At 34.8% G+C, this 72,089-nt stretch overlaps 1 protein-coding gene across 3 annotated transcripts; it reads right to left on the reverse strand.

Moving 5' to 3' along the window:
• Positions 1–18,738: 18,738 nt before the first annotated feature.
• Positions 18,739–56,648, reverse strand: LOC110609280 (protein argonaute 1). Of its 3 annotated transcripts, none has more exons than XM_043952030.1 (22): positions 56,559–56,648; positions 26,672–27,369; positions 26,372–26,580; positions 26,130–26,279; positions 25,917–26,050; positions 25,623–25,732; positions 25,267–25,373; positions 25,029–25,167; positions 24,840–24,956; positions 24,398–24,505; positions 24,225–24,296; positions 22,420–22,542; positions 22,154–22,319; positions 21,788–22,047; positions 21,535–21,677; positions 20,503–20,565; positions 20,356–20,419; positions 19,728–19,863; positions 19,575–19,648; positions 19,408–19,502; positions 19,222–19,253; positions 18,739–19,105 (listed from the first exon to the last, which is right to left on the reverse strand). In XM_043952030.1, the coding sequence occupies exons 2-22, from the start codon at positions 27,359–27,361 to the stop codon at positions 18,885–18,887; spliced, it is 3,213 nt and encodes a 1,070-aa protein (XP_043807965.1). In that variant the 5' UTR covers positions 27,362–27,369; positions 56,559–56,648; the 3' UTR covers positions 18,739–18,884. The 3 variants fall into 3 exon arrangements, with proteins under 3 accessions (XP_043807965.1, XP_021604436.1, XP_043807969.1); XM_021748744.2 differs by lacking the exon at positions 56,559–56,648 and adding an exon at positions 28,154–28,311; XM_043952034.1 differs by lacking the exons at positions 24,225–24,296; positions 24,398–24,505; positions 56,559–56,648 and adding an exon at positions 28,154–28,311.
• Positions 56,649–72,089: the final 15,441 nt, after the last annotated feature.

The raw sequence follows: 72,089 nt of genomic DNA on the forward strand, positions 1-72,089 counted from the left end.
GTCCACTGACCCATAGGGGACACTCTAACTCAGAGACCATCAATCCTAACCTCTGAACGGCTCTCGGTGCAATAAAAGAGTGAGATGCACCCGGGTCCATTAATGCATACACATCAGAACACCCAATGATGAGATTACCTGACACCACGGTGTTGGATGTGTTAGCCTCCTGCTGCGTCATGGTGAAGATCCTGGCTGGAGCTGACGGACCCTCACCTCTGAACCCTGCTGAAGAAGAGGCTGACCCTCTCCCTCTGCCTCTGCCACTGGCCTGTGTAGCAGCTGGAGCTACTGGCTGTGCCACACTTCCTGAAGCTGTCTGCTGTGTCTGTGCCATAGGAACTGCTTTAGGACATTGCCATGACATATGCCCCTCTTGCCCACATCTGTAGCAGGTCGTCGTCCCATACCGGCATAAACCCCTGTGTGGCCTACCACACTTCGCACAAGCTGCATTATCTGCCCCAGAACTAGAACCACTGCCAAACCCCAGACTAGACTTGACCTTGTTCCAGAACTTATTCTTCTTACCCTTGGGCTTACCCCATCTCTTACTGCCTGAAGCTGCTGCACTCAAGGTAGAGGGATCTAACTTTCCCCCACCCGGAGTTTTAGAACCAGAAGCTTGTGCCACTGTCTGTTTGACTGTCCCCTGAACGATGGCACTAGCCTCCATTCTCCTAGCCATGTCTACTATGGCGTGAAAACTCTCTCTATCTGCTGACTGTACCAAGGAGGAATACCTGGGATGGAGCTTCATGATATACCTCCTCGACTTCTTCTGGTCTGTGCTAAGGTCTTGCCCAGCAAAAGGCAGCAACTCCATAAACCTGTCAGTATACTCGTCTACACTCATGTCATCGGTTTGCCTCAACTGCTCGAATTCTATCATCTTCAATTCCCTTGAACTATCAGGGAAAGCCCATCCTGCAAATTCATTAGCGAACTCCTCCCATGATAGGCTATCCACCCTCGGCTTCACATAGTTTTTGAACCACTCACGGGCCTTTTTGCATTTCAAGGTGAAACCAGCCATCTGAATGGCTCTACTATCATCAGCTCCGATCTCCTCTGTGATCATCTTGACCTTCTCCAAATACACAAACGGGTCATCACCTGACTCAAACTGGGGAGCACCCAACTTCATGTAATCTGTCATTTTCGCCTTGCTTCCCCCAGATGAGCTAGACTGAGGTATCTGGGCATCTGGACATGTAGGTGCTGGTGGTGGTGGAGGTACAGCATCCCCTGAGGTAGGGTTTGCTGGATTTGGATAGTATGGTGGAGGTGGGTACACTGGGTACTGTGGATATGGTGGGTAGTATGGTGGGTATGGCATCTGTGTGGGGTAGGGGTTAAAACTAGGGTAATCCGATGTACCTCCCATCGAATACCCGGGATTTTGGGTGTAGGGCGGATAGTGAGGTGGCTGAACAAATCCCGAGGCCTGAGTGCCTCCTTGGGATTCCCCCATACCCTCTTCTGACATACTGACGCCCAAACTGCCATCCCTCCTTTGATCAACATCCATCTGATCCCCCATATCTTCTGACATACCTCCCTGCACTGTTCCTCTGACTGATCTGCTTCTTCCCAGATCTAAAGACCTTCTAGGGTCTCTCACTGCTCGGTCCCTGTTGGACCTACTTGACATTGCCCTAGGCAATGTTGAAGGACGGGCATCAATGCCCTCGTCCTGAGGTGGTATTCCAGTCAATCGTGCAGATCGACGGGTTCCTCTCATCCTGTTTTCTGAGAAACAGTAAACATCACATAAACATTAGCATTAAATGGTTCATGTGGGCACACATGAACCCTCATCACATACATATCACATCATTTATGCACATGCATTTTATCATGGCATATCATATCATCATGGCAAGACAGGACTCTACATCCTATCCTAGTGGACATGACTTTTGCCTATTGTGCTTGACCTTCTATAACTTCTATGAGCCCGACACTCTAGGTCCGACCATATGAACCTAGGGCTCTGATACCACTCTGTAACGCCCCGGAAATCCGGACCGCTACCGGCGCTAGGATTCAGGTCGGCTTAAGGCCGCCGGAACCCGTAGCAAGCCTACATACATCCTGTTTACCTGTTTAATCCCATACATGATCAACAAACATACATAAGAATAAAAAAAAAAAACTTTTCTTTTTCTTCATATACCAAACTCAACCTGTGCATGCACTGTATTCATCATATACATAAACATTAATCCCTCTGTGGGATTTCATCAAAGCCTCTATGGCAATATACATTCAGTGTTGAGTTGGTTCACATATTCATCATAAAATAAGATCATGTACATACCAAGGGATTAACAAATACTATGGTCAAGCACAACTCTATCCTCAATAACATAGTTACATAAACATAACTGTTTCAAACTTTACATTACATTCTTATCATTTGTCATGTCCACATACTCTAGCTATTACATACATATGACTTTTCTCTTCTTTTCTTCTCTATCACTCCCGTACCTGCAAACCTGGGGGTTAGGGGAGAGGGGTGAGCTAAAAGCCCAGTGAGCAGAAACTAAAAACATTATATTAAAATTCATGCTTTCATGAAATGCATCATATCACAGACAATTCACATCAAGGGTGAACCTGTCACCAATTAGTCCCAACATAGTCTCGTGCCAGGCCGTAGCATGGGGTCCTGGTCTTCCTGTCATAACATACATAAAGTCTCGTGCCAGGCCGTAGCATGGGGTCCTGGTCTTCCTGTCATATCATGTATTAAGCCTCGTGCCAGGCCGTAGCATGGGGTCCTGGTCTTCCTGTCATATCATGTATTAAGCCTCGTGCCAGGCCGTAGCATGGGGTCCTGGTCTTCCTGTCATATCATACATAAAGTCTCGTGGACTAATTGGATCATACAGCATTCACCCACAACCACAAAGGAAAATGCAATGCAACATATTCGTGAACTAATGCAATCAGCCTATTACATATCATCATGATGCGTGAAGCATGCTCAAAACATTCAGTTATTTGATTTAAAACATTAAGCTTGTTTCCACTCACCTCTGGCTAGCTCTGACCAGACACTGAAGCAGCTCACTCACTGCTGGGGTCCTCGGTTCCTTGGGTCCGAACCTACACAGGTGGACTCCAATGAGGGACCAAACATATATAAACACAACTCTAATATATCCCCCAAAAACCCCCTAAAACATCATGAAAACATCACAAAAAATATGCATGAAATGGCTGAACAGGGCACCTTCGGCGGCACCTTCGGCGGCCGAAAGTCCTGGACAGAGACGAAACTCGGCTAGGTTCGGCGGCACCTTCGGCGGCCGAAAGTGCCAGACAGAGACGAAAGTCTCTTTTCGGGGGCACCTTCGGCAGCCGAAAGCTGCCTTCACAAGAGGGGTTCGGCGGCCGAAACTCCCTTCGGCTGCCGAACCTGGTTTCTGCCAAACGGCAGAAACTTGGTTCAAATGAACCTCCTGCCTCCCAAAACCATAGATCATGCATATTTCTCAACCAAAACACACATACAAGTTCCTAGGGGTCTCAAACATGCATATACCCCATCTACAACACTTCATTCACACACAATCAAGCTACATTGCTCAAACATCATCAAAACCCATAAACTCAACATATGTCCTAACATGCATTTCTACCCATAGATCTTACTTAAAACTTGTTTAAAACATAAAAAGGGTTCAAGATCGACCCTTACCTCTTGAAGAAACGAGAGGAAAGCGATCCTAGCTTGGAGATGGAGAGATTAAGCTCTTTGAACCTCCAAGCACTCAAAACTTGCTCAAAGCTCACAAATCTTCAAAACAAAGTTATAAACTTGTTAAAACCATGAAAGATCTAGAGGAAACACTCAAGATCGAGGGAGGAACGGTGGAGACTCACCTTGGCCGACAATGGGAGAGAAAAAGCTCGCCCGTGCGGACCAAGGGGACCCTTTTATAGTGGCTGGCCAGGCCACGTTCGGGGGCCGAATGTGCCTCCGCATCCATGCAATGTTCGGCGGCCGAACATAAGGTTCGGCGGCCGAACCTGCACTTCCCTCACTTAGACTTTCGGGGGCCTAACGTGCCTCCCAAAGTCCATGCATGTTCGGCGGCCGAAAGTGAGTTTCGGCGGCCGAACCTGGGTTTTTCCTTAAAGAATTTTCATGCAAAAACTTATTTAAAATCATACTTAAAACATTGAAATACATGAAAACATTTTTTAAAAACATGCTTTTACCCTTCTAGAGGTTTCCGACACCCAAATTCCACCGGACGGTAGGAATTCCGATACCGGAGTCTAGCCGGGTATTACAGTGATTGTGGACAGACTCACCAAATCTGCTCACTTCATCCCTATCAGGAGTGGCTATTCTGTGGACAAATTGGCGCAGGTGTATGTTGATGAGGTTGTCAGATTGCATGGGGTTCCTGTTTCAATAGTGTCTGATAGAGGGCCCCAGTTCACCTCCAGGTTTTGGCGGAGTCTACAGAATGCTATGGGTACTAGGTTGGATTTTAGCACTGCTTTCCATCCACAAACTGACGGACAGTCAGAGAGGACCATCCAAACAATTGAAGATATGCTCAGAATATGTGTGCTAGATTTTGGCGATTCTTGGAGGCAGCATCTACCTTTGATGGAGTTTGCTTACAATAACAGTCATCATGCTAGCATCGGGATGGCTCCATATGAAGCTTTATATGGAAGGAAGTGCAGATCGCCTGTCTGTTGGGAAGAAGTTGGAGAAAAGGCCTTGGCAGGGCCTGAGCTAGTAGAGATCACCAGCAGAGTGGTGCCCATAATCAGAGAAAGGATCAAGACTGCTGCAAGTAGGCAAAAGAGTTATGCAGACATCCACAGAAGGCTAGTAGAGTTTCAGGAGGGGGATTTGGTATTGCTCAGAGTGTCTCCAATGAAAGGGGTGATTCGGTTTGGAAAGAAAGGTAAGCTAGCTCCACGGTACATCGGACCCTTCGAGATCTTGCAGAAGGTTGGGAATGTATCGTACAAGCTAGATTTACCTACTTCAATGGAAAGAATCCATCCGGTTTTCCATGTTTCCATGTTAAGGAAGTTCGTGTCAGATCCGGGCAAGGTTCTTAGTGAGCCTGATGTGGAGATCCAAGAGGATCTCACCTATGTTGAGCAGCCAATACGGATCCTAGACACCCAGATCAGAAAGCTAAGGAACAAGGAAGTCCCGATGGTGAAAGTCCTTTGGAATCACCACAACATCGAAGAGTGTACCTGGGAGACACGGGAGTCTATGCTCCGGCAATATCCTCATCTCTTCTAAGGTGAGTTTTTATGTGCTTTGTATGAATGTTTATGTTTTATGCTATGCCATGTGTTTGTTTGGTGAACATTCGGGGACGAATGTTCTTAAGGGGGAAAGAATGTAATACCCGGCTAGACTCCGGTATCGAAATTCCTACTGTCCGGTGGAATCTCGGATGTCGGAGATCTCTAGAAGGGTAAAATCATGTTTTTATAAAATGTTTTAATGTATCTTATGGTCTTAAGCAAAAAGGAAATTGAGTTTTAAATGAAAAAGACCAAGGAGACATTTCCAGGTTCGGCCGCCGAACCCCAAGTTCGGCCGCCGAACGTGGGATGGTTTAGGGGGGCAAGTTAGGCTTCCGAAAGTTTCAAAGGTTCGGCCGCCGAACCTCATGTTCGGCCGCCGAACTTGCATGAGTTTTGGAGGCACTTTAGGCTGCCGAAAGGTGGTCTGCCAGCCCCTATATAAGAGCTCCATGGCCGAAACGGGCGAATTTTCTCCCCATTTTCGGCCACGGTGAGTTCTTGCCCTCCCATGGTTCTTTTTTGAAGTTTTTCCTTCGATCTTTCATGTTTTAACAAGCTTTATGTTGATTTGAAGATATTTGAACAAAAAGAGCAAGTTTTGGAAGCTTGGAGACCAAAGAGTTGAGATCTCTCCCATCTCCAAGTTGGATCATCTCTCCTCTCGTTCTTCAAGAGGTAAGAGTAGATCCATAGTTCTTTTAATGTTTTAAGTAAGTTTTATGGAGTTTTATGGGGTAGAAATGCATGTGTAGGTTTATGTTGAGTTTTTGGTTAAATGTGTGTTTATGAGCAATGTATGTTGGTTATGCATGTTTGATGTGTTGTAGATGGGGTTTAAGATAGTTTGAAGCCCCTAGGAGCTTGTATGGTTGAGTATGCATGTTGTAGAATAGGAAAATGCATGATTGAATGAATTGGGAGGCGTTTATGCATGTTGAGCTGAGTTTCTGCCCTTTGGGAAGAACTCAGGTTCGGCAGCCGAAGGTTCTTTCGGCAGCCGAAGGTTCTTTCGGCCGCCGAACCTGCCTTTGGTAGCATGAATCGGCTGCCGAACCCTGCCCCCGAAAGTGGACTTTCGGCTCTGGAAGGGAGTTTCGGCCGCCAAAGGTGCCGCCGAACATGCATGAGTTTCGTCTCTAGAGGGAACCTTCGGCCGCCGAAAGTGCATGACTTTCGGCTCTGGAGGGCCTTTTGGCCGCCGAACCTGCCGCCGAAAGTGCCCTGTTCAGCCCTCCTTTACATGATTTTTATGATTGTTTTAAGGTGTTTTAGGGGATTTTTGGGGAGTATTGTAGAGTCATGTTCATGGATGTTTGGTCCCTCATTTGAGTCCACCTGTGTAGGTTCGGACCCGAGGAACCGAGGACCCCAGCAGTGAGTTCAGCTGCTTCTGAGTCTGTTAGAGCTTCAGCCAGAGGTGAGTGGAATATCTTATTTCATTTCAAAGTAAATAAATAAATTCTGAGCATGATACACGCATCATGAATGCCATGAGATATACTAGGGTGCTTGCATTAGAATTCACGAATATGTTGCATTGCATAATAAGTTGTTGATGTGGATGAATGTTGGATGATCCTTTAGCCGCACTACGTTATGATATGATGTGATACGGTACAGAAGACCAGTAAGGCCCATTCTACACCCCTGGCACCATGTATGAGAAAGACCAGTGAGGCCCATTCTACGCGCCTGGCATATTGGAATGTTATGTTATGAATGTAATGTAAGAGAAAGACCAGTGAGGCCCAGTCTACGCCCCTGGCACTATTGGAATGAGTAGTGGGCTATTGGTGACAAGTTCATCCTTGATGTGAATTGTTTGTGATATGTTGCATTTCATGAAAGCATGAAATTTAAATTGAATGTTTAATTATTCTGCTCACTGGGCTTTATAGCTCACCCCTCTCCCTTAACCCCCAGGATTGCAGGTACAGGGTAGACCAAGAGGTCAGCAGGAGTAGAGTTTTGTATGATGTAATAGCTAGCTGTGGACATGAATATATTGTAATGTAATGATGTCGATTGAGGTTTATAGTTGTGCTTGACCCTAGTATGTTGTTAATCCCGTAGAGTACATGATTTTAATAATGCTTATGTAACCAAACTCAATACATGTTATGTTACCCCATTGGGGCATTGATGAGACTCCAAAGAGGGGTTAACGTTTATGATTATGTTTATATATAGTGCATGCACAGGTTGAGTTTGGTGAATGAATGAAAGAATGAATGAATGAAAGAAAAGTTCAAAATTTTTATGTATGTTGTTGATCATGTATGGGATTAAACAGGTTTACAGGATGAATGTTTGGCTTGCTACGGGTCCCGGCGGCCTTAAGCCGACCTGGATCCTAGCGCCGGTAGCGGTCCGATTTTCGGGTCGTTACAAAGATGCTCTTAATGATGATCCAGAAACATGGAATCTTAAGGAAGAGAATGAATTAAAGAAACTAAAAACTCCAGTCCATAAAAGAATTATTTCCTTAACTCCTGAAACCATGGAATCTTCTGGGGCTGCTTCAATCATCACCTCGAACAAGAAGTAAGATCCAAAGAGGAGATTGAGGAGTCGGTCAAATGGTCAAGAAGAGAACGAAGTAGAAAGGTCAGGAATTTGATAGTTATGTGTCTCTTGGATCAGATTCTAAGAAATAAGCAAGATCCAAATAGAAGGAGATTGAGGAGTCGGTCAAATAGTCAAGAAGAGAATGAAGTAGAAAGGCTAGGAATTTGATAGTTCTGTGTCTCTCCGATCAGATTCTCAGAAAGGTGATCCATGAGAAGACTGCTTTTGGGATCTAAAGACTTTTGGAGAAACTCTACCTGGAACAACCTTTACCTAACAGAATGTACCTGATGTAGAGGGTTACAGGCTTCAAGATGGATAAGGGCAAGACCATTGAGGAGAACTTGGACATTTTCCAAAAGATGTTGTCCAACTTACAGAATCTTTAGGTTAAGGTGGAGGAAGAATTCCAAGCAGTGTATTTGTTGAATTATTTGCCTCGCCCTTATGAACAGTTGAGGGAGGTTCTGAAGTATTCAATAACCAGTATATCACGGCCGAAGAGGTAAAGACTGCAGCAAGGTTCAAAGAAGCAGAGCTTAATGCTCAGAAGGGTACAAGAAATCAGAGTGAAGGTTTGGTAGTAAGGGGAAGATCTGAGTATAGAGACAACAAGAACAGGAGTAAGAACAAATCGAGGGCAAGATCGCAGTCCAAAAGAAAAGTAGAATGTTAGTATTGTGGCAAGAAAGGTCATCTCGAGAAGGACTGCTACTCGAGGAAAAATAATCAGAAGGCTTCTCAGAATGAGAAGGGTGAAGCGACAATTACAAATAGCGACATATAAGATTTTGAAGTTCTGAATGTAGAAACTTCAGACGTATTGTCCATCACTGATTCAGAGATTAAAGAACAGTGGATATTGGATTCAGGCTGCACATTCCACATGACCTCAAGAAAAGAATGATTTCCCACATTTGAAGAAAAAGATGGAAGCAGAGTCAAGATGGAAAACAACACAATCTACGATGTCAAAAGAGTCAGAACAGTGCGGATCATGATGTGTGATGGCTCGACTGTTAACTCAAGTGAGGTACATTCCTGAACTCAAAAGAAATCTTATTTCTCTTAGTGAACTTGAATTGTATGATTGATGATACAAGGCTCATAAGGGCATAATGAAGATTGTCAAAGGATGCAAAGTCATCATGAAGGGAGAGCTGATAGAAGGTCTGTACGTTTTGCAAGGAAAAACGGTTTCTGATGAAGAAAATCTATTTGGGGCTACTCAGGATCAAACCTACCTTTAGCACAGTAGGGAATGGAGGCTTTAGTCAAAAAGGGTTTGCTTCAAGGTACCAATCTATCATCTCTAAGTTTTTATGAAAATTGTGTCTTTGGTGAATCTCACAGGTTGTTCTTTGAGACCGGAAAGCATACAAAAAAGGGAGTTCTTGACTATATTCACTCAGACTTATGGGTATCACCAAACATTCCTTTCTCTCTGTCACAATATCAGTATTTCATCTCCTTTATTGATAATTACTCGAGAAAGATCTGGATTCACTTCCTAAAATCAAATGATGAAGCCTTTGAGAAGTTTGTGGAATGGAGATGCCTAGTGGAGAATCAGACAGGAAAGAAGATCAAGACATTGAAGACAGACAACAGTCTTGAATACTGTAATCAAAAGTTTGATTCATTTTGCAAGAAGCAGGAAATCCGGAGGCACAGGACATGTGCTTATACACCACAGTAGAATGGTGTTACAAAGAGGATGAATAGGACAATAATGGAAAAGGTTAGAAGCTTGCTCAGTGAGTCAGGTTTTTCTCAAAATTCTTAGGCTGAAGCTACATGTACTTGTATATACCTGATCAATAAGTCCCATCTACTGCTATAGAGTTAAATGTTCCAGAATAGATGTGGTCAAGGACTGAGCCTTCCTATTCACACTTGAGGAGGTTTAGTTGTGTGGCTTATATCCATACAGATCAAGTGTTGCCAAGAGCAAGAAAGGGGATATTCATTGGATATCCTCAAGGAATCAAAGGTTACAGCATCTGGTTGCTAGAGGAGAAGTGTGTCATTAGCAGAAATGTTAGGTTCAATGAAGAATAAATGTTCAAGGACCTGCAAGAAGAGAAAGAGGAAGATGTTACAGGGCAAACCTCAGGTAAGGAGACTATTACTCTTCAGGTTCCTATATTGCAGATCAAGAATAGTGAAAGGACTAAAGATCAAGGTGGAGTTCCTCAGAGAACAAGTGAGAGTTCATCAGGATTTAAAGAGAATGACATCTCTTCAGATGATGAATCTGGGAACACTAAAGATGCAGAACAGGGACAAAGGCCAAAGGAAGAGGTGGATTCCAAGCAAGAAGATCTTAGCAATTATATGCTTGCAAGGGATAAAGGTAGAAGAGAAATCAGACCCTCTTCAAGATATAATGAGGCTAAGACTGTGGCTTTTGCCTTCACATCTGCAGAAGAGATCGAAATCAAAGAACTAAATTGATATCAAGAAGCCAAGCGATCTAAGGACTGGAGAAAGTGGAAAGAAGTAATGGAGGAGGAAATAAAGTCATTGAAGCAAAATAACACTTGGATTCTCATTAAGAAACCTAAAAAGAAGAAGATTATAGGTTGTAGATGGGTTTTAAGAGAATGTCGGGCATTCCAGGTGTGGAACAATCCATATTCAAAGTAAGACTAGTTGCTAAAGGTTTCTCGCAGGTAAAAGGAATAGATTATAATGAAATCTTTTCTCCCGTGGTGAAATATGTTTCAATCCAGGTTTTGTTATCATTAGTAGTATATCAGAATTTGGAATTGGAACAAATGGATGTGAAGACTGCGTTCTTATATGGAACTTCGGAAGAGCAGATTTTCATGAAATAACCAGAGGGTTTTGAGGAAAAAGGCAAAGAAGATTGGGTTTGTCAGATTCAGAGGTCTCTTTATAGTCTAAAACAGTCGCCTAGGCAATGGAACCGAAGATTTGACTATTTATGCAAGATAATGCATTTCAGAGAAGCAATTGTGACTCCTGTGTCTATTTCAGAAAGCTTGAAGATCTGTCTCTAATATATCTAATGATATATGTATATGACATGTTGATAGCAACAAAGGATCAGTCAGAGGTCAAGAGATTGAAGAAAATGCCGGGAGCGAATTTGATATGAAGGATTTAGGGTCTGCAAAGAAAATCCTGGGAATGAACATTCAGAGGGATAGAATTGAAAATCGATTAACTCTATCTCAAGAGGATTGCATGCAGAAGGTTTTAACAACATTTGTAATGGAGTAAGCAAAGGCTGGGAATACTCCATTGAGGGCTCATTTCAAGCTAAGTTCGAGCAAGGATTCGGAGAAGTTTGATGAGTCATTCAAAGAAATGGTCCCATACTCAAGTGTTATTGGTAGCATCATGTATGCTATGATCGGAACAAGGCCAGATTTGGCTTATCTAGTCGGAGTTATTAGCAGGTTTATGAGCAAACCAGAAATAGATCACTAGAATGCTGTGAAATGTATACTCAAGTATATTAGAGGAACACGGAAGCTGAAACTCAATTATGTCCAGGAATCAGGTATGAAGGTCAGAGGTTTTTTGTGATTCTGATTATACAACTGATTTGGACAAAAGGAGGTCGGTGTCAGGGTATATATTCACTATTGGTGAAAATGTTGTAAGCTGAAAATCAGGTCTACAGCATGTGGTAGCTCTTTCGACCATAGAGGTCGAGTATATGGCATTAATAGAAGCCATTAAAGAGGGAATCTGGTTAAAAGGTCTGATGGAGGACTCGGATTCAAACAAGAGACAGTGGAGATGTTTTGTAATTCTCAGAGTACCATCAGTTTGTCAACGAACAATATGTATCATGAAAGAACCAAACACATAGATGTCATATTGCATTTCGTCCGAGATTTTATATCTAAAGGCATTGTCAAGGTTTTGAAAATCCACACAGAAAAAAATCCTGTCGATGCACTCACCAAGACTTTACCGGTTAATAAGTTCAAAAGGACATTGAGCTTGTTAAGGCTGATTGAAGAATGACGAGAGTCAGGTCGAAGAAGGGATGAGGATTCATATGAATTGAAGAAGTTCAAGCAAGGTGGAGAATTGTAGGACTGATGCTTGAATTCTTCAACAGAGTTCGGAACTTCTAGATAAAAACAGAGAGAGATCAAATGACCTGTAGATGGCCTGACAGATGATCAGACCTGTAATGAGGTGTGAGGACCTGTTGAGAGAGTATTTTGCTGAAGGGTCGGCCTACTAGATGACCTGTTTTTGGGCGTAAAAAGTGCGTAAAATGAAAAGCGTTGTAATTGTTGTTTTTTCTGCCATTGTTGATTTGTAATCGAGCTTGTACTCGTGTGTAATTGCTCTCCCTTTATAATTCATTATGAATAAAGGATTTTTTCTTCCGAGACATAGGACGATCCTCAAAAAATTAATCTGAACTCATAAAATTCTTTGTTTTTTCTTCTTCTCTTTTTTTTTATTTTCTTATTTTTTACCACAGCAACAACACATCATTATATTCTTTTTTTTTTCTTTTTCAATTTCTATTATTTCTCTCATTTTATTTACTTTTCTCTCTTTTTCTTTCTTTATCTCGTTATTTCATTTTTTTCCTTTTTGCAAATAATATTTTTCCACTCATTATATTGTATTTCTAATAACCATTGTACATTTTATTCAAAAAAACAAAAACATTGAACATAAAATAAAAGATCATTAAATAAAAAATAATTTTAAATAAAAACAAATAAATCCAAAAAATAATAATAATATTTATTCTATTCATAGATTTTTTCTAAATTATGAGTGGACAATAATATTTTATTTTTTATGCTTTATTTAATTTACCAATGCTTTTAAATTCTTTTCAAATTCATTGATAAATTACTAGAATTTTATATTCGCTCATAAAAGATTATCCATGAAATTCATAAAACAGAACAAAATCTATTAGTAATGCCAATTACTAAAAAAATTTTAAGGATTAGTAAAGGAAAAGCTTACCAATGAAGCATGTTGATGTAATATAATGGTGAAATTACATGATTAATGACTTCAAATTAGCTGGAAAAAATTAAGAAAATAAATTTGGTAATTAACTAAAATTTAATAAAATTATAAGTGATGCGGTCAAAAAACAGAGCTGAGTTATAATTGGCTAAACCTACAAGAAAGAGAACGTGAGATGGGCACCCACTCCAACGTTCAAGTCAGTAAACTAGAGAATATGATTATATAAAACTTAAGAAAATGAAGATTGTTGTCCCTTGAAGCAACCCAAGAGGGGTGAATTGGGTTTATAAAAAATTTAAAGGCAAAAACATAAATTAGAAGGGAATAAGGAAGAGAATAATCAACACAAGAATTTATAGAGGTTCAGCTATCTTAAGTCTACGTACTCTCCTCAAGACCCTTCTTGAGAGTTCAACTCCACTATCAAATCTTCTTTGGGTGAAGATTAAAACCCCTTACAATTGTAGAATAAACCTTTACTTTTTACAATTCTCTTTTTCACTCAAGAGCAATCATTTGCTCTTTACAATTCTCTTTTTCACTCAAGAGCAATCCTTTGCTCAATACCACACCTACTATAATGGAATCACTCAACAACCTTCACTCACTCTTAAAAACCAACCAATTACAACTCAAGACAAGCTTTCAAGAAATTAATACTTTGGCTCAAGGTTTTGAGAGAGTGTGTGTGAGAAATGCTTTAATCTCAATGATTGTATTGCTTAGATAGTTGTTGTAGCCTATTCAGATCAAAAACACATTATATTTATAGTTCAATCATAAATATGACCGTTGGGGATGCATTAAATGCAAATACAACCGTTTGTGTACAGAAATAACCGTTATATCATGCTCAAAAAAACTCAGGTTCAGCAGCCTAAGGTTAAAGTTCGGCAGTCGAACCATTTAAGGTGAAGAACATCATTCTTATAAAAAGACTTTCGACGGCCGAAGGTTAATGCTCGGCGGCCGAACATATGTGACTTTCGTCTCTGTCCCTCACTTTCGGAAGCCGAAGTTTTGACTTGGGGCATATTGAAAACTCACTTTCAGCGGCCAAAAGTCAATATTCGGCGGCCGAACATATGGGACTTTCGTCTCTGTCCCTCACTTTCGGAAGCCGAACATTTGGCTTAGGGGGCATCTCACTTTCGGCGGCCGAAAGTCAATGTTCAGCGGCCGAACATATATGACTTTTGTCTCTATTCGGAAGCCGAAATTGGCTTTAGGGGGCACAAAAATGTTTCATTAAATTCTTTGAAAAATCATAACTTAGGCTATGAAAATTCATTTTTCAATCCATGTGAATTTTTATAACCTGTATTTTTAGATATTTTATTTTGATAAAGAATAATTTTGAAATCACTCCTTTTAAAAAATTTCATTTTGGTCCCTCAAAGTCAATTACTTAAAACTTTGGACATATTTAGAAACTTTTAGAATTGAAAGAAACCTTGAGCCATCACAATTAATTATTTGAAATTCACAATGCATAAATTGACAATGCATAAAAAAAAATTACTTTCTAATCCCTTTCTTGTGGTATGCTTCCAAAATAGGCACTTTTTACTTTTGAGACTGAAGCGATTTCATTCATTTTAATAAGGGACCTACAAGCTCAAACAAACACTTTTGAAGATAATTAGTAGCACACCAATTGTTTATTAATCATCAAAACAAGGATTAGAACATTTAGGTCCAACAAAGATAAATATAACATTTCTTGAAAAATCTGGTAATAATGTAGCTGGCTTATTGGTAAGGGATATCGCTGACTAATTGATTGGAAATTCTGTGATTTTAGGTGTAAAGCGAACCTGCTGAATTATAGCTGTTAACGATAACTTCTTTGTGGAGTCTTGCCCTAATCTAATGTTGACCTAAAATATCCGGATCTTTTTTTCTCTCGATTCCAAACACTGTGATCATTCAGGTTTTCTCTCTATAGGTAAGATCGTATATTAATTTATCAAATTTTTATTACATTACACTATTTTACGGTAATAGCTCAACTTTAAACGATTACCATGTGATATCAATAAATTATTAAGAAAACAAACATTTAGAATAAAATAAAATTATATTCTCAATTTGTTATTAACAAATGGCTAATATATATAGAGACAGCCTTATCAAGTATATAGTTTTTTTTTTCCTATTTTTTTTCTTATTTAGCTGATGTTTTTAGTTTAGTGATAAAAAAAAAAGTGAGATTATTGTCAACTAAGGTAGTAATTTAATTAAATTTTTAAAGTTTTTGAAAGTGTAATACATGTAGAATTTCAATCTTTTTTTATTTTATCTAAAATGAAAGAATCAATTCTTTTAAATGTAAAGAAAAATGTCTTAAAGAAATAAAAGTCATGAATATTTATATAAGAACTTAATTTTATTTTCCAAATGATTATGCAAGGAATTTTTATTTTTATTTTTATTGTAAGAATTATTAAAGCAAATTTTTGAAGTCCCACCATGTATAATTTCTAATAATAATAATAATAATAATGTAAATTATTTTTTATTTTTGTATTATATCAAAATTAACATATATCTTTAAATAAATTAATAATTTAGTCTATATATTAGAGTGGGTAAAATTTTTCTGCCAATATTCTATGAAAGGATCAAAATGTCACTTTTTTATTCTTAAATTATGCCAAAATTAACATATCATATATGTTTTTCAAATTTTAAAAATAATTAATTTAATCATTACATTTTGAATTTATCAAATTGAAAAAATACATTATGTTCAGAAATTTTAATTTGATTGAATTTTAAAAATTGAGAAATATCTGAGTTAATTTTAATATTACTCAGAATTAAAAAATAATAATAATTTATGAAGGTGAAAATTTTGCTAAAATTAATTTGCATTGACTTTTGGGATGAAGTTTATTGCATTAAGAACTTATATTCATAGATTTTTTTCTTCAAAAAAAAAAACAAATTCATAGATTTTTAGGGATATATGTTTCCTTAAAATTTTTATTAAAATAAAGAAAATATGTGAACTATAAAATGGAAATAAAAATTAGGTGAATATGATCCAATAAAATAATAAAATAAATTTTATTTATTTTTTTATAATAGGACCCATTTATTTATATTTTTAAAATCTCTTAGTATTTTTCCTTTCTACTTTTATATATTATAGATGAATTATATTTTTATTATATTAAGAAAATTAATAATTAATTTATATAAAAAAATTATATTATATATATATAAATTACATTGTAAATATAATTTTATTTCACACAGGTAAAATTATAATTTAAAAAATTTTATATGAGTTAAAAGTTTTGTCCTTACTATTATAACTTAAATTAGCAATTTGTAATATATTTATAAAATTTAATTTAAATATTTTTTTAACTGAAAATTAAAAATTAAAAAAGTAGAATATGAAACCATTTACTCTGATTTAATCAGATTTACTTAGATTCATTTAAATTAGCAATTTATAATTTGACAAATATCATATGAGTTAAAAATTTTATATCTTACTATTAATTATAACTTAAATTAAAAACTTGTAATATATTTATAAAAATTAATTTATATTACGTTTTTAACAAAATTTAAATAAAACTTTTTTCTTTATTAATATAGTTTTTTATTAAACTAATTATTTATAATATTAGCGATTAATTATATCGCTAAAAAATTGTTAACAAACGTATTACAAAAAATATATCGTTGCTAAACTTTATTATTATCCACGTAATTTAGATGTTGTCACTAAAAATATTATTCTTTTTAAAAAAAATTTTGAGTTACAACAAAATTCTTTAGATGAATACCCATTAAGCGGAATATTAACCCTCACATTAAAGGCACATTGGTGTGCCACGGCATCCGACATATTTACACGTCATTCATGTAACTTTCATATAACTTTAATATATATTAATTGTAATGGTAATTTATAATATAGTTATTTGAGATTGTACTCACAGATTTAATTTAATCATAAATTTAATTTAATGGTAAATGTATCTAAATAAATATAAGAGGTTTCAGATTCTACTCTTCAATTCTTCAATTTCTAATTTAAAAAAAAAAAATTAGTTGAAGTTTAAAGGTTAAATTTATAATTTTAGTAGAATGATTTTTTTAATTAGAATGAAAGATTTATTAAATTTTTTATTTGTGTGTTATTTTTAAATTGGATGTAATTTTTAATTAATTTAAAATTATAAATATGAGTATGATATAAAAATAATTTAACTTTTATCCACTTAAAAAGAATGGCTCTTGTCGATTGTGGAAATGGATTTTTATTTATTATGGTGTAACGTAGTCTCATAGAGGAAGAAAAAGAATTTGAGGAAGGAAGAGAGAAATTTCAATTTAAGACGAGGAAATATTTTACTCAATGCAGTTGAAGATATTTTTGTAGCGTATAATATAATTATAATAAATAAATAAAAGTATTCTGACTTTTTATTCTCCTATTTATTCATTGATTTAACAAGTCAACAATCTAGAAAGATTACTAAATCTTGGAAGATCTTGACTTGAGTTTAATTAGGAATATTTCAATTTTATTTTCCTATCTCTATCTCTATTAAGTTTTATTAATATTTTCCAGATTTGCATTTTTCATTTGTTTTAATTTTTAATTAATATTAACTTATATTTGTCTTTTTTAACTTAGGAATAAATTATATTCTTTGTCCTTAATTTTAGAATTTATTTCATATTCGTCCTTGAACTTTATTTTATTATAAAAAAATCCTTAAATTTTAATTTTATCTCAGTAAAAGTTCTTATTACATACAATGGTAGGTTTACAGATTACAAAAAAAAAAGGAAATTACATTTTTCTCCTCTTTCTTTTTATTTTTCTCTTTTACTTTGTAATATTTATTTCTTTACATGATATATTAATTAAGGTTCTTGACATTAATTTATTACAAATATTAATATTAATTTATTTAGAATATTGAGAACCTTAAATAAAATATTACATAAATAAATTTTTAGAATTTTAATAATTTTACAAAATAATATAAAAGTTATTGCATTTTATTTCATAATAATAATTATTTTCATTGGTAAATATAATATAATAGTTTTATTAATTTATTATTAAAGCAAGAGAGAAATAAAAGGAAGGAGGATAAAAAAAGATAAATTCATTTTTCTAACCTGAAGACCTGCCATCAACAAAATGAAGTCTGAAAGACCGAATATGAAATTATACTTAAAGTTGAGGGTTGGATGATGTAATTTACCCATTTAACTTGTAGTTAATAAGTCACTCTTTACCATTTTGTAGAGTGTTAAATTTTGATTCTTTGTTAACTTGTGGTAAATTCCATGACTTATGACATTGACTGTGGCATCTAACCTGGTTATTAGAATGAAAATAGTGAATGTAGAGAGCTACTACTGGACATAGCTTGAGGTCTTTGAAAGGCAATTGACTTGCAATTAATGCTTTTGACAGTGAATATAACCATTGAGTGCCTTTGGATAGAAGAACAATCTGGTCAGTCACCACCCTTCAACTTGGATCCCAATTCTGGATCAAGTAGCATACTGCCAAAGCATTGAATCAAAAGCTCTTATAAAATAACATCCTTGCCTCCTCTTCTCAAGAAACTCCATCATTGGTAGCATCTTCGTCTCAATTTTATAGACCCTGTTTGAATTAAGCTAATCGACAGAAAGTTCTAAACCCTTGAAGCATCATAAAATATCCCAGGAAACTGAAACTGAAACCAGGATCTTGGCTTTACATGGGCTGGTTTCAGTAAACTGGAATCAAACAAGCACAGAAAGGGATGTTAAGTACCCCAGGAAGACAGACTCCTGTGATGAAGTAACCTTGTAACAGGAGAACAATATTAGATCTTTTAAAGATTAGCACACAAATTCCAATTTCATAAATATGCAAAGGCAAGCAAACTGCTTTAAATCCACATCAAAACAGTTTCACCAAGTACTCCAACTTCATCCTACATAACAATCCAAATATGATAAGGTAGGTACTGGGTCATCTGAATAACCTAGCAGTAAAACATCACCCGCTTCACATTCTCCTTCAAAGCAGGTAAGGGGCGCACAGCGGCAGAAGCAGGTCCTCGTGTGCTCCGCGCACCTGCACCTCCACCCATGCCTCCACGTCCAGATACAGGACCACTTGTCATTGAACCACTGTCTGATGTCTCTGGCTCCATATAGCATCGAGCTCGAAATGCAGCAAGATGTGCATAGTATGCAGGAGGCACTGCCACATCACAAGAACATGCAGAAAATCAGTGATGACATTCCTACGACTGTGGGTGCATGTGGGTTTTGAGAGAGAGAGAGAGAGAGAGAGAGAGATAGAGAGAAAGAACTAACCAATGGAAACAGAACGTGTGCATCTCGCGTATCTGCAATAGTTGATTATAAACAACAAAAAAAAAGTCAAACACATAATATCAATAGTACCTCCCTAGGGACCTAAGTTTCAAAGAAATGGCAAGGGACCCAACATATAAAATTAATATTACTTTCCACATTAGCATTGAAGGAATCAGAACTTACGTGTAGCAGAGATTGTTTGTAAGGGACTGCAAGTAATCAGCAGTAAACTTGTTCTCATCCCATAGTACATGGTAATGAGCAGGACGGCTCGTGCCCTGTAGTCACGTTTGATCAATGTTCAGCAAGTATCCAGATAGAGTGATCAACTAAGAAAATTATGTTGTTACCTGAATGCCAGCATGGCTACACAAATAAAAGTCAAACTCAGTTGGATGACAGATCTTAGAGTCCACCACAGTACCTGTTACAGGAGAATTAACGTCATCAATAGGACTACAGCATAAAAGATCATTCTCAAATCAAAAGCTAAAATCAGGTACCAGGCAGTATGTTCCCACTCCTGTCAACAGCATTACGGTCACGGTGGTCATTGGCAAACAACCGGGTATGGTGGCGCTTCTGAACCACTACAAAAGTTACAGGAGGCTGATAATTTGGTTCTAAAGAAGCACATGCCTGAAATTAAGACAAATAGTTAAATAGAATTCACCATATTCTATCAGTATGCATGAAGTAATAGGCTGATAATTTGAGCATGCCTCCAAATGGAAATAAGGACGCCAGACAATAATCACAAAAATTTCACAAATACTATTTGGTTCATGAGATGGATTAGGGTAGGAAAAAGATACTATCACAAGGTAATAAGAGAATAGCAACCGTTCACTCGTATGTTGGAAATATAGGCTTGCATCACACAAATTTTAAAATATTTATTGTATGAAATAATTATTCACATTTTAAACTTAAACAAAAACAACTAACATTGCAAAGTAGCTATTCCATGAAATAGTTTTCCACATTTAAAATTTGAACCATAGCTAAGCCTAGATATTCAACACAGAACATCCATTTTGTTCCATGTCATTCCATGAATTAATTGAACCATAAAGAGTAAAGAAATAGCTATCTAAGCTGAAGAACAATTAGATTTTAGAATAGTGTTACCCTCCGAATAGCATCAAGTTCATACAGCAAAACTTGATAGAATTGCCCTTCACTGACACCATCTCTGTAACAAGTGAATAAATCATAAGACATGTAATTATGATAGTATAGAGTAATAATAAAGCAGACAAGTAAATGGTACAATGCCTGTAAAATATGATACGCTGTGGCTTCTGTCCAGTTGCTCTGCGGAAAGATATAAGGAGTTCCCTGTATTACATAGGATGGTCAGCTACAATACACCTTGAGTCAACAAATAGTTCATAGAGACAATAGTTGTCTAAGGACAAGGCAAAGAAGCATGCAAAGTATCTGGAGCCTTCGCATAAGCAGTGTGTGTTCACTAAATTGTGTACAGAATAGTCATAGTATATCAATTTGTAAGTATTAATAGCTGAATACAAAAATAGAAAACCGCTATCACCAATAAGCATAGTGCAAAGCATGGAAATCTATGCCGCTTCAACTTTATGAACTAAGTTAGCGGCTGCTGCTTATCTACTCATAAGCAGTAACTGACAACTGTCCCAGACACGCAGTAGGAGATTGGCAACTTCACTTGGCAATTAGAACAACAAATCGCTGATATTCACCTTATAAAGGTTAATATTGTGCAGTAATGCCTATATACCTATTTAATTTAGACTCCATTTGTTTCATGGAAAATATTTTTCAGAAAAACATTTTTCACAATTTCTTGTGTTTGGGGATCTCAGAAAAATTAATCAATGGAAAATATTTTCTTTGGTCAAAGGAAAGATCAAGTCATTTTAAGGAAAATGACTTCCTCCATTTAAAATAGGAAGTCCATTTCTACATTTTGAGAATCTAATTAACACCTGTGTATAAAATTTTGTTAATATATTTTATTTTTAAATTAAATTTAAACAATGAAAAATAAGTTATTTTGTTGGAAAATATTTTTCATGGAAAACATTTTTCAATATAAGTTATTTCGGCAAACAAATGGAGCCTTAATCGTCATATATGGTATCAACCAAAGTAAAAACAAAATCACTATAGCAAAAAGCATAGGCAAAGCAAGTAAAACAAACTAAAGTAAACTATAAAATCCCTCAAGACCCTAGGAAGCAGCATATGCACAGGCCCTAGAGCACTTGAGACCAATAGAGGCACTTGATCCTATGACAAATATGACAGAGAGATAGCCAAACATACTTGATCATTCCACCAGTGGCTTTCCCTCTTACAGGATCCTGCCATTCTTTGAACAGATCTTGGATAAGCTCTTGTCGATGGGCTTGAGCACAAACCAAACCAGCATACTTTGTAATCTCAGGCCAATCCTGAGAAGCCACAACCTGCATTTCAATTTCAAAAACCTTTTGTCAGTTCAAATTGCAAAAGGCAAGATCAAATTCAGTGAATACAAGATAAGAGGCATTCAGAAGAGTGGAGAAAGATAGAATACAGCTGCAATAGATGGGCTTGAGTCTTCCCCAGGATGAGGATGGGTAACATCAGCACCAAAAATAATAGTGGGCCGGTCGCTGACTAAAGGAATGCGCCTTGATATTGCATCAACAAGTACAGTATTTCTTCCTCCAACCTTCACATTTATCTTCAAAGCCACATTGGCCAAATACTGCTTACTCATTCTGAATACATGCTTTGTTAAACAACACTGAGAAACAAGGCCAAGATCTGTCTCACATATCCGTTTCAAATCACCTGCAGCAAGTAACACATAGGAATTGTGATGACCAGCAGATATCGTTTATCTACAGAAGATTAGATGAATGAAATCAACACTGAATCTACTGTGTCAACTCCTTACCATAAAGGGAACCATTATTATCAGGGAGAATTACAATAAGCAGGTCAAGTTCCTTGCCCTGGGGCTGAAGTTTTGTCATGGCATCATGATAACGAGTTTTCAAGACCTTCTCTACCTGCTCTGGACGACCACTGATTGGAGGAAGTACCGGCTCAGGATTAAAAGCCTTAATACAAGAAGCAATCCAAAGTTTAGAGAGAAACAACAGATTACATCCAACAAAATACTGGAAACAGAGACCTAAAGATATCATGCAAGTTCCATACCATGCCTGATATGTGACACATTTGCGCAAGTTCATAACAAAATCCACGGGCTACACTGTCTTGAACATTCCGAGAAAAATTTACACATATCCAATTGTTCACTGTTCCTCCATTAACCATTTTCTGCAGAAAAATGACAATAAATCAAAACATAGAGCATCCTGATTTTGCATGTTCAGAGAAGGGGTTGACACCCAAAAATGCAATAACCTTCATAAGCAATAACTCCTACCTACCTTATACCTTTATAAAAATAAAAATAAAAAAGAGGCATTCTTCCTTGTGCTCTCTAGAATAAGGTCAAACATCCTGACCCACATATTCCCTCTAACCTTTCCTTAATATATGATTCATCCTTTTCTTATATCCATGGAGTTAAAATCTTGCATTGTTTATCTACATCAATGTTAATTTTTAAGGTTTTAGCTTTTGCTAACATGGAAAGCAGTAGTGCAAATGGTTTTTTTTTACAGCATCTTAATGGAATGATGGTATTCTTTCAAAGTAGTAAAAGAAGACCATATGCATCTATTTAAGATCACAAAGTCTAAACAAAATTAGCTAGTGGTTTTAAGTTTTTAAGCAGCTATTGCGCTCTGCCCATTGTAAGGGCCTAAGGGGGCAAGATGTTATTCTTCATTATTAAGTTACTCTTCTATCCCTTAAAGCCATAAACTATTTTTCTACCTATTTAAATGCACCAATCTCCACAACTTATTATTATTATCTAGATGGTAACCTTAAAATCAATTATATATGTGCCACAGGGCCCTCTTAATATTTATCTATGGCTATGCATTTGAGATCCCACATGCATGTTATCTGAACTCAAATGAAAACCATATGGATCTATTTAAGATTACAAAGTCTAAACAAAATTAGCTAGTGGTTTTAAGTTTTTAAGCAGCTATTGCGCTCTGCCCACTGTAAGGGCCTAAGGGGGCAAGATTCTATTCTTCATAATTAAATTACTCTTCAATCCCACTTAAAGCCATTAACTATTTTTCTACCTATTTAAATATATCAATCTCCACAACTTATTATTTATCTAGACAGTAACCTTCATAATTAAATTACTCTTCAATCCCACTTAAAGCCATAGACTATTTTTCTACCTATTTAAACGCATCAATCTCCACAACTTATTACTCCCCATAATTTTTGTCCTATCTTTTCTTTTTTTGTTGTCACAAAATTATTGTCCACTTTACTTTTTTAGACTATACTAACATATAAATTAACTATTATAAACCTATTTAATTTTGTCTAATTTCCAAGAAACCTCTCAAAACATCTCTTAATATTTAATAAAACTTAATGTATTTAAGATGGGTATAATTGATAAGTTAATAAAAAAAATTATATTTCTTAACATGTGAAAAAGCAAAATGGACAAAAATTATGGGACGGAGGGAGTATACTAGACAGTAACCTTAAAATCAATTGTATATGTGCCACAGGGCCATCTTAATATTATTCTATGGCTATGCATTTGAGATCCCACATGCATGTTATCTAAACTCAAATGAAGAGAACTATTATAACCGAGAGAGAAAAACTAAATGCGAACAACAAGTGAACAACCCAAATAATAGACTTCATTACTGAATATAGTTTGCTTAACAGGACCAAAAGACATATTAAGAGGAACATTTTCTACAAACAATGTCAAGAAAGAGAGACACAAATTGGAAACACAATTAGACAAATGCCATATTATAGTGTCAGAAGAAAGAGAATGTTGATTTAATAACTATGAAATGTAAAACAAAATGCAATTATTATAATTTTATAGCAGGAAATACCTTATTCATCATGTTCCACTGTCCAACTTGAGGCAGGCAATCCCTCTCTCTACCAGTGTCATGATATTTAAGCTGGCCATAAACAGTCGAAAATGACAACACACTTACTAAACTATTGAAATAGGAAACAGCACACAATATATGCATATTAAGAAGATGGAATCAACATTTACCCTTGGAGGTGGCAAAATGCGAGCTTCAACTGAAGCAAGCTTCTCACTAATTTTAATTCCAAACTCCTTTGCATAAGGATCATTGTGATAAGCATTATGATGAACAGTCTACACAAGCAAAAATTAATTTCATTGAAAGTTCCAGGACATGCCTACCAGAATAATCATGAATTTCATAAACAAATAATGACTTTGAATAGAATGACCAAAATAAAGTATAGCTACATAATCTTTTGATGCAAGGGTGCGAAGTCCACTTGAATGGCGCCATATGATCTCAACCAATGATCATGTTGCTCCAAAAATATACTTTAAAAGAAAGAATGGGAATCCAAGTATCACAAATATTCCAAACACAATGACACTCAAATTAATGCCACTGACTGAATGCTGGAAAAGCCTGTAACCAACACAGAAAGCAATTTCTGCCACAGCAGCATACCTGCATGATATCAAGCTCCCTTTCATGAGGACGCTGACAGGTCACCTTTAGCAAAGCAGTTATCTGCCTCTCATTCAGTCTCTTGGAATACCTCTGACCCTCCACAATCTTGCATACCTGTTTTCAAAAGGTAGCGTGTAACACCAATATATCCAAGCAACAGTGTGAAACATAGGGACAAATACTTACTTCCATTGGCAAATAATTAGGCCTCTGCTGATTTCCCACTTGTAAGCAGGGCCATTGAGTGTGTTGAATTACAAATCCATATGTCTCGTAGAAGTATTCTACCACAGACTTCACAGTTCCTCTGTCATCAACCGGAAAACTGATGCAAAAGGAATAAAAGAGGAATCAATCATAAAGCCACAAACTACAACTAGTAAACAATTGAAAATAAAAATACATGACATCAAAGGATACTCACGTCAATTCTCGAGTCGCCTGCGATGTTAAACCAGATATACGGTACTTCCTACGCATATTTCCTCGGTGTGTAACTTCAACCTTGACTCCTCTAAGAGCTTTTTTTATCTATTGAGACATAAGTTAAAGTGCTCATAATTATATAAATTATCTTAAGCAAACCTCTATGCGCAAAAAGTAAAATCAATCATGAAAATAGATAGTTCCATCAGACAATAACAGTTTTGCAAAGTAATATATGAATGTGTATCTTGAAGAATGATCTGATGACTTTAAGAAAAGTAATGTCGTGGTGAACAAAATAAAACTAATAACCATGACCCAAAAAAAAATAAAATAAAAATAAACCGATCTTACCTTCACACGGTCAGCATCAGACAAAGGTCTAGAGGACACATCTCGATTCAATAGTTGGTTTACAAAGTCAATTACTGGCAGTGGCTCAATGAAAGCAGTAGAAGACATATCTGCAGCCCAACAGATCAAAGCAAAACATGAAATTTGATGAAAACAGAACATAACAATTTTAAAGGAAGCATAGCAGAATAAGTTGTGCATATGCAATAATGATGGACCTAAAACTTGAACTAACTGAAAATAAATAGATAAACAAAACAAATATCAAGGGAAAGACAGCCAAAATTCACATACCAATATTAAGTGACAGTCCCATTTGTGTAGGGCGAATGCTTTGGTAAAAACCACGCCAACTTTCTAAACCCTCACCAAGGGGTTGCCTTCTTCCTAGATCAGGGGAATAAAATGATCGACCCACAGGGCAGTACCTACAGTTGATAAGATCAGTCTCCAGACACAGAAGGGAAGACATAATCAAATACTGAAAATAAGAAACAGAAGCCACACCGAGTGGTAGGTAATTCACGCAAAACAATGTCAAGAACTTGAAGAGCTTCCTGTGGTGCATCTGCTTGCCTTCCCTGCAAAAAGAGCCCTAAATGGTGTAGGTCAGCCCGTGCAGCTAATTTGATTACAACTCTGAACTCCCTCTCCCTCCTGCAACATGAAATAAAGATAATTAATTACTTAACAAGGGAAACAACACATGAAAAGAAAAAGCAAATGTAGAACCCAAAAATCATACAAACCTTTGCCCGCCTGATCCATCATCTTCATCAATGAGAGTGATCTTAAATTCCTTTGAGATAAATGGAAGTGGCCCAGCAGTGTATAGACTCTTTCGGCCATCATAGGCAGGAAGACGCTTTCCAAGGTGAGATTCTTTGTACAGTTTAACAAGTTGTTCCATTACGGCGCGGTTTACACCTCGTGATGTGACCTCTGGTGTGATGGTAACCTATCCACATCAAAAAACCAAATAACTTTATGCCTTAAAACTAACACAAATTACATAGGCTGCTATGCAAACTACAGATAAGTGAACTCACATCATACTGGTGCAAATCTTTATCTGGTAATTCAGCAAAGAAGTGGTTAGCCTTTACTATACACTTTATGCCAGTGCTACCCTTCCCCGGCCTGAGGGGGAACCTCATTGATTTACTTGAGGGTGGAGGTGAAGCCTGAATTGCCTGACTTTCCATTTCTTGCTGGATAGAAAGCTCCTGCATCTGCTGTTGTATTACTGCTGGTATTGGCTCTGGAGGACGGAATGAAGAGCTCCCCTCAGAAGACATGGGCTGAGGGGACACCCCAGCTGGATATGGAGCCAGGGTTGCTTGGTGCAGCTCGGGAACTGGTGGTCTAGATGGGCCACCAGAAGGAGAACCTCCTCCACGGCCACCACCACCGCTACGACCACCACCATAGCCTCCCCGGCCTCCTTGCTGAGGAGGCCCTCCTCTTCCCCTTCCTTGATGTTCAGGGGGGGCACCATACTGCTGCTGTTGGGGCATCCCACCACGGCCACGGCCCCCACCATAACCACCACCACGTCCTCCTTGCTGAGACTGGGGACCCCACCTTCCACCTTGGTATGCTCCACCTGCTCCCTGCTGAGGTGGAGCGCTCCTCTCAGATGGTCGCTGGAAACCACGACCACTACCCCCAGCAGCTTCATGAGACTCGGAGCTCTCACCCCCACTTGGAGGAAGCTCAGTTCTCCTCTTTCTCACCATAATGATAGCTGCGCACAAATTAGACGAGAGATATGAAGCTATTGATGAAACCACTCCTTTTCACTCCATCAAACAATACAAACATGGTTGATCCATTTCCAGTACCAACAACAGGAAAATAGTGTTTAAAACTGGCTCAAAAGAAGCCAATGAAAAAGAATGTCCTTATGAACTAAGTATACACCCAAGTTTGTTCAGCTCTTGCTCCAAAAGTTTTTTCAGAAACAAAAACCCTAAAACAATTCATTTAATCATCACAACAAAAACTTTTAACAAAGAAAAAACCCTAATTTTAGCAGCAAAATATGCAACAAATTTACAAGAAGGCATTGTGCTTCATAATGTGCGGTTACAAAAAAAAATCAACAATTAAAAATATTTGCTTGAAATTATAAAAATAATAATAATAAAACGCACACGAAAGCTCAAAAGCAAAATGCCCAAAGCGAAAACAAGTTAAACTGCCACAAAATATTTCTTAAAAAAAATGACTGGAGACTCCAGTAAGAGGGGATAGTTTTCGAAATCGCCAGGAGAACAAACGATCTAAACTGAAAACAAACGTATTTCCCATTAATAAAGAGTATAATAAATAAACCCATTAACTAAGAGTAAACACTTCCTTAAAAATCAAATAGATCTGAGGAAAAGAAGCCCAACAATTGCTAAAAACAAAATCAACAAGGAAAAAAATACACAGTAGATCCATATTCCATAACCCAAAATCATGCAATGAATAGACAACAGTAAGAGAAATAACAAGTACCATTACGAAAAACCACCTTTACCCACCTGAGAACCGTTGTGGGAGAAACCTCTCTGGTAACCTTAGAGCAAAAAAGCAGAGGAAAATGGAAGTGTTAAAAAGCCACTCTGTGAGAGACCTAAGCCCCTATAGAGAAGTTGTTGGCAGTGAAATAAAAGAAAAGAAATTTTTTCAGCAATATCAAATTCGCACTCTGCTTATAAAAGAGTGGTAGGTGTTTCAAAATGACGAGTCCGTCCCTATTCCCACTACTCAAAGACGTGGATGCTGACGTGGCATGTTATAACCCAATATGGCTCATGCCTCTTGGCCTTGGTTGATTCTAACTATGCATATGCCTATGTGGATTCCACTTTGGATTCTTCGTTTTAGACATTTTCTTTTTCTTCTGCCTAATCAACATTAGTTGTGATTTTTTTTTTAGTTTGTGATACTAAGAGAAGGATAAGGGTGGAATAAAAAATAAATTATCTTTCACGTTTTGGTGGATAATCCATTTTAGTTTTGATGATAATTTTGATGACTTTAATTAATATTTTTTTAATAAAATTTATTATAAATCTAATTAAGACAAAAAAAAAAACTTAGCATATCAAATTAGCGAACATCTAATACATCTAAACTTAAATTTTATTTGATTCGAAATACTTTTCGTTTTAGAAGATATATTTCTCAAAAAATATATTTTTAAAAAATTTATTAAAAAATATATATAAATAAACTTTTTAAAATATAAAATTATTTATGAATTATAAAAAATAATAATGTTGGTATTATAATTTGAATTATAATAAATTAAAGAATAAATCGATAAAATTTATAGAATTTAATTAGAAAAGTGTAATTTACTGAGTCATACTTAAATAATTTATGTTTCCAAGTTAACTTGAAAATGTAAGCCAAACAAAGGATATTTGTTTGTACCAAACAATGCTTTAGAATATGAAAGACCCTTTATTCTGAAATCAATAATTTCAGAATAATTCAATTAATTTTTATAATAATTTTAAAAAAAAAGAAAGAAAAAATCAATTTTTTTAAATTGAAAAAAAAAGACATAAAACCCTACATAATTTTATAATAATTCATTTAAATTTTTTTATATAAAATAAATTATTTAATTAAATAGTAAATGAAAAAATCTACCAAATACCATATTAGCTTCTCTCCGAATATATAATGTAAATTAATAAAAATATTTCATAATAAAAGTGTAAATTCGAGATTTCTAATTAAAAGAGAAAAGATTCACCTATTCCATTTAAATCTTAGTTATTAAGTTATGAATTAAATGAATTTTTATATTTGAATAATTGATTGAGGAAGTTATCAACTTTTATCATTTAAAATATTTTTTTTTTCAATAAAAAGTAATTATAAATAATACATATTTAAAACACATCATAACACATAATACATGTTTATAATACATAATATATATATATAATTAAAATTGTTGAGATATTTTCTTGTAAATGAACAGTGCAATTTGAATTAGACATTTTGAGCACATTTTGGTCTTTTAACTTTTGGTTAAAAAGGTTCTCTTTTTTCTCTAGCTTATCTGTTATCTCTTGGAATTTTCATTTTTGGGATGTTTGTGATAGAGTTGCTTATGCTTGTGCTGAATTATAAATAGATTATATGCTATATAAGTGATATACAATATAAATTAGAGGTGTTACTTTAATGCAGATACTCATTATGGAATACAATTAGAGATGGCGAAGATGATTCGGTATTTACGGGTATTAGATCCGACTAAATTTTAATAGAGTGGATTTGAGTAGTTATAATTGGGTTTGAGATTTGAAAAATAATACCCATTGTTATAATTGGATTCCGATTTTATTTATAAATACTCACTATTCAAATCTGTTTATATAAATAATTAATTTAATATAAAAATATATTTTATAATAATATTTATAACTTTTTATTTAAAAATTAAAATTTAAATATTTTTAAAAAAATATTGAATTTTTTAAATAAAAATTATTGATGGAAAATATTTTTATATAAATTATTAATTAAAAATATATAAACCTAAAAGAATTTGAATTTTATTCGGGTATTAATAATTGAGTTTGTAATGGATTCGAATAGTTTAGATTAATTTTTAATCAGATTCGGGATGCGAGTGTATCTTATAATATATTGTGTAACCTTAATGTAGATATACACCATAGAATCTTTTTCTTTAGTAAAAATTAATTTTTCATCTGTGAGGCATAATATAATTAATAGATTTGTTTCTCTATTTTTAAAATCAGACGATTTTGTTTTCATAGTTTAATTCATCATAATTGCATATTTCCAATAATTCTGTTAAGTCAATGATCTAAGATTGGTTAAGGAAGAAAATTTTAAAAATATTTTCAAAAATACCCTTACCAATGATAAAAATTACTTCTACACCTTCAAATTTTCAAATTCTCTTCATTCCTCTTTAAATCCCTAAATCATCTCCATCCTCTTCAAATTCCTAAATTATATTCATTATTCAAGCCTACTTAATAGAGATAGAGGAGCAAATGACCATGGCAAATAGTGAGTAGCGATCGACAACCAGCATCGTTGTCTAGCATCGAGCAAAGACCGACGACTAACAGCGTGAGATGATGAGCAATAGCGTGTAATAGCTAGAGACCAAGCTGCATGCAATAGTGAGATGAGATGCGAGTAGTAAATAACAAAGATCAATGGGAAATGCAAGCGATGGGCAACAGTGAGCCGTGGCAATTTTAATTTTTGATAATTTTGATTTTATTAGATTTGTTTTATTTGAATCTTGAATTTATTGAAATTTTTTTATTTATGAAGATTGAGTTTAAGATTTTCAATTTGTTACTTTGACGTGTGAATGGATTTTGTTGCTTTGATGTTATTTGTTTGATTATTTAAGAGAGATACCTCTTATTTTATGGAATTAAATTTTAAGAACTAAAAGAGTTAATTTTAAAAAGATAGTTCGGTCAATTGTCCTTTTACTAAAAGTATTTTTTACGAGGAGATTTTAAATTTTGACATAATTAAACTTTTAAAATTAAAGTGTTGAATTATAAAAATAAAAAGATAAATCTATTAATTATACTATATGGTAACAAAAAAATAAATTTCTTTTTTATGATATGCTATACCTTCAAAATATTAGTTGAGTTATCTAATCAAATATTAGCAGAGTTAGCAATTTATTTATGACACATTAAATTATAGGTCTAATTAGATTGACTCGTTTAATTTGATTAGATATGCAATGATCTATTTATTTAAGTGAATTAATAAATTAATTTGTTATATATTGATCCATTTAAAATTGTCATTATCTGTTTATTTAATTGAGTTTCATTTAATTTATAACTAATTTTTGTATAGCTTAATTATATTTTAAAAGAAAAATTATTATTTAGTTTATATATTAGAGAGAACTTATTAATTTATCATTCGATTTTAAAAAATCAAAAAGTTTGCTAGTTTTTATTTATATTAATGTTAGTCGTTAAATATTTTATTGTTTAATTTTTATAATTTAAAAAAAATTATTAATTAATCTTTTAACTTTATGAAAAATTTATTAATATATTTTAAAATTTTTTATAATATTTAATATATATTGCCACGTAGATCTGTTTTATTGGACCGTTCATGATTTATTTTAAACGATTATTATGTAGCATCATATATATAAATTTGTTAATATATTTTATTTTTTAAATTAAAATTAAACAATAAAAAATAAATTATTTTATTGCTAAACTTTTTTCATACAAAATATTTGCGAAATTTTTTTCATAAAAAATACTTTGATAAATTTTTTTCATTAAAAATATTTTCCACATAAAATACATTTTATATGAAAAATGTTTTACAAGGTGTAAGTTATTTTCTGCAAATAAATAAAATCTTAAGAGAATTTTATTTTTTTTTGTTACGATCAAAGGATAAAATTCCTACCTTATTATTTTTTTTATTCTGAATTTTCTAGTTAGTATATAATTAGATTAAAGTTAGTCTTAGACTCCACTTAGATGGGGAAATTAATGTGAAAAATATTTTCTATACTTTTCTATACAAAATATTTTCTGTGAAAAATATTTTTCAATAATATAATTTATTTTTTATTACTTAATCTTAATTTAAAAAATAAAATTTATTAACAAATTTATATATGAAAATTTTAATAAAAATGTCAAGGTATGGAAAATGACTTATTTTTTAAAAAATATTTTTCATTAATTAAAATTTTTGAGTGCTTCAAAGGCAAGAAAATGTGAAAAATATTTTTTTAAAAAATATTTTCTGTGAAACAAATATATAATCTTAAATTATCAATTTTTTATTATAAAACTGTCATAAATTCCAATTCAAAATGTCTTTTGGAGGGAAAGAGACTAAAAAAATTATAAAAACATTATTGTTGGTGATAGTGTACTGTATTTACAAGAATAAAATTGTTTAAATAATAAAGAGTGATTAAAATATTGTATCTACTAAAATCAAAAATTTAAATATTAAAATATTTATAAATCTGATTATTATTTGGACTATTAATAATAATATCATAAAATTAAAATAAAATAAAGAAATAAAATTAAACAAGTAGAATTTGTAAAACAATTAATATTAAATATTGGGTATTTTCGTTCCACTTGCACCTTATTTAATTAATTAATTTGATTAATAATATAATTTTACTTATCAAATATAGAATAAATAATCTTAAGATAATGGATCATCTTCTCCGTAAGACTAAATTAATTAATTAAAAATTATTATATATCATTCAATAATGTGATAATACTTTAATTAATTTCTCAAACACTATAATATTTTATATAAAATATTATAAATCAAATCTTCATTTCCAATCTAATCAATATTCATGTGATATTTAATTTTCAATTCAGTTCTAAAACGTCCTCTATTACTATTAATTTTAGGATAAAATCATTCAAATATTCAAGTATCCCGTAAATATTTAAAAAGTATTAATTTCAAGAAATGAATAATAAATAGATAAAGAAAATCAACTCAAGCTACATCAAATTTCTAGAAAAGGAATTTAGTTGCTAATGTTAAAAAATTTAAGAATAAATTCTGTTAAGAAATTATCTAAAATTATCGTAAAATAATTATAAGCAATAATTCAAAAGAATATAAGAAGAAAGAAAAAACTTTAGATGCATAGATTTATTTTTCTAGATCTTCTAAATCTTTTGTTGAATTTCTAGAGAATTAGTCATTCTGTCAAAAACATAGAACGAAATGCAGAAAAGAGCAAAACACGAAATATATTATAAAAATATCAATTAATAGACTAAAATTAAAAATCTTAAAATTACAGATAAAAATATAATAAAATTAAAGAGAATTAATCAAAATAAGTGGATGTAGTTCTAAAAATATATAAATAAGTGTGTAAAATTTTACCATATCACTTGGGTAAATGGAAAATTACATTTTTATAGTATTTTTTTTATTCCAACTCAATTTACAACGAATTTTTTATACATCACCGGTATTTTCATATAGTTTCATGTTTTTTTAGCTTTATTTATTTATTTTCATAAAATTTATTTTGTTTAAATTATGATTTTTGCCATTCCTTTTCCTTAAAATATCAAAAAGATTCACCAAATCAATAAAAGTTCACTTTTCAATATAGATGATTATTTTAAATTTTTTTATCATTATTGTTACATATACATAAATCATATATAAATATTAGATTTGACCTTCGTAATAGTTTTATACAGATTTATTGATTTATTTTCCTAAGTAATTGCCTTTTGAATCACTAAAAAATTATTATTATGTAATCTTTAATGAATTTTTATAATTTCTTGTTGGTTTTCTGTACTTTATTTATATGTTTTAAAATATTTATTTTGAGTTGTTCTTTTTTATGGAAATATTTGTAAGTGTAAATTTTAGAGTATTTTTTTAAATTTTATTTTAAGTACATTCATATAGGTTAACTGTAGAAATTTTTAAAAATTTAGTGGTCATCTAGTTTTTAATAACAATAGTCGTTTTTTTTTTAATTTTCTATATTATTTTATGCATAAAAAATTATTTCTTTTCGCTGCATTTTAATTTTGTGTCTTATCTGTCCATTCATTAAAAATTAAAAAAATTTCAAGATTATTTGTTGTTTTTAATAACTTATGCAATTAATTTATCCACATCTTAATTTTTTGCAATATATTGAATTTTTTTTAAAAATAAATAGCTTTTTTTTAAATTATATTTTTCTCGTATATTAATTTATTATGTTAGTTGTTCTACCTTTCTTTAAATTTTCTTTTTTGTGATTGTTACTTATTTTTAATAATTTTTTGCGATTAATTGACCCATATCTTAATTTTTTGATAGGTTCACACTCTATTGAATTTTTTTAGAATAAATAACTTATTTTTTTATAATTATATTTTTTATATGTTAATTTATTATATTAGTTATCTTGTAAAAGGAGTTAGAATTTTTTTTATGAAAATTTTAATTTTATTATATTTCTCACATTTTTTTTGCATTAATGTCAATTTTGCATTTTTGTTAATTTAAAAATGTGATGCACAAATTGAAGTTTTTCTTTTTCATGTTTTAGTTTAGTATCTTATTGGTCCAAAATTCTTTTACAATGTTTAGCATAGTATTTTATGTGAAATTTAATTTTAATTGCTTGGTGTCCAAATTTGCTATTATAGTAAATTAGACTTTGTCAATTTTGTTTTCTTTCGTTAGTTTGTAGATTTTTTCTTTAATTATCCTTATTCAAATAAGTATGGGAGACTTTATACCTAATTTGTTTTATGAGAATATACCTGATGTGATAATATATTAATATATTTACATGAATTTATCCCAATATCTATGAAAAAAGAGATTTTCGGTTTAACTTTATATCTAATTTGTTTTATGAGAATGTACCTGATGTGTAAACTCTTATAGATCTTATTATTATTACTTTTATTATTATTTTTTATTATAACTGATTATTCTTCATTTTATAAATAATTACTTGTGAATATGATTTATTATGTTATTGAGTCTTTATTTAAGAATAAATGAGCATTATTAGGTGTAAGTTTAGCGCGTTAGATTTTATCACGCGTATAAAATAGAGAGCAGTAACTGCTAGAGGGAGGAAGAATCTGATATCTGCATTGATTATGGGTTTTTTCATTATTTATGATATATCTAAAATAATTCATTGATATACCAAATAGAGTGTGTTACAGAAGTTGTAATAAATGTATTTTTTATGATGTATGAAATACATAGGGAGTTACTTGTTTTGGATTAAAGCTGTATAAAAGGTTTACTTAGGGCTTTGGAGCCTTATGAGTTACTTGGTTGATGCATGGTCGCAGTTGGTTCTGACTCTTTGGACTCCTCAAAAATTTTTGGTAGCTGGAAAAATCAACAAGTCCCAAAAAAGAAGTTGTTCGAGCCTCAATCCATGAGAAATTATTGAAAGAGAAGGTCCTTTGGGTTTCAGAAGTTCTTTGCAGCCCGCCCATTCATCTTCAACTTTTTCCATGGGTTGTGGCCCTAGAAAGAATTGGCGTTTGAAACTTCAGTGGTCCTAAGCTCTATAAAAGCTTTATCAAATAAAAGGCCAAATTGAGAAGTCTTAGGCCCATGACTTTTCCTTTTTCAAAACTAGTCGGTTCGTTTGCATTGACTAATTTCTTCTTCATCAGTGGTAATTGCATTGGTTTCTGCCAAGTCTCTCTGACCTCTTATTTTGTTCTTGCAAAAGACCATATGCAGTTTAGAAGTGCTACACTAAAAAGGGCATCACCTCGGCTCGAAGATCTTTTCAACACAATCATAATTGAGCCCCTACTTTTTTAGGGAATGTCTGAAGAGTGTTGAGATGAGGTGGTTAGGCCAGATTTGAGGCTTTCATATGGCTGGTGAGGACTACTCAAACTCGAAAATCGAGGATGCATAGAGTTTTAAAATTGTAGGATGATCTTTCTTCCTTTTGCCTAGTCGTCCATATTTGGTAACATTGGCTTAGGCGACAAAATACAATATCTCGGGTACTATTGTTGGCCTATTGTCGGCGAATGCATCATCATCGGCCGTTGGTATGATTGAGTGAGGAATTGTGCTATGCAAGACTATGGTCGTGTTCAGGGTTTCATTTGTCCAGACGTAAACAGCATTTGATTCAAATTAAAAAAATTGATCAAATTGAATTAATTTAAAATTTGGTTTAATTTTTTTATTTATTTTAGTTCGATTTATTTTTAATTTTAAAAATTTTGATTATTTCAGTTCGATTCGATTTTAATAAAAAAATTTTAAAAATTAAATCGAACCGATTAGTGATAATAATATATTATTTTCAATAATATAGAGAGAGTAGATCATATTAAGGTTAAAATATTTCAATTAAATTTTATAATATTAAAAATAAAGTGTAAAAAAATAAAAAATTTATTAAAAATTCAAACTGAATCTAATCGAATCAGACCGATTCAGTTCAATTCAATTTGATTTCTAATCAAAATCGATTCGATTTGATTTTCATAAATATTAAAATTTTAATTTTTAATTTATTTAATTCGATTTAATTTTAAATCGAATCGACCAAATGCTTACCCCACACACACATATATATATATATATATATATATATATATATATATATATAAAAGAACTATTATAGTGCAATTATAATATTAATCATAAGAGAAACTTTATCCTAATACTATAAAAATTTCAAAATTAATAATTTTATATTTTTGTTTTACTTAAAATTATTGATTTTTTAATAAAAATATACTTAGTCATTTATAATTCGAAAAATGACTAATTTTTCAATATATCTAATTTTATTGTTAATTATTTTATTTATAATTTTATTTTAGTATAACAAAATAGAATTATTTACGAACGTTTACTGTTACTAATTTTTTTTATTTCAATATTATTAGAATTTTAAATATTCTATTAAAATTATTTGAAAGTAGTAAAATTTGAAAGGTTTAAATTAACTAAATATATCTTTTATTTTAATTTTTAATTATTTTTATTTTATTATTATTAGTATTAAAAAAATTAAAAGTATATTAATTTTTTTATGTATCTTTTCTTGAGTTTCTGGTGATTTATAGGTGTATCCGTATTCAAAAATAAGCAAAAACAAGTCATTTAGTATATTATAGAAGGTCATAGAGAAAAATCTAGAGCATTCGTCATACTATCGAAAATATGAAACGAAATGCAGGAAAAAGCAAAACACGATGTATATTATAGAAATATTAATTAATAGACTAAAATTAAAAATTTTAAAATTAAACATAAAAATTTAATAAAATTAAAAAGAATCAATTAAAATAAGTCGATGTAATTCTAAAAATATATAAATATGTGTCTAAAATTTTACCATATCACTTGGGTAAATAGAAAATTTATAGTATTTTTTTTATTCCAACTCAATTTACAAAGAATTGTCTATACATCACCGATTTTCATATAGTTTCATGTTTTTTTAGCTTAATTTATTTATTTTCATAAAATTTATTTTGTTTAAATTGTGATTCTTGCCGTTCCATTTCCTTAGGGATCGAAGAGATTCACCGAATCAATAAAAGTTCGCTTTTTGAAATGGGTGATTATTTTAAATTTTTTTATCATTTTTTTTACACATACATAAATCATATATAAATCTTAGATTTGACCTTCATAATAGTTTTACACTGATTTATTGGTTTATTTTCATAAGTAATAACCTTTTGAATCACTAAAAAATTATTACTATGTGATGTTTAATAAATTTTTATAATTTCTTGTTGGTTTTCTATAATTTATTTATATATTATAGAATACTTATTTTGAGTTGCTCTTTTTTATAGAAATATTTGTAAGCATAAATTTTAAATTATTTTTTCTTTATTTTAAGTACATTTGTATAGGTAAACTGTACAAATTTTTAAAAATTTAGTGCCCATCTAGTTTTTAATAACAATAGTCTTTTTTTTTTTCAATTTTCTATATAATTTTACGCATGAAAATTTATTTCTTTTTGCTGCATTTTAATTTAGTGTCTTATCTGTACATTCATTAAAAATAAAAAAAATTTCTTGCTTGTTTGCTGTTTTTAATAACCTATGCAATTATTTATCCACATATTAATTTTTTGCAATATATTAAATTTTTTTAAAAATAAATAACTTTTTTCAATTATATTTTTCTCGTACATTAATTTATTATGTTAGTTGTTCTACCTTTCATTAAATTTTTTTTTGTGATTGTTTCTTAATTTTAATAATTTTTTACGATTAATTTACCCATATCTTTAATTTTTGATAGGTTCGCACTCTATTGAATTTTTTAGTTAGTTTATAAATTTTTTCTTTAATTATCCTTATTTAAATAAGTCTGGGAGACTTAAATTAGGGTTAAAATATGAGAATTAGTTGAGAAATTTATTTTCTAACTAATTTAGAATGACCATCTGTAATTTTTAATCTTTAGTTTTTTTACCATTTTATATTTGTGATCCTTCTCTTTTTATAATATAAAAAAATAAAGATAAATATAGTATTTTCTTGATAATTCAATGATGATGTGACTGATTATGTAATACCCGGCTAGACTCCGGTATCGGAATTCCTACCGTCCGGTGGAATCTCGGATGTCGGAAACCTCTAGAAGGGTAAGATCATGTTTTCCTAAAATGTTTTAATGTATTTTATGGTTTTAAGCAAGAAAGAAAATGAGTTTTTGCATGAAATCAACTTTGGAGGAAAACCCAGGTTCGGCCGCCGAACATGCATGCACTTCGGGAGTGCCTTAGGCCCCCGAAGGCATAAGTGAGGGAAGTCCAGGTTCGGCCGCCGAACCCTATGTTCGGCCGCCGAACATGGTAAGGATGCGGAGGCAAGTTCGGCCCCCGAATGTGGCCTGGCCAGCCACCTATAAAGGGGTCCCTTAGCAGAAACGGGCGAGCTTTTCTCCCCATTTTCGGCTAAGGTGAGCTCTTCGCCATCCCTCGCCGATTTTGAGTTTCTTCCTTCAAATCTTTTATGATTTTCATGAGTTTTCACTTTGTTTTGAAGATTTTTGAGCAAAAGAGCAAGTTTGAAGCTTGGAAGACTCAGGAGCTCTCTCTCTCTGTTCTCCAAGTTTAGGTCGCCTCCCCTCTCGATCTTCAAGAGGTAAGAGCCGATCTTGAGCTCATTTTATGTTTTAAACAAGTTTTAAGAAGTTTTACGGGGTAGAAATGCATGTTTAGGTTAGTTGAGCTTTGATGGGGTTTATGTGGATATGTGGACAATGAGGGTTGTTTATGTATGTTTGATGTGTTGTAGTTGGGGTTTAGGATAGTTTGAAGCCCCTAGGAGCTTATGTATGAATGTATGCATGTTGTGGGAGTGTTGAATGCATGATTGAAGGTTTGGGAGGCGTTTATGCATGTTTGAGCCGAGTTTCTGCCATTTGGAAGAAACCAGGTTCGGCAGCCGAAGGGACTTTCGGCCGCCGAACCTGCCTGTGAGGCAAGCCTTTTGGCTGCCGAACCCTGCCCCCGAAAATGGACTTTCATCTCTGGAGGGCACTTTTGACCGCCGAAGGTGCCGCCGAACCTGCATGACTTTCGGCCGCCGAACCTGCCGCCGAAAGTGCCCTGTTCAGCCTTCCTTTGCATGTTTTCTATGATGGTTTTGAGGTGCTTTAGGGGGTTTTTGGGGAGTGTTTTAGGGTCATGTTCATGTATGTTTGGTCCCTCATTTGAGTCCACCTGTGTAGGTTCGGACCCGAGGAACCGAGGACCCCAGCAGTGAGATAGCTGCTTCAGAGTCTTTAGAGCTTCAGCCAGAGGTGAGTAGAATAAACCTTATGTTTTAAATTAATGCAAGTTTTAGCATGAATCATGCATCACGAATGCCATGTGATATAATAGGTTGTTGCATTAGTATCCACGAATATGTTGCATTGCATCCTTTGTTGTGGATGTGGGTGAATGCTGAATGATCCAATTAGTCCCTGAGGAAAGACCAGGACCCCATTCTATGGCCTGGCACGGTATGAAAGACCAGGACCCCATTCTACGGCCTGACACGGTATGGAACGCGAAGACCAGGTGCCCAGATGAGGCCCTGAGGCAATGGTAAGTAATGTATGATATGACAGGAAGACCAGGACCCCATTCTACGGCCTGACACGGATATGATGCTGGGACTATTTGGTGACAGGTTCACCCTTGATGTGATTTGTCTGTGATGTGATGCATTACATGATTGCATATGTTTTAAATGTTTTTACTATTCTGCTCACTGGACTCTAGTAGCTCATCCCATTTCCCTTATCCCCTAGGTTTGCAGGTACGGGCTAGACCAGGGAGTCGAGAAGAGTAAAGTCATGAGTGTTTGTAATAGTTAGAATGTGGACATGATGGATTGTAAATGTAAAGTTTTAAAGTTGGGTTATCTAATGATGTATCGAGGATTAGAAATTGTGCTTGACCCTATGTGAATGTTATCCCTTTTGATACATGATCTATATTGTGTCTTATGATATTTATGATAGACCAAGCTTAATGTATGCATGTTATGATACCCCATTGGAGCATTTGATGAGGGCTCCAGTGTGTGGTTTATGTTTGTGTGATGAGTATGTACAGGTTGAGCTTGGTTAATGGAAAGAGAAAAAGTTTACAGGTTTTTGAGTATGTATGATCATGTATGGGATTTAACAGGTATACAGGTGACAAGTTAGGCTTGCTACGGGTCCCGGTGATCTTAAGTCGATCTGGATCCTAGCGCCGGTAGCGGTCCGGATTTCCGGGTCGTTACAGAGTGGAATCAGAGCCTTAGGTTCATATGGTCGGACCTATAGTGTGTCGGGCTCATAGATGTTATAGAAGGTCAAGCACAATAGGAAAAATCATGTCCACTAGGATAGGATGTGGAGTCCTGTCTTGTATGATTGTAACAGCCCGGAAACCGGACCGCTACCGGCGCTAGGATCCAGAACGGCATAGCAAGCCTGACATACATCCTGTAAACCTGTTTAATCCCATACATGATCAACAACATACTTAAAAAAATTTAAACTTTTCTTTTTATTCACCAAACTCAACCTGTGCATGCACTATTCATAACATAGGCATCAACCCCTCATTGGAGTCCTCATCAAATACTCCAATGGGGTAACATAACATAAAATATATTAAGTTTGGTTTACATAAGCATCAATAAACAGATCATGTACTCATAAAGGGATAAACAACATACTATGGTCAAGCACAACTCTAAACTTCCATAAGCACCATTACATAACAGTACAAAACTATACTTTTACATTACATCGTATTCATGTCCACAGCTATCTATTACATAAACAAAACTCTACTCCTGCTGACCTCCTGGTCTACCCTGTACCTGCAAACCTGGGGGTTAAGGGAATGGGGTGAGCTACAAGAGCCCAGTGAGCAGAATAATAAAACATTTAAAACACATGCTATCATGTAATGCATCACATCACAAATAAATCACATCAAGGATGGACTTGTCACCAAAGGTCCTCTACATGGTCCAACTGTGCCAGGGGCGTAGTGCAGGCCACACCTGGTCTTTCCCTTACATATATCATAGCATACATGTCCAACTGTGCCGGGGCATAGTGCAGGCCACACCCGGACTTTCACTTACATAGTGCCAGGGGCGTAGTGCAAGCCACACCTGGTCTTCCATATCATGTCATATCATGTCTCATCATACTGAGGACCAATGGGTCATCCAACATCCATCCACATCAACATCAAAATATGCAATGCAACATATTCGTGAATTCTAATGCAGTCAACCTATAATATCACATGGCATTCGTGATGCATGAATATGCTCAAAATTTATATTTCTTTAATTTAAAACTTAAGAGTTTATTCTACTCACCTCTAGCTGAAGCTCTGACCAGACACTAAAGCAGCTATCTCATTGCTGGGGTCCTCGTTTCCTCGGGTCCGAACTTACAAAGGTGGACTCAAATGAGGGACCAAACACACATAAACATGACTTTAAAACACTCCCTAAAAACCCCCTAAAACACCTCAAAACAATCATGGGAAACATGCAAAGGAAGGCTGAACAGGGCACTTTCGGCGGCAGATTCGGCGGCCGAAAGTCCCTCCAGAGCCGAAAGTCATGCAGGTTCGGCGGCACTTTCGGCGGCCGAAAGTGCCCAACAGAGACGAAAGTCTCTTTTCGAGGGCAGGCTTCGGCAGCCGAAAGGCTTGCCTCATTGGCAGGTTCGGCGGCCGAAAGAGCCTTCGGCGGCCGAACTTGGTTTCTCCCAAATGGCAGAAACTCGGCTCCTCTGTGCATATTGCCTCCCAAACCTTTCAATCATGCATTTTCCTATTCTACAACATGCATTCTCAAGCATACAAGCTCCTAGGGGCTTCAAACTATCCTAAACCCCAACTACAACACATCAAGCAACCCACATTGCTCATAAACACACATTTAACCAAAAACCCATCATAAACCTACACATGCATTTCTACCCCAAGAAACTTCATAAAACTTGCTCAAAACATTAAAGGAACTATGGATCTACTCTTACCTCTTGAAGAACGAGAGGAGAGACGATCCAACTCGGAGATGGGAGAAATCCGCTCTTTGGTCTCCAAGTTTCCAAAACTTGCATGTGCATTAATGATATGTTATGAATGCTATGTATGTGATGCGGGTTCATGTGTTTCCACATGAACCATATGATGCTGATGTTGTGTGTTTATGTGCTGTTTTTCAGAAAACAGGATGAGAGGAACTCGTCGATCTACACGATTGACTGGAGTACCACCTCAGGACGAGGGCACGGATGCCTGTCCTCCTGCATTGCCTAGGGCAATGTCAAGCAGGTCCAGCAGAGAAAGAGTAGTAAGAGACCCTAAGAGGTCTTTGGATTTGGGTAGAAGCAGATCTGTGAGGGGAACAGTTCAGGGAGGTATGTCAGAAGATATGGGAGATGATATGGATGTGGATCAGAGGAGGGATGGCAGCCTTGGTGTGAGCATGTCAGAAGAGGGTATGGGAGAGTCACAGGGAGGCACTCAGGCCTCGGGGTTTGTCCAACCACCCCACTACCCACCCTTCTCACAAAATCCCGGGTATTCGATGGGAGGTACATTGGATTACCCTAGCTTCAACCCATATCCCACACACATGCCATACCCACCTTTCTATCCACCATACTCCCAGTACCCTATGTATCCACCCCCTCCATACTATCCAAATCCAGCAAACCCTACCTCAGGGAATGCTGCACCTCCTCCACCACCAGCTGAACCCACAATTCCAGAGACCCAAGTGCCTAAACCTAGCTCATCCAGAGGGAGCAAGGTCAAGATGACCGATTATATGAAGCTTAGTGCTCCTCAGTATGATAAAGGCGATGACCCGTTTGAGTACCTTGGAAGGGTCAAGATGATTACAGATGAGATAGGAGCTGATGACAGTAGAGCCATTCAGATGGCTGGGTTCACACTGAAGTACAAGAAGGCCCGTGAGTGGTTTAAAAATTATGTGAACCCGAGGGTGGACAGCATGACCTGGGAAGAGTTTGCAAATAAGTTCGCAGGATGGGCTTTTCCTGATAGCTCAAGGGAGTTGAAGATGATAGAATTTGAACAGTTGAGGCAAACAGATGAGATGAGTATAGATGAGTACACAGATAGATTCTTGGAGCTGTTGCCGTTTGCAGGGCAAAATATTGACACAGACCAGAAAGAAGTCAAGGAGGTATATCATGAAACTTCATTCCAGGTATTCCTCCTTGATTTAGTCAGCAGATAGGGAGAGCTTCCATGCCATAGTGGATATGGCCCGAAAAATGGAGGCCAGTGCCATCATTCAGGGGACAGTTAAGCAGTCGATGGCGCAATCTTCTAGTTCTAAAACCCCGGGTGGGGGAAGGTTAGATCCCTCTACCCTGAGTGCAGCAGCTTCAGGCAGTAAGAGATGGGGTAAAGCCAAGTTTAAGAAGAACAAGTTCTGGAACAAGATCAAGTCAGGTTTGAGATTAGGGAGTGGCTCAAGTTCTGGTGCAGATAATGCAGTATGTATGAGGTGTGGTAAGCCACACAAAGGGATCTGTCGGGCTAGGACGAATGTATGTTTCAGATGTGGGCAAGAGGGGTACATGGCTCGGGAGTGTCCAAGAGTAGTTCCTATGGCACAGTCCCAGCAGACCGCTTCTGGCAGTGTAGCTCAGCCAGTAGCTCCAGTCGCGACTCAGGCCAGTGGCAAAGGTAGAGGAAGAGGGGCAGCCTCTTCTTCAGCGGGTTTCAGAGGTGAAGGTCCATCAGCACCAGCACAGATCTTCACGATGACACAGTAGGAGGCAGATGCATCTAACACCGTGGTGGTAGGTAATCTCGTCATTGGTTGTTCAGATGTTTATGCCTTGATGGACCCTGGTGCATCTCATTCTTTTATTGCTCCAAGAGCCGTTGAGAGGTTGGGATTGATGGTCTCTGGGTTAGAGTGTCCTCTTTGGGTCAGTGGACCCAAGTGTGATCCATCAGTGGCAGAGTCAGTCTGCCAGTGTAGTCCAGTTTTTGTTGAGGGGAGATGCCTTTCAGCCGACCTTGTGGTTCTAGAGTTGACAGATTTTGACGTCATTCTAGGGATGGATTGGCTATCTACCCATGGTGCTACCTTGGACTGCAGAGACAAGGTAGTCAGGTTCAGAGGTCAGGATGGGTCAGAGGTTGTCTTCAGGGGAGACAGGAGGGGTACACCTAGAGGTCTGATCTCAGCTCTTCAGGCTCGTAGGTTGCTTAGGAGGGGATGTCAGGGGCATTTGGCTCATGTGAGAGAGCTTAACAGTCAGGTTAGAGAGCCCGCCTCAGTGCCAGTGGTTAGAGAGTTTTTAGATGTCTTCCCAGACGAGCTGCCAAGATTACCACCTGCTAGGGAGATAGAGTTCGAGATAGAATTGATGCCTGGAACCAGACCGATCTCTATCCCTCCCTACAGGATGGCACCAGCTGAGTTGAAAGAGTTGAAGGAACAGTTGCAAGAGCTGGTAGACAAGGGTTTCATCCGACCGAGTACCTCACATTGGGGTGCTCTAGTGCTTTTTGTGAGAAAGAAGGATGGATCCCTCAGACTTTGTATCGACTACAGGCAGTTGAACAAAGTCACCACTAAAAACAAGTATCCATTGCCTAGGATCGATGATCTATTCGATTAGCTAGCAGGAGCGGGTTGTTTCTCCAAAATAGATCTGAGGTCCGGGTATCACCAGCTGAGGATAAGAGAGGAAGATGTGCCGAAGACGGCCTTCAGGACCAGATATGGGCATTTTGAGTTCCTTGTGATGCCGTTCGAGTTAACCAATGCCCCTGCAGCATTCATGGATCTCATGAACAGGGTTTTCAGACAGTACCTAGATCGCTTTGTTATTGTCTTCATAGATGATATCCTAGTGTATTCCAGAAATGCAGAGGAGCATGCCCATCATCTGAGGACAGTTTTGCAGACTTTGAGGGAACACGGCTTATATGCCAAGTTCTCCAAATGTGAGTTCTGGTTGAGGAGCATATCATTCTTGGGGCATGTTGTATCAGAAAATGGGATTGAAGTAGACCCCAAGAAGGTAGAAGCTGTGGCTAACTGGCCTAGACCCACTACAGTGACAGAGATCAAGAGTTTCTTAGGTCTGGCAGGTTACTACAGGAGGTTCGTGCAGGACTTCTCAAAGATAGCAGCTCCTATGACCACACTGACTAGAAAGAATCAGAAGTTTGTATGGACAGACCAGTGCGAAGAGAGTTTCGAAGAGCTTAAGAAGAGGTTGACCTCAGCACCAGAGTTAGCTCTGCCAATCAGCAATGAGGACTTCACAGTGTTCTGTGATGCATCCAGAGTGGGTTTGGGTTGTGTGTTAATGCAGAACGGAAGGGTGATTGCTTATACTTCCAGGCAGCTGAAGAGGCATGAGTTGAATTACCCTACACACGATCTTGAGATGGCAGCAGTTATCTTTGCACTCAAGATGTGGAGGCATTACCTCTATGGGGTAAAATGTGAGATCTTCACATATCATAAGAGCCTGCAGCACATTTTGAGTCAGAGAGAGTTAAACTTGAGGCAGAGACGGTGGGTAGAGCTGTTGAGTGACTATGATTGCAAGATCCAGTACCATCCGGGCAAGGCTAATGTTGTAGCTGATGCCTTAAGCTGGAAATCATTTGGCAATTTATCCCACATCACTGCAGAGAGGAGACCGGTGGTGAAAGAGCTCCATAAGCTCATTAATGAAGGTCTACAGTTGGAGTTGTCTGGTACAGGTGCTTTAATAGCCCAGATGAGAGTGACACCTGTGTTTCTGGAGCAGGTGGCTCAGAAACAGCACGAGGACCCAGAGTTAGTGAAGATTGCCAGGACTGTTCAGTCAGGCAAGAATGAAGAGTTCAGATTTGATGATAAAGGGATCCTCCGCTATGGGAATCGATTATGTGTACCAGATGATGTAGGTCTGAAGGGGGACATTATGAGGGAAGCTCATAATGCCAGGTACAACGTTCACCCTGGAGCCACCAAGATGTATCAGAATCTAAAGAGAGTGTATTGGTGGCCAGCTATGAAGAGGGAAGTGGCACAGTTTGTGTCAGCCTGCGAAGTATATCAGAGGGTGAAGCTGGAACATCAGAAGCCGGCTGGAATGCTTAATCCACTGCCGATTCCAGAGTGGAAATGGGAGAATATCGCCATGGACTTTGTGGTGGGGTTACCAGCAACATCCAACAGATTAGACTCTATATGGGTGATTGTGGATAGACTCACCAAATCTGCTCACTTCATCCCTGTTAGGAGCAACTACTCTGTGGATAAGTTAGCGCAGGTCTATGTGGATGAAGTGGTCAGGCTGCACGGGGTTCCTGTTTCGATAGTGTCGGATAGAGGGCCCCAGTTCATCTCCAGGTTTTGACGGAGTCTGCAGAGTGCTATGGGTACCAGGTTGGATTTCAGTACTGCCTTCCATCTCCAGACTGATGGACAGTCAGAGAGGACCATCCAGACGATAGAGGATATGCTCAGAATGTGTGGCTAGATTTTGGCGGTTCTTGGAGGCAGCATCTACCCTTGGTGGAGTTTGCCTACAATAACAGCTATCATGCTAGCATAGGGATGGCTCCTTATGAAGCTTTATATGGGAGGAAGTGCAGATCACCCGTTTGCTGGGAAGAAGTAGGAGAGAGGGCTTTAGCAGGGCCTAAGCTGGTAGAGATCATCAGCAGGGTGGTGCCCATGATCAGAGAAAGGATCAGAACTGCTGTGAGCAGACAGAAAAGCTATGCAGATATCCGCAGAAGATAGGTAGAGTTTCAGGAGGGAGATCTGGTATTGCTCAGAGTGTCTCCTATGAAAGGAGTGGTTCGTTTTGGGAAGAAAGGTAAGCTAGCCCCACGATACATCGGACCCTTTGAAATCTTGCAGAAGATTGGGAATGTGTCGTACAAGCTGGATTTACCTGCTTCAATGGAAAGAATCCATCCGGTTTTCCATGTTTCCATGTTGAGGAAGTTCGTGTCAGATCCGGGCAAGGTTCTTAGTGAGCCAGATGTGGAGATCCTAGAAGATCTCACTTATATCGAACAGCCAGTACGGATTCTTGACACTCATATCATAAAGCTAAGGAACAAGGAAATCCCGATGGTGAAAGTCCTTTGGAACCACCACAATATGGAAGAATGCACCTGGGAGACATGGGAGTCCATACTCCAGCAATACCCTCACCTCTTCTAAGGTTAGTTTTATGTGTGTTTTATGTATAATATGTTGTTTGTGCCTTGCATGTGCTAGTTGAGGAACATTCGGGGACGAATGTTCTTAAGGGGGGGAGAATGTAATACCCGGCTAGACTCCGGTATCGGAATTCCTACCGTCCGGTGGAATCTCGGATGTCGAAAACCTCTAGAAGGGTAAGATCATATTTTCCTAAAATGTTTTAATGTATTTTATGGTTTTAAGCAAGAAAGAAAATGAGTTTTTGCATGAAATCAACTTTGGAGGAAAACCCAGGTTCGGCCGCCGAACCTCAAGTTCGGCCGCCAAACATGCATGCACTTCGGGAGTGCCTTAGGCCCCGAAGGCATAAGTGAGGGAAGTCCAGGTTCGGCCGCCGAACCCTATGTTCGGCCACCGAACATGGTAAGAATGCGGAGGCAAGTTCCGCCCCCGAATGTGGCCTGGCCAGCCACCTATAAAGGGGTCCCTTAGCCGAAACGAGCAAGCTTTTCTCCCCATTTTCAGCCAAGGTGAGCTCTCCGCCATCCCTCGCTGATTTTGAGTTTCTTCCTTCAAATCTTTTATGATTTTCATGAGTTTTCACTTTGTTTTGAAGATTTTTGAGCAAAAGAGCAAGTTTGAAGCTTGGAAGACTCAGGAGCTCTCTCTCTCCGTTCTCCAAGTTTAGGTCGCCTCCCCTCTCGATCTTCAAGAGGTAAGAGCCGATCTTGAGCTCATTTTATGTTTTAAACAAGTTTTAAGAAGTTTTATGGGGTAGAAATGCATGTTTAGGTTAGTTGAGCTTTGATGGGGTTTATGTGGATATGTGGACAATGTGGGTTGTTTATGTATATTTGATGTGTTGTAGTTGGGGTTTAGGATAGTTTGAAGCCCCTAGGAGCTTATGTATGAATGTATGCATGTTGTGGGAGTGTTGAATGCATGATTGAAGGTTTGGGAGGCGTTTATGCATGTTTGAGCCGAGTTTCTACCATTTGGAAGAAACCAGGTTCGGCAGCCGAAGGGACTTTCGGCCGCCGAACCTGCCTGTGAGGCAAGCCTTTTGGCTGCCGAACCCTGCCCCCGAAAATGGACTTTCATCTCTGGAGGGCACTTTCGGCCGCCGAAGGTGCCGCCGAACCTGCATGACTTTCGGCTCTGGAGGGACTTTCGGCCGCCGAACCTGCCGCCGAAAGTGCCCTGTTCAGCCTTCCTTTGCATGTTTTTTATGATGGTTTTGAGGTGCTTTAGGGGGTTTTTGGGGAGTGCTTTAGGGTCATGTTCATGTATGTTTGGTCCCTCATTTGAGTCCACCTGTGTAGGTTCGGACCCGAGGAACCGAGGACCCCAGCAGTGAGATAGCTGCTTCAGAGTCTTTAGAGCTTCAGCCAGAGGTGAGTAGAATAAACCTTATGTTTTAAATTAATGCAAGTTTTAGCATGAATCATGCATCACGAATGTCATGTGATATAATAGGTTGTTGCATTAGTATCCACGAATATGTTGCATTGCATCCTTTGTTGTGGATGTGGGTGAATGCTGAATGATCCAATTAGTCCCTGAGTAAAGACCAGGACCCATTCTACGGCCTGGCACGGTATGGAACGCGAAGACCAGGTGCCCAGATGAGGCCCTGGGGCAATGGTAAGTAATGTATGATATGACAGGAAGACTAGGACCCCATTCTACGGCCTGGCACGGATATGATGCTGGGACTATTTGGTGACAGGTTCACCCTTGATGTGATTTGTCTGTGATGTGATGCATTACATGATTGCATATGTTTTAAATGTTTTTACTATTATGCTCACTGGGCTCTAGTAGCTCATCCCATTTCCCTTATCCCCTAGGTTTGCAGGTACGGGCTAGACCAGGGAGTCGAGAAGAGTAAAGTCATGAGTGTTTGTAATAGTTAGAATGTGGACATGATGGATTGTAAATGTAAAGTTTTAAAGTTGGGTTATGTAATGATGTATCGAGGATTAGAAATTGTGCTTGACCCTATGTGAATGTTATCCCTTTTGATACATGATCTATATTGTGTCTTATGATGTTTATGATAGACCAAGCTTAATGTATGCATGTTATGATACCCCATTGGAGCATTTGATTAGGGCTCCAGTGTGTGGTTTATGTTTATGTGATGAGTATGTACAGGTTGAGCTTGGTTAATGGAAAGAGAAAAAGTTTACAAGTTTTTGAGTATGTATGATCATGTATGGGATTTAACAGGTATACAGGTGACAGGTTAGGCTTGCTATGGGTCCCTGCGACCTTAAACCGATCTGGATCCTAGCGCCAGTAGCGGTCCGGATTTTCGAGTCGTTACAGATTACTTGATTAAAGATATTTTATTATAGATACTTATTTTTTATTTTTGAATTGCATAATTTATAAAGGCAAACACCGAAAAAAATAAAATAAAATAGTTTTATTTTCTTACTTTTTATTTTATTTTAAAAAAATATAATTTTACGTTTGTGATTCTTCTCTTTTTATACTATAAAAAAGTAAAGATAAATACTATATTTTTTGATAATCTAATAATTATGTGACTGGCTACTTGATTAGAGATATCTGATTATAGACACTTATTTTTTATTTTTTGACTTACATAATTTATAAAAGCAAATTAAGGGATTTGAAGGAAAAATAATAAAATTTTAAAAACAAAACAAAACTCATGAATTTCTTTAAGTGATTTGAAGGAAAAATAACAAAAGATATTGGTTAAAGTGAAGGGATTTTATTTTTTAAATTACATAATCTATAAAAGCAAGTAATATGAGAAAAATAAAATAAAATGGTGTGAATCTTAATAAAACATTAATAATGCCATAGAATGACAAGAATTTTTTAATTTTAATTTTAGATATCTAATTTTAAAAATTAAGTACTTAATTTTGTTATAAATTTTTTTTTTCTTTTGGGTCGAAAATTTTAATTACTTAATTGAACTAAATCTAACATTTTTATGTTTCTAAATGGATTTAATAAAATTTTTTTTTAGCTGAATTAATCTTAATTTTTTAAGTATTGAAAGTTATTGGCTAATGTGCCCTTTAAGTCACAATTTTTTTTAACTAAAAATATTAAACAAATAATTTTTTAGATATAATTATTCCTCACAGTTATTAGATGAGAATTATCCATATTTTTTATTTTTTAAATTATTATTAAAATTTAAAATATAAAAGATAAAGTAAACTTAAAATTAAATAATATTTAGGTTTCATTTATTTTACTGAAAATATTTTATAAAAAATATTTTTTTTATATATTTAAATATTTAGGGCATTGAAAAAAAATAAAAATTAAGTTATTTTAAAAAATATTTTTCTTTTATTTAAAAAAATTATTTTTTACATTTTGAAAATTTTATTAGAACTTATGTATTAATGTAACCAAAAAATAAACCTGATATTATGATTGGTTAGACATGTATGAAAGAGAGTGTGGGGTGGTGGTAAGTGTCAATTTTTTAAAGTAAAGATAAATATAATATTTTATGATAATTCGATAATGATTGGCCAACTACTTGATTAAAGGTACCGCCAATTAATACATTGGTATCCCGCGATCACAAGCGTAATAAAAATACGCTAGACTGTCTTGATAACAGTAATTTTGTATCGAGACTTATTTTATTTAGAAGAGTACGAGTCTTGATAATAAATTAAGTATTAAGGTATTCGGTTCTCATTTTTCTTTGGTAGAACTACGTTACCCACTCTTACTATGTGAATCTGTCTTGTGTGACAGTTTATAATTTATTTTAAACGATTATTATATAGCATATGTATATAAATGTGTTAATACATTTTATTTTTTAAACTAAAATTAAACAATAAAAAATAAATTATTTTATTGATAATTTTTTTCATAAAAAAATATTTGAAAAATTTTTTCATAAACAATATCTTTCACGTAAAACACATTTTATATGAAAAATATTTTACAAAGTATAAGTTATTTTCTGAAAATAAACGAAATCTTAAGAGAAATTTATTTTTTTGGCCACGATAAAAGGATAAAATTCCTACCTTATTACTTTTTTTATTATTTTTATTTATTCTAAGTTTTTTAGTTAGTATATAGTTAGATTAAAGTTAGTCTTAGACTCCATTTATTTATGGAAAATAACTTACATTTGTAAAATATTTTTCATAAAAAATATTTTTTATACAAAATGTTTTCCGTGAAAAATATTTTCTAACAATATAACTTATTTTTCATCACTTAATTTTAATTTGAAAAATAAAATTTATTCACAAATTTATATATGAAAATTTTAATAAGGATGTCAAGGTGTGGAAAATGATTTATTTTTTAAAAAATATTTTCTATTAACTAAATTTTTTAAATACTACAAACACAGAAAATATTTGAAATATTTTTCTAAAAAGTATTTTGTGTGAAATACAGTCTTAAATTATCAATTTTCTATCGTAAAACTGTCACCAATTGGAGCAAAATATCTTTTGGAGGGGAAGAGACTAAAAAAATTATAAAAACATCATTATTTGTGATAATGTACTATATCCACAAAAATATGAAATCATTTAAGTAATAAAGAGTGGGTAGAATATTGTATCCACTAAAATAAAAAATTTAAGTATTAAAATATTTGTAAATTTGATTATTATTTAGACTAATAATAATGATCCTAAAATTAAAATAAAATAAAGAATTAAAATTAAACAAGTAGAATTTGTGAAATAATTAATATTAAATATTATGGTATCTTCATTTCACTGGTACATTTGACTAATAATATAATTTTAATTACTATATCTAGAGTAAATAATTCTAAGGTAATTAATCATCTCTCAAGCAAAACCAAATTGATTAACTAAAGATTATTATCTATCTTTTAATAATATGATAATACTTTAATTAATTTCTCAAACCCTATGATTATTTTGTATAAGACACTTTAAGTCAAATCTTCATTTCCAATCCAATATGATATTCAATTTACAATTTAGTTCTAAAATGTTATCTGCTAGTATTAATTCTAGAATAAAATCATTCTAAATATCCCGTAGTTACTCAAAAGTATTAATTTTAAGAAATTAATAATAAATGGATAAAGAAATTCAATTTGAATAAATTAAAGAGAAATAATAATTTAAGTTACATCAAATCCGTAGTAAAGGAATTTAGTTGCTCAAGTGAAAGAATTCACGAATAAATTATGTTGAGAAATTATTTGAAATCATCTTAAAATAATTATGAACAATAATTCAAAAGAATATAAAAAGAAAGAAAAAACTTTAGATGCGTGTATTTATTTTTCTAGATATTCTAAATCTTTTTTTCTTGAATTTTTTATGATTTTTGCAGTGTATTGATATTAAAAAATAAGCAAAAAAGTCCTTTTAATCCTAATATATTTATAACACTTGACTCCTAATAAGTTGCCATAGGAGAAAATCTAGAGGATTAGAGGATTAGTCATTCTGCCAATAACATAGAACAAAATGCATGAAAGAGAGCAAAACACGAAGTATATTGTAAAAACATTAATTAATTGACTAAAATTAAAAATTTTAAAATTAAACATAAAAATCTAATAAAATTAAAGAAAATCCATCAAAATACGTGGATATAGTTCTAAAAATATATAAATATATATGTAAAATTTTACCATATCACTTGGTTAAATAAAAAATTACATTTTTATAGTATTTTTTTTATTGCAACTCAATTTACAGAGAATTTTCTATACATCAATGATTTTTTTTATGTAGTTTCATATTTTTTTAACTTAATTTATTTTATTTAAATTGTGATTTTTTCCGTTCCATTTCCTTGAAATATTGAAGATATTTACTAAATTAATAAAAGTTCACTTTTCGAAAGAGTCAAGGGGACGACATGATTTTATTGACTGCAGGAGTGGTCTTAATTTCAGTTGCTTTTTTCGTTCGTTGGTTTGTATAATTTTGATGTAGGTACTTGTGGTTTTAAATCTGTTCTCCGTTAAAGTTGCTTAATTGGAGTTTGGGTCTATGCTTATTTCGAGTTTAGATCTGTGGTATGCGTATTCAGAGAATTGTCGATTTATTGGGTTAAGTTTAATTTCTAATGGTTAATTAACTCTGAATGTTATGATGGTGGGAGAAAATTTATATAAAAAGCAGATCAATATAGATACTTCATCATGGATCAGCTTATCATATTTATTTAATTTAGACTCCATTTGTTTCCTGGAAAATATTTTTCAGAAAAACATTTTTCATAATTTTTTGTGTTTGGGGATTTCAGAAAAATTAATCAATTGAAAATATTTTCTTTCATCAAAGAAAAGATCAAGTCATTTTAAGGAAAATGACTTCCTCCTTTTAAAATAGGAAGTCCATTTCTACATTTTGAGAATCTAATTAACACCTCTTTATAAAATTTTGTTAATATATTTTATTTTTTAAATTAAATTTAAATAATGAAAAATAAGTTATTTTATTGAAAAATATTTTTCATGGAAAACATTTTTTAATATAAGTTATTTCGGCAAACAAATCGTCATATATGGTATCAACCAAAGTAAAAACAAAATCACTATTGCAAAAAGCATAGGCAAAGCAAGTAAAACAAACTAAACTATAAAATCCCTCGAGACCGTAGGAAGCAGCATATGCACAGGCCCTAGAGCACTTGCGACCAATAGAGGCACTTGATCATTCCACCAGTGGCTTTCCCTCTTACAGGATCCTGCCATTCTTTGAACAGATCTTGGATAAGCTCTTGTCGATGGGCTTGAGCACAAACCAAACCAGCATACTTTGTAATCTCAGGCCAATCCTAAGAAGCCACAACCTGCATTTCAATTTCAAAAACCTTTTGTCAGTTCAAATTGCAAAAGGCAAGATCAAATTCAGTGAATACAAGATAAGAGGCATTCAGAAGAGTGGAGAAAGATAGAATACAGCTGCAATAGATGGGCTTGAGTCTTCCCCAGGATGAGGATGGGTAACATCAGCACCAAAAATAAGTGGGCCGGTCGCTGACTAAAGGAATGCGCCTTGATATTGCATCAACAAGTACAGTATTTCTTCCTCCAACCTTCACATTTATCTTCAAAGCCACATTGGCCAAATACTGCTTACTCATTCTGAATACATGCTTTGTTAAACAACACTGAGAAACAAGGCCAAGATCTGTCTCACATATCCGTTTCAAATCACCTGCAGCAAGTAACACATAGGAATTGTGATGACCAGCAGATGTCGTTTATCTACAGAAGATTAGATGAATGAAATCAACACTGAATCTACTGTGTCAACTCCTTACCATAAAGGGAACCATTATTATCGGGGAGAATTACAATAAGAAGGTCAAGTTCCTTGCCCTGGGGCTGAAGTTTTGGGCTTTTTGCTTTTTTAAGTTAAAAAAAAAAAAATTTTCTCAAATCCTGGTCCGACAAAAACTATTTCCCAAATCAAGGTAAATTCAAAAACTATTTCCCAAATCAAGGTAAATTTAAACTCTACCGCGCTTCAAAAGTGCGGTAGAGCTTACCGCACTATAAAAAAAATTAAATACATTACCGCACTTTTGAAGTGCGGTAATGTGTAATGCGGCTGCCGCACAATCAATTTGAGAAATATAAATTTAATTTTTATTTAATTAATTTTATTTAATTAATTATATATTAAATTTATATAAATATAATTATATTAATATTAATTAATAAATTTTTATTTAATTAATTATTATATTTTATTAATTTAATTAATTATATATTAAATTTATAAATTATAATTATAAAAATTATATTAATATTAATTAATTTTTATTTAATTAATTATTATATTATATTTTATTAATTTAATTAACTTTATATTAAATTTATAAAATTTAATTATAAAAATTATATTAATATTAATATTAATTAACTTAAATTATTTATAATATAATATTATATTTATTATATTTGCTATTTTATTTTATTGATTTATATAATTTAATTAATGCTAAAAATATATATTAATGTATTAATATAATATTCATAGACTTAATTTGATAGTATGTACATTTAAGTAAATTTAAAAAATTAGAGGTCTCATGTTTTACTTCCCAATTCTCAAAATCCAATATATTTGCCAATGTTATATATAATTTATTTTATTAATCATATTTATCAATGAAAAAAATATAAAAAATTAAATAAAAAAATACATCTAAATATTTAAAAACAGTAATATAATAAAAATAAATTAATATATATATAAATGATAATGTCAAAAAATAATATTAAAGATGAATAAATATATTCTCGTATTATATAGATATCTTTTTTTATTTATAAAATATTTTAATATAAAAAAAATATGAAATAAAATAAATTTTAATTTTTTATAGCTTTTATAATTTATAAATATTTATAAATTAGCTAGTTTTCGAAATCGCCAGGAGAACAAAGGATCTAAACTGAAAACAAACGTAGTTCCCATTAATAAAGAGTATAATAAATAAACCCATTAACTAACAGTAAACACTTCCTTAAAAATCAGATAGATCTGAGGAAAAGAAGCCCAACAATTGCTAAAAACAAAATCAACAAGGAAAAAAATACGAAGTAGATCCATATTCCATAACCCAAAATCATGCAATGAATAGACAACAGTAAGAGAAATAACAAGTACCATTACGAAAAACCACCTTTACCCACCTGAAAACCGTTGTGGGAGAAACTTCTCCGGTAACCTTAGAGCAAAAAAGCTTAGGAAAATGGAAGTGTAAAAAAGCCACTCTGATAGAGACCTAAGCCCCTATAGAGAAGTTGTTGGCAGTGAAATAAAAGAAATGAAAATTTTTCAGCGATATCAAATTCGCACTCTGCTTATAAAAGAGTGGTAGGTGTTTCAAAATGACGAGTCCGTCCCAATTCCCACTACATTATGGAATAAAAATCAATTTTTTTAAATTACAAAAAATCAAGACATAAAACCTTACATAATTTTATAATAATTCATTTAATTTTTTTTATATAAAATAAATTATTTAATTAAATATTAAATGAAAAAATCTATCAAATATTAGATACCATATTAGCTTCTCTCACACTATATAATGTGAATTAATAAAAATACTCCAACCATTTAAATCTTAGTTATTAAGTTATGAATTAAATCAATTTTTATATTTGAATAATTGATTGAGGAAGTTATCAACTTTTATCATTTAAAATATTTTTCTTTTTTTAATAATACATATTTAAAACACATCATAACTTAATAACTAAGATTTAAATGAAAAATACATAATATATATATATATATATAATTAAAATTGGTGAGATATTTTCTTGTAAATGAATAGTGCAATTTCAATTAGACATTTTGAGCACATTTTGGTCTTTTAACTTTGGTTAAAAAGGTTCTCTTTTTTCTCTAGCTTATCTGTTATCTCTTGGAATTTTAATTTTTAGGATGTTTGTTTCTTATGTTTGTGCTGAATTATAAATAGATTATATGCTGTATAAGTGATATACAATATAAATTAGAGGTGTTCCTTTAATGTAGATACTCATTAGGGATGGCAATGATTCGGTATTTACGGGTATCCGATCCGACTGAATTTTAATAGAGTGAACTTGAATATTTATAATTGGGTTTGAGACGGATTTTGATTTGAAAAATAATACCCGTTGCTATAATCGGATTTAGATTTTATTTATAAATACTCAGTATTCGAATCCGTTTATATAAATAATTAATTTAATATAAAAATATATTTTACAATAATATTTATAATTTTTTTTATTTAAAAATTTAAATTTAAATATTTTTTAAAAAATATTAAATTTTTTAAATGAAAATTATTGATGAAAAAGATTTTTTATATAAATTATTAATTAAAAATATATAAAGCTAAATGAATTCGAATTTTATTCAGGTGGTAATAATTGAGTTTGTAATGGATTCAGAAAGTTTAAATTAATTTTTAATCGGATTCGGAAAGTGTTTGGATATTACTAATATAAATTGCATTTGGAATAGACTAGTTTTATTTTTGGGTGTACCCTACAATATATTGTGTAACCTTAATGTAGATAATCACCTTAGAATTTTTTTTCTTTAGTAAAAATTAAATTTTCATCTATAAGGTATAACATAATTAATAGATTTTTTCTATTTTTTATTGAAATGGGAATTGGAGGATTAGAACCTAAGATCTCTCAGATTTACTCGGATGCACTTACCACCAGGTTAAGTCTGTGAGTGCAGATTTTTTCTATTTTTAGAACCCAACATTTTTGTTTCTATAGTTTAATTGATCATAATTGTATCTTTCCAATAATTCTGTTAAGTCAATGGTTTAAGATTGGTTAAGGAAAAAAAACTAAAATGTATTTTCAAAAATACCCTTACCAATGATAAAAATTACTTCTACGCCTTCAAATTTCCAAATCCTCTTCATTCCTCTTTACATCCCTAAATCATCTCCATCCTCTTCAAATTCCTAAATTCTATTCATTATTCAAGCCTACTTAATAGAGATGGAGGAGCAAAGGACCATGGCAAGCAGTGAGCAGCCATCGACAATTAGCATCGAGCAACAATTGATGACTAGCATCGAGCAACGACCGATGACTAACATCGTGAGATGATGAGCAATAGCATGCAATAGCAAGTGACCAAGCCGCATGCAATAGTGAGATGAGATGCGAGTAGTAAATAACAACGATTAACGGGAGATGCAAGCATAGGCAACAGTGAGCCGTGGCAATTTTAATTTTTGATAATTTTGATTTTATCTATTTTGATTTTTATTAGATTTGTTGTATTTGAATCCTGAATCCATTGAAATTTTTTTATTTGTGGAGATGGAGTTTCAGATGTTCCGTTTATTACTTTGATGTATGAATGGATTTTGTTACTTTGATGTTGTTTGTTTGATTATTTAAGAGAGATACCTCTTATTTTATGGAATTAAATTTTAAGAACTAAAGAGTTGAGTTCTAAAAAGAATAGTTTGGTCAGCTGTCTTTTCACTAAAAAGTATTTTTACGAAGAGACTTTATATTTTGACATAATTAAACTTCTAAAACTAAAATATTAAATTATAAAAATAAAGAGATAAATCTTTTAATTATGCTGTATCGATAACAAAAAAAGTAAATTTCCTTTTTTTATGATATATTATACCTTCAAAATATTAGTAGAGCTAGCAATTTTATACCCAACATAAAATTAAATAAGTATAAATTGGCAAATTTATTTATCACACATTAAATTATAGGTTTAATTAGATTGACTCGTTTAATTTGATTAGATATGCAATAATCTATTTATTTAAGTGAATTAATAAATTAATTTGTTATATATTGACCCATTTAAAATTGTCATTATCTGTTTATTTAATTGAGTTTCATTTAATTTATAACTAATTTTTGTATAGCTTAATTATATTTTAAAAAAAAATTATTATTTACTTTTTATATTAGAAAGAACTTATTAATTGGTCATTCGATTTTAAAAAATCAAAAAGTTTGCTAGTATTTATCTATGTTAATTTTATTCGTTAAATGTTTTCATACAAAAGACATTTTAAATTATTTTATAATATTTAATATATTTTGGGACTGTTCATAATTTATTTTAAATTATTATTATGTAGCATTGCATATATAAATGTGTTAATATATTTTGTTTTTTAAATTAAAATTAAACAATAAAAAATAAATTATTTTATTGTTAAATTTTTTTCATAAAAAATACTTTGATAAATTTTTTTCATTAAAAATATTTTCCACATAAAATATATTTTATATGAAAAATATTTTACAAGATATAAGTTATTTTCTGTAAATAAATAAAATTTTAAGAGAATTTTTTTTGTCACGGTCAAAGGATAAAATTCCTACCTTATTATTTTTTTTTATTCTGAATTTTCTAGTTAGTATATAATTAGATTAAAATTAGTCTTACACTCCATTTATATGTGAAAATTAACTTGCATTTGTAAAATATTTTTCCTGAAAAATATTTTCTATGCAAAATGCTTTCCCTGAAAAATATTTTCCAACAATATAATTTATTTTTCATTATTTAATCTTAATTTAAAAAATAAAATCTATTAATAAATATATATATGAAAATCTTAATAAAGATGTCAAGATATGGAAAATGACTTATTTTTTAGAAAATATTTTTTATTAATTAAATTTTTTGAGTGTTTCAAACACAAGAAAATAAGAAAAATATTTTCCTAAAAAAGTATTTTATATGAAATAAATATAGTCTTACATTATCAATTTTCTATTATAAAACTGTCATTAATTCCAATTCCTGGATTAGGCGTAAAATGTATTTTGAAGGGAAAAAGACTAAAAAATTTATAAAAACATCATTGTTGGTGATAGTGGACTATATTTATAAGAATATGAAATTATTTAAATAATAAAGAGTGAGTAGAATATTGTATCTACTAAAATCGAAAATTTAAATATTAAAATATTTATAAATCTGATTATTATTTGGACTATTAATAATAATGATCATAAAATTAAAATAAAAAAATAAAAAAATAAAATTAAACAAGTAGAATTTGTGAAACAATTAATATTAAATATTAGAGTACCTTCATTTCACTTGAACCTTATTTAATTAATTTATTTGATTAATAATATAATTTTAATTATCAAATTTAGAGTAAATAATCTTAAGGTAATGGATATCTCTTAAGTAAGACTAAATTAATTAACTAAAAATTATTACATATCCACCAATAATCTGATAATACTTTAATTAATTTCTCAAACACTATGATTATTTTATATAAAACACTATAAGTCAAATTTTCATTTCCAATCCAATCAATATTCATGTGATATTCAATTTTCAATTCAGTTCTAAAACATCCTCTACTACTATTAATTTTAGAATAAAATCATTCAAGTATCTCGTAAATACTTAAAAAGTATTAATTTCAAGAAATGAATAATAAATAGATAAAGAAAATCAACTCAAGCTATCACCACAAAAATCAGACTATTAGCGATGGAAATTACTTCTGTCGGGAAAAAAATAGCAATGGAATTAGCGACGAATACTTTATATGTATATTTGCGATGGATTAGCGATGGATTTTTAAAATATTAGCGACGGAATTTATTTTGTCGCTAATCCGTAAAAAAATGCAAACAATATGTAAAAAAAACCCTAATCTTCTCTTTCATCCTTTCTTTTGATTTTAGCCACCCTTTTCCTCTCCTCTCTTCTCCTCAGCGCCGTATCCTTCTTCTTGCCACTGTTGCTACCGCCTCCGTTCCCGTGGCTGTCGCGCGTTGCTGTCGACTCGTTGTCGTTGTTGCTGCTGCTGCGACTGTGTCGCCATTGCTGGAGCTGCCACCACCATTGCCACTCACCGCCGCCGCCACCACCATTGCCACTCACCGCCGCTGCAGCTGCCGATCATCGCCACTCCATGTAAGTTAGTGATGGAATGGTTGGTTGATCCTAATGTATGCTTGTCCTACTACTTTTTAATTTTGTATTAATGAATAGATTAATAATTTTGAAAAAGAGTAGGTGGTTACTTAGCCATTGAGTTTGATGGGTTTATTGCTTAATTGTTTGTGTTTGTTCTTTATTTATTTATTTGGGGTTTTGAGTTGACATAAATTATGGAGAACATGATTATTAAGCTACTATTTTTTATAAATCAAGTAAAATAGCTTGTAAATTTATGTTAAAAGTAATGTGGAATTACAAAGAAATGAGATGCATTCATTGGTTATAAAAAGAAAAAGTGTTGTAGCACTTTTTACAAGCTTGTTGCTGCTGTGCTGCAGCATGCATACTGCACTCAGCAGAGCAACAAGCTTGTGCTGTGAATGTTGCACTTAGCAGCAATAACTATTGGTTACCTTTATATGAAAAATAATTACTTTCTATTTCATGCATAAAACTTTATAAAATATATTTATTTAATTCCTTACCTTTATATGAAAAATTATTCAGTTTTTTTTTGTTAAAAAAATAAGTGGAAGAATATTTAGATTACTTTTATTTGAGACTGCGCTGAGCATGCATGCTTTTACGATAATATTCCAATTTTAAAAAAATAAAATTTAGTGGCAGAGATCAATTCAACACTAAAAACTCATTTTTGTAACTTTTGATATGTATAGTTCAGCTTGGTCGGTTTACTTTGCGTGCCTTCATTCAACTATACTTTGATATGTATTGTTAAATTGATTAGTGTATTTGATTTGTTAAATTAGTATATAATTAGAGTTGAATTTGTTTATATTTCAGAATATATTTATCATGTCGGTAGATCGTAGATGGATGGATGTATGAGCGACTAGATCAAAATGACTTTCTTAATTTTGAATTTGAGATTGGAGTGGAGACATTTCTAAACTTTGCCTATGCACAAGTACAGTTTACATGCCAAGATACAGTTCGTTGTCTATGTTCTAAGTGTCAGAATAGAAAATTTCAGAATAGGCAAGATGTTACTTATCACCTTTGCAAAAGTGGATTTGTTGGAGGATATACTAAGTGGATTGCGCATGGTGAATTTATCACTCATGAAATAAATTCTAAACAACTTGAGGAACAGTCTACTGATTATCTTGCTACAACCAACAATGTCAATGATTATAGAATCATAGTCATAGAAGCAATGGATATAAATTATGGTACATTTGGAGTTGGTAGTTTTGAAATGGGCAATCAAACCATGGAGCCGAACTTAGAAGTTTCAAAATTCTATGAATTGTTACATTGTGCGGATGTGCTATTATAGGAAGGCTGCAATAATCATACCAAGTTATCTGTTGTATCTCAATTACTGAACTTAATGTCAGAATTTCACATTAGTTATAATTGTTTTAATAAGTTTATGGGAACAATAAAAAGTATGCTACCAAAAGGAAACCTCTTACTAGATAATTTTTATAATACGAAGAATATGATGTCCACTCTAGGCCTTGGTTATACAAAAATCGATGTTTGTGTAAACAATTATATGTTGTACTTTCAAGAAAACATCAACAGAACATCATGTACAATATGTGGTCACCCTCGATATAAACCAATACAATCATTTATAGGGCGATGGAAAAAGAGACCATTTAAAGTGTTGCGATATTTACCTTTGATTCCCAGACTCCAAATACTTTTTATGTCATCCAAAACTGCTCTACATATGGTTTGGCATGCTTTTAACCAACATGTAGATGGTTGTATGGTGCATTCTGTTGATAGTGAGACATGGAAATATTTTTATCGCACCTACTATTGGTTTGCATCTGATCCAAGAAATATTCGGCTTGGATTATGTACTGATGAATTCAATCCTTTTGGGCAACGGTCTAATCCGTATCCTTGTTGGCTCGTAATTGTTGTAGTTTACAACTTACCTCAATGGATGGCAATGGAAAAACTTTACATGTTTCTGAATATGGTAATTCCAGGTCCTAAAAGCCCTAGAAAAAGCTTGGATGTTTTTTTGAGGCATTTGATTGATGAGTTGAAATTATTGTGGCATGAAGGAGTTTGGACTCATGATGCTAATTCTAACCAAAACTTTAAAATGAAAGCAGTATTGTTATGGACAATAAGTGATTTTCTTGCATATGGTATGTTATCTGGATGGAGCACACATGGTCATGTCCATATTGTATGGAAAATAGTAAGGCTTTTGTACTTCAGCATGGTGGGAAGCCATCTTTTTTTTATTGTCATCATCAATTCCTTCCTATTAACCATCCATATCGAAGACAGAAAGATAAATTTAGAAAATATTTCATAGAGAAAACTCCTCCTCCTCGTATGGCAGGTGATGTTATACAACATTGAGTTAATTTGTTGAGTAATGTTGTGTTTGGAGCAACTGCTGGCAAGCAAACAATACCAGGGTTTGGAGTACAACATAACTGGGTAAAAAAGACTATATTTTGAGAGCTTCCATATTAGCAGTCAAATTTACTTCGAAATAATTTGAATGTTATGCATATAGAAAAGAATGTGTTTGATAACATATTCTACACAGTTATGAATGTGAATGGCAAATCAAAGGACAATATCAAGGCAAGACAATATTTGAAAGTCTATTGCAATCGTCCCGAGTTATAATTGTTGTATAATAATGGTAAAGTATACAAACCTAAAGCCACTTATTCTTTGAATAAAGAACAAAAATGGTCAATTTGTCAGCAGCTTAAGGATTTGAGATTATCTGACGGTTATGCTTCGAACATTGCTCAGTCTGTTAGTATAAATGATTGTAAATTTTATGGATTAAAAAGTCATGATTGCCACATATTGATGCAAAGATTGATACCAATTATATTTCGTGACATATTGCCTAAAGCAGTTTGGGATGTTTTGACTGAGTTGAGTCATTTTTTTAGAGACATAACTGCAGCCACACTTACAGAAGAAAATTTGAATATTTTAGAAAAAAATATTGTTGAGAGCATTTGCAAGATGGAGAAGATATTCCCATCCGGTTTCTTTGACTCAGTGGAGCATTTACCTATTCACTTGGCATACGAGGCAAAAGTAGGTGGACCTGTGCAATATCGTTTGATGTATCCCTTTGAACGGTAAATGCAATACTAAATATTTACATATGGTGTATTGTAAATAAATGTCAAATAAACTAACTAACGTTCTAATTATTCTTTTATTAGATACCTCTTTAACTTGAAGAAAAAAGTCAAAATAAAGCTTCTGTTGAGGGTTCAATTGTTGAGACATATCTTATTGAGGAAATTTCATCTTTTTGCTCACACTACTTTGAACTATCTCCTATTCCCAGACCAGACTTTATCCGGTTCCAGAACTTGTTCTTCTTTGATCTTCTGAGGCCTCTGTCTCCCTTTTTACTTTTCGTGACAGCCTCGCTCAGAGGGGAGAGATTAACATCGCTTGTCCCTGGGATTTTGGGACCTGAAGACTGTGCCACATATTGCTTAACCTTCCCTTCAATTATTGCACTAGCCTCCATTTTCTGGGCCATATCCACTATGGTATGGAAGCTCTCCCTCTCTGCTGATTGGATCAAAGAGGAATATTTGGAATGAAGCCTCATAATATACCTCCTATCCTTCTTCTAGTCCGTATCATAAGCTTGCCCCACATACGGCAACAACTCCAAAAACTTGTCGGTGTACTCATCGACACTCATATCTTCTGTCTGCCTCAATTGCTCAAACTCAATCATTTTAAGCTCCCTTGAACTATCTGGAAAAGCCCATCCTGCAAACTCATTGACAAATTGCTCCCAGGATAAGCTCTCCAACCTTGGGTCCACATAGTTTTTGAACCATTCTCTTGCATTCTTGCATTTCAATGTGAACCCTGCCATCTGAATGGCTCTACTGTCACTTGCTCCCAACTCATCAGTTATCATCTTTACCGTTCTGAGATACTCAAAAGGGTCATCACCTGTTTCAAACTTAGGGGCATCCAACTTCAGATAGTCCGTCATCTTCACCTTACCCCCAACTGATGAGCTAGGTTTGGGTGTTTGGACATTAGGGACTATTGGTTCTGTTGGTGGTGGAGGAGGTGCAGCATTCCCTGGGCTAGGGTTTGCTGGACCTGGGTAGAAGGGTGAGGGTGGAAACATAGGGTATTGTGGGTACGGTGGGTAAAAGGGAGGATAGGGCATGAAGGTGGGGTATGGATGGTAACTGGAGTAATCCAATGTACTCCCCATCGGATACCCTGGGCCCTGTGGATAGGGTTGGTACTGGGGTGGGTGAACAAAACCCGAGGCCTGAGCGCCTCCTTGGGACACTCCCATACCCTCTACTGACATACTCATGCCCAGACTACTATCTCTTCTCTGTTCATCCTCCTCTGTTTCCCTCACATCATCTGACATTCCACCCAGAACTGATCTCCTCCTGCTTGCATCAAAAGACCTTCTAGGGTCCCTTGATGTTCCTCCTCTGCTTGTCCTACAAGACCTTGCCCTTTGCAGAGCAGGGGGATAGGCATCCATGCCCTCATTCTCTAGTGGTACTCCAGTCAATCGTGCAGATTGACAAGTTCCTTTCATCCTGCTTTATGAAAAGCACAACATATACACATAAACATAACATCATATGGTTCATGTGGAAACACATGAATCCGCATCACATACATCACATACATCACATACATAACATACATAACATATCATTAATGCACATGCATATTATCATGGCATTCACATCATCATACAAGACATGACTCTATATCCTATCCTAGTGGACATGATTTTTCCTATTGTGTTTGCCCTTCTATAACCTCTATGAGCCTAACACACTATAGGTCCGACCATATGAACCTAGGGCTCTGATACCACTCTGTAACGACCCGGAAATCGGACCGCTACCGGCGCTAGGATCCAGATCGACTTAAGGTCGCTGAGACCCGTAGCAAGCCTAACATACATCCTGTACAACTGTTATAATCCCATATATGATCAAACATAAACATAAAAAATTTAAACTTTTTCTCATATACCAAGCTTGACCTGTGCATGCATTAACTGCAATCATAAAACCCCTTACTGGAGCCCTCATCAAATGCTCCAGTTGGATCAACATATCATACGTCAAGCTTGGTTCATCCTGTCTTATCATAAAACATACATAAAGATCATGTGTAACAGGGACAAACCATAAACATTAGGGCTAAGCACAATACTAAACCTCATTACATTACTTTACAAAACATCCTTTTACATTATTACATAACTTTACATTACATCATGTCCACTACTATTTTATTACATAAACATGACCATAGCCATAACCTGCTGACCTCCTGAACTATCTCTATCCCTGCAAACCTGGGGTTAGGGGAGAGGAGTGAGCTATAAAGCCCAGTGAGCAGAACAGTAATAAAAATTATTTAAACATATGCTTTCATGAAATGCATCACATCACAAACAAATCACATCAAGGATGAACTTGTCACCAATAGCCCTCTACATATCATATCAAGTCCAACTATGCCAGGGGCGATATGGCCACGCCTGGACTTCTCTTACATATCTCATATCATAACAAGTCCAACTATGCCAGGGGCGATACGGCCACACCTGGGCTTCTCTTACTCTGTGCCAGGGGCGATTAGGCCACACCCGGTCTTCTTTTACTCTGTGCCAGGGGCGATACGGCCACACTTGGTCTTTCCATCTCATGTCATATCATATCATATCATATTATATCATATCATAACATATCGTACTGAGGGCTAGAGGATCATCCAATATCCATCCACATCATCATTATCAAATTATGCAATGCAACATATTCGTGAATTCTAATGCAAACAACCTATTTCATAACATGGTATTCATGATGCATGAACATGTTTAAAACATTTGATTTATTTTAAAACATAAAGTTCAGTTCTACTCACCTCTGACTAGCTCTGGACTAACTCTGAAGCAGCTAACACTGATAAACACCTCGGTTCCTCGGGTCCAATCCTACACAGGTGGACTCAAATGAGAGACCAAACATACTCTAACATAACATTGAACATTGAACATCTCCCCAAAAACCCCCCTAAAACACCTTAAAATACTTATGCAAAACAGGCAAAGGAAGGCTGGACAGGGCACCTTCGACTGCAGATTCGGCGGCCGAATGCTCCTATAGATCCGAAAGTCAGGCACTTTCGGGGGTAGGTTCGGCAGCCGAAAGTCTCTGTAACGACCCGAAAATCGGACCGCTACCGGCGCTAGGATCCAGGTCGACTTAAGGCCGCCGGGACCCGTAGCAAGCCTAACATGCATCCTGTTAATCTGTTTAATCCCATACATGATCGACAATATACATAAAAATTTAAAACTTTTCTTACATTCATTTCCTCATTTACCAATCTCAACCTGTGCATGCACTAAACATAAACATAACCATAACATTGACCCCTCTGTGGGATCTCATCAAAGCCCCAATGGGCGACATAACATGCGTTGAGTTGGTACACATATACATCATCAAACATCTGAGATCATGTAATAAAAGGGATAACAACATCCATAGGGTCAAGCACAACTTCTAATCCTCAATATCATTATACATAACATGACTATTCAACTATACATCATCTTACAATTTATCATGTCCACTTCCTATCTATTACAAATACATGACTTTACTCTTCTTGACTTCTCTGTCTAGCCCGTACCTGCAATCCTGGGGGATTAGGGAAAAGGGGTGAGCTACTAGAGCCCAGTGAGCAGAATAATGAAAAACAACATTTAAATTCTCATGCCATCATGTAATGCAACACATCACAACAAATCACATCTCGGATGGTATTGTCACCAATAGTCCTCTACATTCCAAAGTGCCGGGACGTAGAATGGGTACAACCGGTCTTTCTCTTAAGATAACATATCATAACATTCCAATGTGCCAGTGACGTAGAATGGGTACAACCTGGACTTTCTCTTACATAGTGCCAGGGACGTAGAATGGGTACAACCTGGACTTCCATACCATATCATGCCGTAACATCATCATACCATATGAGGACTAAAGGATCATCCAATAACCAATCCACATCAACATCATAAATGCAATGCAACATATTCGTGAATTCTAATGCAAACAACCTAATTCATCACATGGCATTCATGATGCATGAACGTGCTAAAAACTTTATAATTTATTTGCTTTAAATCGTAAAGGTTTATTCTACTCACCTCTGGCTGAAGCTCTACTGACTCAGAAGCAGCTGAACTCACTGCTGGGGTCCTCGGTTCCTCGGGTCCGAACCTACACAGGTGGACTCAAATGAGGGACCAAACAACTAGAACTTACCCCTAAAAACATCCCCCAAAAACCCTTTAAAACACCTCAAAACATCCATGCAAGAGCATGCAAAGGAAGGCTGGACAGGGCACTTTCGGCGGCAGGTTCTGCGGCCGAAAGTCCCTCCAGAGCCGAAAGTCAAGCAGGTTCGGCGGCACCTTCGGCGGCCGAAACTCCCAGACAGAGGCGAAACTCATGCATGTTCGGCGGCACTTTCGGCGGCCGAAACTCCCAGACAGAGACGAAAGTCTCCTTTCGGGGGCAAGCTTCGGCAGCCGAAGGCTGCTTCCACAAGCATGTTCGGAGGCCGAAAGTTCCTTCGGCTGCCGAACCTGGTTTCTCCCTTAGTGGCAGAAACTCAGCTCTTCTATGCATATACGCCTCCCAATCCATCCAACATGCACAATTCTATTCTACAACACACATACTCAAGCATATAAGCTCCTAGGGGCTTCAAACTATCTTAAACCCCATCTACAACACATCAAACAACACAAATCCAACATACATTGTCCATAAACCAACATAAACCTAAAAAATCATAAAACCCTACACATGCATTTCTACTTCAAGAATCAACTTGAAACTTGTTAAAAACATGTAGTGAGCTCAAGATCGGCCCTTACCTCTTGTAGATCGAGAGGAAAACGACCCTAGCTCGGAGATGGGAGAGATTTGAGTTCTTGAACCTCAAAGCTCCAAAACTTGCTTTAAACTCGAAAATCTTCAAAACAAGGTGAAAACTCATAAGAAAAACATGAAATCTCGAAGGGAGAAGCTCAAAACAAAGGAGGGGCGGTGGAGAACTCACCTTGGCCGAAAACGGGAAGAAAAGCTTGTCCATTTCGGCTATGGGGTCCTTTTATAGGGCTGTCCTTACCACCTTTCGGCGGCCTAACGTGCCCCCACAACGCATGCAAGTTCGGCGGCCGAACATGAGGTTCGGTGGCCGAACCTTGGCTTATTCAAACAAGGCTTTCGGAGGCCAAAAGCGCTCCCAAAACCTCCCCATGTTCGGCGGCCGAACATGACTTTCGGCGGCTGAATCTAGTAAAGTCTCCAAAGCCCTCTACACTCAAAACTTGGATTTATTTCTCTTAAAAACCATAAAACACCTTAAAACATTTTATGAAAACATGGTTTTACCCCTTCTAGAGGTTTCCGACATCTGAGATTCCACCGGACGGTAGGAATCCCGATACCGGAGTCTAGCCGGGTATTACATTCTCCGCCCCTTAAGAACATTCGTCCCCGAATGTTCCTCAACTAGCACATAGCATGGCATACACATATCATACATACAAAGCACATAAAACTCACAAGGAACAAACCTCAGAAAAGATAAGGGTATTGCTGGAGCATGGACTCCCGTGTCTCCCAAGTGCATTCTTCCATATTGTGGTGGTTCCAAAGGACTTTCACCATCGGGATTTCCTTGTTCCTTAGCTTTCTGATCTGGGTGTCTATGATCCGTACTGGCTGTTCAACATAGGTGAGATCCTCTTGGACCTCCACATCAGGCTCACTAAGAACCTTGCCCGGATCTGACACAAACTTCCTTAACATCGAAACATGGAAAACCGGATGGATTCTTTCCATTGAAGCAGGTAAATCCAGCTTGTACGACACATTCCCAACCTTTTGCAAGATTTCAAAGGGTCCGATGTATCGTGGGGCTAGTTTATCTTTCTTCCCAAAGCGAACCACTCCTTTCATTAGAGACACCTTGAGCAATACCAGATCCCCCTCTTGAAACTCTACTTGCCGTCTGCGGATGTCTGCATAACTTTTCTGTCTGCTTGCAGCAGTCTTGGTCCTTTCTCTGATTATGGGTACCACCCTGCTGGTAATCTCTACTAGCTCAGGCCCTGCCAAGGCCTTCTGTCCAACTTCCTCCCAGCAAACAGGTGACGTGCACTTCCTTCCATATAAAGCTTCATATGGAGCCATCCCGATGCTAGCATGATGGCTGTTATTATAGGCAAACTCCACCAAAGGTAGATGCTGCCTCCAAGAACCGCCAAAATTCAGCACACACATTCTGAGCATATCCTCGATAGTCTGGATGGTCCTTTCGGACTGTCCGTCCGTCTGGGGGTGGAAGGCAGTACTGAAATCCAACCTGGTACCCATGGCATTCTACAGACTCCGCCAAAACCTGGAGGTGAACTGGGGCCCTCTATCGGATACTATAGAAACGGGGACCCCATGCAGCCTGACGATCTCCTCAACATACACCTATGCCAACTTGTCCACAGAATAGCCACTCCTGACAGGGATGAAGTGAGCAGATTTGGTGAGTCTGTCCACAATCACCCATATGGAGTCCAATCTGTTGGACGTCGCCGGTAACCCCACTACGAAGTCCATAGCTATATTCTCCCATTTCCACTCTGGAATAGGTAGCGGGTTAAGCATTCCAGCCGGCTTCTGATGTTCAAGCTTCACCCTCTGACATACTTCGCAGGCTGACACAAACTGTGCCACTTCTTTCTTCATCGCTGGCCACCAATAAACTTTCTTCAGATCTTGATACATCTTGGTGGCTCCGGGGTGAACGTTGTATCTTGCATTATGAGCCTCCCTCATAATGTCTCCTTTTAGCCCTATGTCATCTGGTACACAAAGTCTGCTCCCATTGTAATACCCGGCTAGACTCCGGTATCAGAATTCCTACCGTCCGATGGAACCTCAGATGTCGGAAGTCTCTAGTAGGGTAGGAACATGTTTTATAAAATGTTTTCATGAATTTTAATGTTTTAAGTATGAAAATTAAATGAGTTTTTGCATAAAAAGCCTTTGGAGGAAAATCCAGGTTCGGCCGTCGAAAGTCAAGTTCGGCCGCCGAACATGCATGCGTTTTGGAGGCACGTTAGGCCCCCGAAAGCATGAGTTAGGGAAGTTCAGGTTCGGCCGCCGAAAGTCAAGTTCGGCCGCCGAACATTGCATGGATGCGGAGGCACATTCGGCCCCCGAACGTGGTCTGGCCAGCCACCTATAAATGGGGCACTTAGCCGAAATGGGCGAGCTTTCTCCCATTTTCGGCCACAGCAAGCTTCCGACCTCCCTTTTTCAACTCTTGTGTTCTTCCTCCAAATCTCTTCCATTTTTCTTGAGTTTTGAACTCACATTGCAAGTTTTGAACATTTAAACCAAGTTTTGGAGCTTTGGGAACTCAGGAGCTCATTTTCGTGGATCTCCAAGTTTAGGTCGTCTCCCTCTCGATCTTCAAGAGGTAAGGGCCGATCTTAAGCTCCTCATGTGTTTTAAGTAAGTTTTATGCTAGATCTAAGGGTAGAAATGCATGTTAGGTTATATGTTGAGTTTATGGGTTATTTTGATGATTTGAGCAATGTATGTTGATTTTTGTGTGTTTGAAGTGTTGTAGTCGGGGTATATGATAGTTTGAGACCCCTAGGT

This window comes from Manihot esculenta, chromosome 2 (assembly GCF_001659605.2).
Source record: "Manihot esculenta cultivar AM560-2 chromosome 2, M.esculenta_v8, whole genome shotgun sequence".
Taxonomy (NCBI): Eukaryota; Viridiplantae; Streptophyta; class Magnoliopsida; order Malpighiales; family Euphorbiaceae; genus Manihot; species Manihot esculenta.

Bases quoted from the DNA above. Each gene is read 5' to 3' on its own strand.
- LOC110609280 (XM_043952030.1), bottom strand. From the start codon at position 27,361: ATGGTGAGAAAGAGGAGAACTGAGCTTCCTCCAAGTGGGGGTGAGAGC. The intron at 24,957-25,028 runs GTAAGTATTTGT...TTTTGAAAACAG, and splicing joins CTAATTATTTGCCAATGGAA to GTATGCAAGATTGTGGAGGG. The intron at 19,106-19,221 runs GTTAGTTCTTTC...GTGATGTGGCAG, and splicing joins CACACGTTCTGTTTCCATTG to TGCCTCCTGCATACTATGCA.